Consider the following 72,089-nt stretch of genomic DNA (forward strand, 5'->3'; position numbering starts at 1 on the left):
TTTTGTTTAATCTCTAAGGATACCAGAATATCTTACTTTACGAAGCTGTGTGTTTTCTAGCTGTCATTGTTGGAGTTGTGGCTTGCTGTTTGTCTCAGTGGAGATTGTGCTGATTCCATAAAGGGTGATGTAGGCCTCCTTGCCTGTTTTTGCTGCCCCAGAACAACGCAAGGCTAAAAATAAAATTGGTGTTTGGAGGGGATGAAAAAGCCAGGCATGTCTCTGAAAAAGTCACTGGATGCATCAAAACAAACCTTACATCATCTGGATGGTGGGAAAATGATGGTAACATCTGTAAAGAACACAATACATCAAGTAGAATAAATGCCCCCTTTGGAAGAGGTCACAGTTAGTGCTGCTGTAGTTGTGACAATATTAAGGAATTTATAAATACAGTAGTCCAGTACTTCTGAAGGATGTGATCCATCTGAATCTGAGATATACAATACATTTACCCATATTTATTTGTACTGCAGTATCACAGTCTCTTGTAAAAGTATTTATGGCTAAAAGTAAAGTCTGGGTTTATAAGTTCTGGCAATGATATTTAGGAAAATGATGCATCTCATCACTTATTGAAACTTTTCAGTAAAAAATTATTTCTGTCCAAAACATAGTGATTTGGTCAAGTCCAACTGCTAATATAAACTAGCTTCAAATATCAATTGAATTGCTCTTAAAATGTGCATCATTAAATCCAGTTCCACAAAGAGCAAACTGTAGACCACTATAGAATATTCATGATTTTTCTTGAAATATAGTCTTACACTAGGTCAGGCTGGCTTGGGGATTCTGAGAGTTGTAATACAGAAAAAGTAACTTCCTCAAACACTCTCCCTATATTTCCATAGCTTAAACTCAGTATCCTAAACTGAGTGTATTTCCATAATGTCGAGGTGGCAAGGCAACATTTGCTATTTTCTTTATGTTCTTTTCATTTTTGCAAGACTCAGTGTTCTGCAAGTTATTCCTTTCCTTTCATATCTGAAAAGTAAATCCTGTTTCATCCCCTGATGTAGCTCACAGGACATTCTGTGAAACAATGAGCTGCTTTACACACTCAAGATGGTAAGAAATTATATTTAGGAGGGTTTAATAGTCAAGCCAGTGTGGTTTCAAGCAGCTACCTGGGCATTGTTTTCAACCAACTCTGAAACTTTGTTTCTTCTGGGAATATAGAAGAGGGTAGAACACCATCTAGATATATTATACACAATGTCTGTCAATGTTGTGCCCTTCTGTTGTGAAGCATGCTAAAGAACACTACTTGGAATTTTTATGGGAAGTCAGAATGTTTCTCACTAAGGAAATAAATGTTATCTGCTGGATTTTACATTTAGGCCAATAGAAGTGTTCACGATTTGCAGTGTAAATAAATAGATGTCTCTGAGGAAAGAAGATTTGGAGGAAGACTGAATATGAGGTAGCTTGACAGTTGGCAAGACCCAAGGGAGATTGTTATTGGGAGGACCTCATTAATTCATACTGTTGCCATAAATTGGAAGCAACTGGGAAGCAAATAACATATAAGGAACATAACTGAAGCTGGGGGACATTTAATAAGTTATTTGTTAATAGATGAATTATTTCCTTCTCCACTCAGTCTAATCTAGCCCTATTCAAGTGTGATCTAATTACCTCAAACAGAGGGGCACACTCTTCCTTGCACCCTCTGATTCTGGTGTCATTCGTTCCTATACATAAAGAGTGAGGAAACTGAAAAGGAGACCCTCTGCTACCAGGCTTAGGATCCTGATTTGCAAGAGGCTACAGCACACCCTTCTATCATGCATTATCTGTAGATTGACACTGAATAGGACTTTCATTTCAGACCTTCAGATATTACTTGGTTTTTAGATTTTAGCTGCAACAAGCTGGGATATTGAATCAAAGGCAAAATTGCTACTGTTGCAATCATTATTGCTGTTTTTTATTCTGCAACATGATGCTTAATTAGAAAGAAAAGTATGTTGTAAGACATAGTGATTAGCCATACCGCAAGGAAGATTGAAGATAACATAAAATATTGCACATTTTATCCGAGTGCCAAACATGCATTCCTCAAGAAGCAAAATTACTTTGTTTAAAGGAGAGAGAGAGAGAGAGAGAGAGAGAGAGAGAGATACATGGGAGAAGTAAAATCAGCTAACGAATTTGAGTCCATAAATGTATTCATTTCAATGTATCAGCCTCTTCAGAATCCTATAAATATGTACTTCATAAGTTGAATAACAAAATTATCACTAGGAGAAACATGTTATTGGTTAGTTTCCCAGCAGCAAGTATGACTATTCAGCTTGTTTCCATTTTTTTTAAAAAAGGACAGAATCAATGACCTTTGAAGGGGAGCACTTTTATGTATGCCCTATTCACCTCTGAGAATTAGACAGGCCTTTTATCAGCACCTGGTATGGTGCAGTAAAGGGTGTACCCATGCTAAGGTCAGTTAGTACAGTGGTACCTCGATTTACGAATTTAATCCGTATTGGAACGGTGTTCATAAGTTGAAATGTTTGTAAGTCACAGCACCATTTTCCATAGGAATGCATTGAAAACCATTTAATCCGTACCCGCTGTTTTTCGTTCGTATGTCGAGGCACTGTTCGTAGGTAGAGACATTAGTTCCCGTAGCCGGTTAATCCGTACAATACCACTAGGGAGTGAATTTTTAAATTTTCTTCTTCTTTTGACCTAAGGTGAAAAATAGTTACTGCATTGTTGGGCTCCAATCCCCTGTAGTGGGGAAAGTCCACTTCTTTCAATTCCTTTATAACCCTCTCTACTTTCTTCTGATCCTCCTTTCAGCCTCCTCTTCCTCCTCCTTTCCTAGTGACACTCATGTCCTGCCTTTCCATCAATGTGTTCAAGGCAACATGTGTTGCTCTTCTACTCCCTCACTTTATCCTCACAATAACAAGCACATGTATGGTCATCCAGTTAGTTAGATCTAGCTCTCTGAGTCCAGGGTTTCAGCTGTGAACATCATGAAAATGCGGTGCCCTCTCAGCTGGTGAAAGAGGACGATGAGAGTTGTTATCCCATATATCTGGAGGGTCTCTAATTGTGAAAGGTTAGACACTAATGTTTCATTTTTTCCCATTTGGAAAAGCTCTGGGTGATCCTTTTACAAAGCATGCACTTGCTTTCAGTTTGCACTTATTAAATATCTGTGGATTTTAGTGTCAGCATGTTGCAGAATTTATTTCGGCTGCTTTGCTATTTTGAACAGTTTTCATACTGCCATATTTTAATGTTCCACGAGTTGCTTTGAGTCATTTAGGTAATCAGGGAAATTAATATAAATACTAATAACCAGCTGAGTCTAGCTTTGTCTTCCTGGTAGACCTTTGTGGACTACCCAGTTTACCAAAAGGGATAGGGGGTAAATGGCCGTGCTAACTGAAAGGTTTAGGAAGTTGTAGTTCAAAATCACCTTTCCGAGTTCTAAAGTAAAAACTGATGTGTAAGGAAGGTTCAGCCCTATTCAAGTATTTTAAAAAGGGTTAATTTCAAAATGCCAGGCGGGACAGAGTTCTGGTCTTGCTTTTTTCCCCCTTACTGTCTCTGACAGGAGAATGTCTATCTGAGGAAGAAAGCTTCTGTCACAGGTGGAATCCCTCCACATGACTGAGGATCCTGAAAAAACAAACAGAATTTCCATCAGTGGGGAGGCTGGCAGACTGCCTCTTCTTCAGACTGCCCATGTGGAGGAAGAGATGAGCCTACAATTCCCCACTCACACAAGATTAATGCCTGCACAAGCAGTGCGATCCTTTGTAACACATGGTGGGATGTTTTGTTGAAATTTCCTTGGTTTCAGGAGGATTCTGTCCATGGTCTCATTGCTATTAGGAAACATCTTCCAGAAAGTTGTGAATGGAAGCTTGCATCTCTTTTGTTGTGCTGCAGACCTTAGTCATTAATCACATACTTGAAAGTAATGAGACATGCAGCCTGATGATTTTATTGTGACTCGCTATCTAGTCAGTGCCTACAGAAATTGCTCTGAATGAGTGCACACATTGTCCTAAGGGGATAAGGAAGGGTAACCTTCAAATTCTATCTTTGATTTGCAGAAGAAAACAATAAACCTTTGGAGAAAGATGTAGGACTGATTATGCTTTTCCTTATTACTTTTGTTGAACTCTCTTAGGAGTATGTTAATTAATCTTTAGATTCCATGTCCCTGGGCAGATTACCTGACTACTGTTTGGGGGTAGAAGGCTCAGATATAAATGTGATAAGTAAATACAAAAATGAATTTTCCCAAACACTTTCATAGCTATATTTTTCATCTCTCAGGAGCCAGGATCTAAAAAGAGGAATTTCAGTATATGAGCTGTATATATGTAATACCAAAGGCTAGCCTGCTGAAGTCTACTTTTTATACATCAGTAATGGTGCAATCCTAACTGGTCAAGAAGCTCAAGAAGCCAGCTAAGCTGATAGTAGGCCAGGTCAAAACACATGTGCCGGATGCGAAGTTCTTTCATCCTAGGGAAGTTAAATATTATTTAAAACAGTTCTCTCCCTGATGTAAATCTCTAGTAGTATTGTGATGGTGTCACTCAGCTGGAGGAAGAAGAAGCTGCTGCTGGAGTCTGAATGAGAGTGATTCGGGCTTTGCCTCAACTTGATTTGCAGTCTCTTTTATGACTTTAACTTATTTCAGTAATAATAAACACATTTTCAAATGGAGATTTTTCTCTTTCTTTATATTTGAACAGTTGTGACGACATATACTTTACAAAAGGTTACAATATAGAATCTGTACAAATAAAACTTTTAAATTAAAGAGGAAAAATACACTTGCAATGCATACACATATGAATTCATTGGAAAAAAAATTCTTTTCAGGTCGTTCTCCTTGGCTACCGAGTGCAACGGCCGAATTGCACGGTGTTAGCTGTGCAATTTGGCAATTATTCCTTACTACAGGATCTTTAATACTGCTCTTTGCATAACATGTTAAATAAGTGGTCTTGACTGACACTTTTGTCAGAAATACTTGCATTTTTGAGGATCCACGTAAAAGCCAGTGAGGGCGGATTGCTAACATAAAAGCATTTGGGAAAAACAAAAACAGCTAAAGGAGAGAGGTGTAACGTTATCCAGGTAGGAAGTGAGTTGAATAATACAGAATTATATTGTAATGATCCAGACAGTGGATCAAAATCATACAACTCAGCTCTCTGACACCTAGGTCAAGTTGAAGGACACCAGTCAACCTCAAATTGAAATCTGGCCTTTAGAAGCCTGCTACCTGAAACTTTAATGTCTTCAACCTTATACTTGCTCTTGCTTCTGTTCTACTCCAAGCCAATGTTGCCATTTGAAACAAAAAGGACTTCCCCCCACATCTCCCTGCTTGAAAACCTGCTCTGGAGAGTCTGATGGCCCTCTGGAGTAGGTTTTCAGGGCATATAGGGGAACATGAGGTGTGACCAGTCAGGGGAATAGAAGGGAAAATCTCATTAGACCCTGAACAATGGCTACCTCCGTCCAGAGCACAGGGATAGATTCCAGAGATCCTGGGGCTGCACATAATTCCCACCTCCACAACCTTGAGATCTCCACCTGGTCCCATATCCCTCCAAATACTGTATTTCTCTTTTTCCCCCTAAAGAAGCCTTCTTGCACTCCCTAATGAGAACGAAATGTAAATCTAGGGGCCCAGAGGACTTCACAAAAAATAGCAAAATTGCACCCATGTCCACAGAGTGTTGCTGTGTGTGGACCAAAGACCACCATGGCCACTTATTTTGTGCACATTTGGACTGAGGTGGAGATACTAACTGGACGTAGGAAGGCCTTTGGGCTGATCCAGCAGGACTCTTCTTATGCGAACAGTTCATTTCTTTTCACTACTTGATTAGATAATGATAGCCAAATTAGCTATATCCATTGAAAAATACTATTTAAAACGGACTCATGTCAGATACAATGAATGAGTTCTTTTATGTTTAAAATGACTGTTTTTCTCTCCCTCTTTCTGCTTTGCAAAATTACAGGTGCCTTTATTTCCCAGTCAGACACAAACATAATAGAGAATAATCACATCCAACAGATAAAGGGAAGCTCCAGATATTCAGAACTTCTCTGCATGTCCATGACTATGGATATTTGAGAAATTTGTCCAGTCGTATCCTACTCTAGGGGGTGCTGCTCATTCCTGCTGCCAAGCCATAGAGCCAGTGTTTGTCCATAGACAGTTTCCGTGGTCACGTGGCCAGCGCAACTAGACATGGAATGTTGTTACCATACCACCGTGGTGGAATCCATTTATCTACTTGCATTTTTACATGCTTTCGAACTTCTAGGTTAGTAGGAGCTGGGACGAACAACGGGAGCTCACTCCATTGCGAGGATTCGAACTGCTGATCTTTTGACCTTGCAGCCCAGAGGGTTTGCAGTTTAACTCGCAGGGCGTCCCCTACTGGATACAACCACAGAAAGACTATGACTATGGATGAGAGAGTATGACTATGGATACGGCCACAGAAAGGGAGTAAATACAGCAAAGTGTCTTGTGGCATCCTTTCCTGGACGCCAGCCCACTTCATTAATGTCTAACCAAGTGCCATTCCCCAAGAATGATTCATATGAGTGCAGCCGTCTTTTCTGCAACCACCATCATATTTGCACGGTGACTGGAAACGGAATAGCTGCATTTGTTGGGGGATGTCTTAAGACTGGATCACATAAAGCAGTTCCAAATGTCTGAAGCAACCACTGCATGCTTCTTCAGTTAAGATAGAATGGTTCCCAACCTGGGATCTCTAGATATTCTCGGACTAAAACTTCCAGAAGCCTTCACCACTTACTGTGCTGGCCAGGATTTCTGGGAGTTGTAGTCCAAGAACATCTGGGGACCCAAGATTGGGACCCACTTTGTTAAGGCATTATACAGGTGCCTGCAAGACTTGTAGGTTTACTTTATTAGAGTGCTTTTCAAGAAATAAGAGGCGGAATTCAGTGGTGGACTTCCACTGGAAGAAAAGTGGAATCTTGTAGAATCTTGTAAACCTCCCAGAGTGGCCTTGGCTGCCAGATGGGCGGTAAATAAATAAATAAATAAATAAATAAATAAATAAATAAATAAATAAATAAATAAATAAATAAATAAATACAGGGAATATATTCCCTTCCCTGCTCTAGCCCCCTGCCATGCTCCTAAAACCAGCTGTGGAGGGACGTGACAATGTGTTGAAGATTGTTGGGCAGAAGGAAGGGAAGATAATTCTGAAAGTTGCGCCAACAGGATGTTGGATTTATCCCACTGGAGTGAAGTTCAAGTCCTACGTCAGTGTCCCCAGCCTTTTCCAAACTGTGGACTGGTTGGGGGTGGGTGGGGTTCATGTGCGGATGGGCAGGGCACACTAACGGGTGGGTGGGTCACGCTCGTGTGCATGTGTGGATAGGTGGGGCACCTGTGCTGCAGGTGGGTGGGCCGTGCGTGTGTGGGCATGCAGGGGAGAGTGTGTGCGAGGGCTCCCTGGGAGATCTGTCTCCACAACCCGGTCCTGCCAAGGCCACACTCTGGTACCAGGCCGTGGCTTGGAGGCTGGGGACCCCTGCCCTACATGTTTTAGAAATGATTCTGTACCCCATCATCAGAACTGCTAGATAGCTCAACGGTTTAGGTATCTGGCTGTGGAGCCAGTGCTTAGCAGTTTGATTCCCCACTGTGCCTCTTTGACAGGGGCTGGATTCAATGATCCATAGGCTTCCTTCAAACTTTGTAGTCCAAACATTATTATTATTTATTCAATTTCTACCCTGTCTTTCTGCCTAAAGAAGGACTCCATTTAACACCATAAAAACCTCAATCTAAAGTGATTTTAGTGCTGAAACAGTTAACATTGTCCTGTTCCCAAATCTGAAGCGCTCAAGGTTGTCTTAAGATATCAACAGGGAGGCCTGTTGATATGGCTGACTCTCTTCCTCATTTCTTGGTCTACACTATCAAAAGGGAGCAAATACAGTAAAGTGTCTTGTGGCACCCTTTCTTGGACTCCAGCCCACTTCATTAATGTCTAACCAAGCACCATTACTCAAGAATAATTCTTTGTCTACATTACCAAAAGACAAAAGTCTAGCCCAAGTTCAAAACTCATCTGCTAGTACAACATGATTTTCCTCCCTCCTCTTCATCTACAATTACCCTTATATAGACAGAATGGGTATGTATACTGGTACCTGGCAGTTTTAAAATAATGCAGGCTGTCTCAGATTTGGAAACTGATAATGTTATAGAAAAATTATTGTGTTTAAGGGCTGTTATTCTTTTTCCTTTAAATAGGTAAAGGTAAAGGTTCCCCTTGACATTTTTAGTCCAGTCATGTCTGACTCTAGGGGGCGGTGCTTATCCTGTTTTTCAAGCCGTAGAGCCAGCGCTTGTCCAAAGACAGTTTCATGTGGCCAGCGTGACTAGGGAATGTCATTTTACCTTCCCACCGAAATGGTACCTATTTATCTACTCGCATTTACATGCTTTCAGACTGCTGGGTTGGTGAGGAGCTGGGACAAAGCGATGTGAACTCACTCTGTTATGTGGATTCGATCTTACGACTGCTGGTCTTCTGACCCTGCAGCACAGAGGCTTCTGCGGTTTAGCCTACAATGCCACCACATCCCTTTTTCTTTTAAATAGTGAAGATTAAATCTGGGTAGCCTGTGATAAAGATGATCAAGATTTGATTTTCAGAGAAACTAAATCATTTTTAAAAGCATCACCCTTGCTAAATGATATATTAAAAATAAATCAGGTGGTGGTAGAACTTTTGTGACATTCTTATTGATAATATATACAGTACAGGAAGTATAAGAACCATTAGTAATCACAATTCCCAAGTAAATGGTCCAACACATATAAAGAGATTTTGCCAGCTTAGATCCAGAGCAAGTAAATATTAAAGAGGATGTAAATTAGTTGCAACCACATTTTCACATGGATTTCAGAGTGTCCAGATGTGTTCTTCACTAAAGGATTTGCACAAACATTCCACCTTACAATGTGCCATTATGCCATTAGATGGATGTAAACTAGAGCTTGGAAAAGTTATTTTTGGACTACAATTCTTATAATCCCTGGCTAGCATTGCTCTGCCTTGCAATTTTTAGAATTCTGCTAAAAAAAGCCTTTTCCAAATTCTGATACAAGCAGGTCTTGCTCCTTCCAAACCACAAAGACAAGATGGGTCAAACAAAGACATAAATCTTGGGCTGAACAACTTGTGACCTTTCAGATGTTGCTAGATTGCAACTCCCATCAGCCTTAGCCACCATAAGCTGTGAGGGTATCATAGGAACAGTGGTCCAATAACATCTGAAGGGACATATATCATAAATAGGTATATATTGATATATACAGTCACTGCTCAGGATCTGCAGCCTTGTTGCTGTCCAGAAGCTTGGATGTTTGAGTCTGAGGCAGAACAGCATTGCTTTCTTTATTAGCAATGTTGTTTCTCCTGCATGCATTAAGGCTTTAGGAATACTCGTCCACTGATGTATACGGAGAGTTAATGTAGCTTGACACTGTCGACGTGGCTTTTGAACTTCTGCGGGAACAGCCATTAAGGTTGGCTTCCTGTGATGGAGCTCTCTTCTTGCGAGTGGACTTGGTGCTTTCTCCATCATTATGGTCAAATACTATGGACATGCTGGTTTCCATTCTTGAAACTGTATATAAACTACTTTGCCTGGTAGGATTAAACCTGGTTGTCTTTAGTTCCAGTTCATCATAAGTAGATACTTCAATGAAAGGGCACCATTGGAAAGCTCTCTTGAAACCAGCTCGAAATCTAGGGGGAAAATAGATAGACAGTCAGTGGGAATGGAAAGAATAAATAAAATTCTTACTGATTTAAGCTGTCTTGAGAGGATGCGAGATCTCAATGAAGAAGTTTAAAGCCCTGAAAGATGTCTTGCTTTTAGGTGAGAATGAGGTGAAAAGGTCTGTCCCCTCCCCTTCCAGCTCTCTGAAGTTTGTCCAAAATGTCTGAAATGTGCTTTTTCTTTGAAAAGCAAAACACATGAATCAAGCACAGAAGAGTTGACTAACTGTCAAGAAAGACACAAACAACCCATCCTGTACTTCATATTCTGAAACAAAGGAGTAATCGCTTTAGTTTTGGACAATTCATGTACTTTGCAGAACAGTGCAGATTATTAAGTCTTACACAAAATGGGCAGTTTACAAAGCTGTTTACAAGAGTGACCAGTCACATGGGCAGTACAGAAACGAACGAACGAACGAACGAACGAACGAACGAACGAACGAACGAACGAACGAACGAACTAACTAACTAACTAACTAACTAACTAACTAACTAACTAATAGGTAATTCTGTGCAAGACACTCAATTTTTCCCATGCAGGATGCCAGGAATTTTCTTATCTGCCTTGCTGATGAGAAGAAGAATGTTTCAGTTCCTTCCTTGAGACAAGCATGGATTTATATCCCAGCCCAGTGACAATGAATTTCTTTCAAATTCTGTAAGAATTTTTTATTGCACAACAGAGTATCATAGAGTATGCATCTGGAGTATTGTGTCCATTTCTGGGCGGCATATTTTAACAAAAGGGCTGAGTTCGGAAAGTGTTTTGAACTCCAATTCCCAAAATTTCTCAACTGTCCATGCTAGCTGGAGGACACCGAAGTTGTGTCCCCTCAAAATTAATGTGGTGGTGCAGAGTAGGACAACTAAGATGGCAAGCGGTCTGGAAACCATGTGTCGTAAAGAATATCTGAAAGAGTTGAGTATGTTCTGCTTAGAGAAGAAAAAAAATAAGGATGGGAGTGGTCTTCAAATGTCAGAAGAGGTATCATGCACAAGATGCACCAGATTTGTTCTGTTGGCACAGGGGGCAGGTCTAGCCCCAGGGAGTTGAAATTATAGGGAACCACTGGGATAAATTATTGTAAGAACCATGAACAGTCTTCCTAATGGTAGGAGGGGAAGAAACAGAACCAAGATATGGTGGGATCTCCTTGTTTGGACTTTTCAAAGCAGACATTGGATGGCTCTTTGTCATGGATGATGTAGTTGCATCCTGCACTGTTGATCTTGCATTGAACTATAATCATTAGACTACCAAATGACCCCTTCCTCTGGTTCTGTGATGCTAATAAGCTAGCCTCCTTTTCTGTGACTTAATTCTGAAAGACTTCATGAGGTTTGGCTTTTTGCAATTGCTATAGCAATTTGCAAAACAGTGATTCCTATGGGGGAATTTCACTGGACAATGTTTGGTCCCTGCTTCGCAAACCGATTTTCACTAGACAACAATTTTGACAGCTCCCTCCGTGCTTGCAAAACGGATTTTTTCAGGACCTAAGCTTCGCAAGACAGCTATTTAAACACCTGATAGGCAGTTTGCAAAGCGGCTTTCCTATGGCCGATCTTTGCTAGACAAGAACAATTCTTCCCCATTGGAACGCATTAAACAGGTTTCAATGCACTCCAATGGGGAAATGCTTTTCCCTAGACAATTTCGCTAAACAGCAATTTCAGTGGAACGGATTATCATCATCTAGTGAGGCACCTCTGTAGTAATATTTATTGTACACACTGCCAAATCATGATGGAATTAGAGAGTTGATAATAATCCATGTACGAATTGTCTATAGCAACTGATTGTGTCATGGACAAGACTGTGCTGATTTTTTTTCTCTCACTAGCACACTGTTTTACAGTATAAGGCAATTTTAGATTCTTCTGTGGTTCCCCCCTCTATAGTTAAGTAATGTGTATTATTACTTCACTTATGGCAAGTCAGCTTTGCACCATTTGGAGGCCCTTTGGTTCATTTTGCTGAGTGAGGCTTTGGACATCTGCCCTCAAATCCTGTCTTGATAGCGCCATTAGGGCTGATGGATGATTTCCTGCTGCCCCCGTTCTAAAGCAAAATGACCTTACATGCACTTTCTGAACTAATAATAGGCAGCACAAAATCAGAGTCATGGGTTGTAGATTTGGCGGTTCTCCAAATATTTTTTTCAGTGAACTCAAAAATACATACTTTGGGCAGAATCCATATAGAAATGTATATATCCGGGACAGAAATGCATGCAATACAATGCTGAAAGGGGAAACGCTTAAAATGTACAGGTGAACCTGTGCGTGTATCTATGTTTCAAGAGAACATTTTAGAAAATAGGAAAGAGCAAAAAGTATCACTAAACATAATTAGGCCTCGGTCCTGTTAATGAGAAGACAGGATAAAAACATTAAACAAACAAACAAACAAATGCAAAACTGACTGGGAATGGAAACCGAACAGTCACTGTCCTTGGTTAGCAATCAGTGGCAGCATAGCTGGCCAGAAGCTTCTGAATGGAGATTCTTCCATTCCTACCTAATATTATTTTGAGTACTGATAGTATTGATACAAGTAACAGTGCTATGTATTGAAATGAAAATCATTGAAGTAACAATTAATTACAGCATAACTTTGCTGTGAATGTGTCATATACCAGGATTTTCTTGGTAGAGAAACAAAAAAAAATCAATGTTTTCATAATATTGATTGATTATACCTAGAATTTAAAAATAATAATAATTGCAAGCCATTAAGTAAATTCTGACTCATGGTAACCCTTTTCAGGATTTTCTAGGCAAATAATACTCAGAAGTGGTTTACCGTTCCCACCTTGCATCCTGGAACTGTGCAGTTTGCCTATGACTGTACATGCTGGCTCTTCTTCAAGGAGGCACAGTAGGGAATCAAACTCCCAATCTCAGGCTTCATAGCCAGATATTTAAATCACTGTGCTTTCTAGCCAGCTCTGTGTTTACATAAGACCCTGGTGAGACTAGGTGTATGTGACCTGAGATTGGAGCAGACAGGTGTTTGATCAAGATGCAGCATTATGGGGGAATCTTTGTTCATTACAGCTTCTGCAATCATTTAAAAATATCTGCATACATAGCATAGCAATTAGAACGTGCGGTTTCTCTTCCCAAAGAGATTTCAAAACAATATTCTGCAATAGGTACTCAATATTGAATTAGGCACTGATTTTGTTTATTCGCTGAAGCTTTCCAACCTTGCTCAATGAGGCTTTTTCCCCCCTGCAAGTGCACCTTTAGTACAGCTTCCGTTTGGAAATGTTCAAAGAAATGTCACACAATTTTCACGCTGGAAAAAAGTAAAGATAATGCCATGCCACAGGTGTGGCACATTCATTAATTTGGACTTAATTATGACCTGACTTTGCAGTCTTATAGAGCGATGAAAACACACGAGCTTGCCCATAACTAGATACTGAGCAACGTGGTCGATCAGTAGACAGAATAAAATTTTACAGAGCGGTGAAATTCAGGTTCTGTATACTAGATTGGAGGTGGGAGGCAGGGGTGGGAATCCTTTGGTCCACAACACCCATCAGGCCCAGCTAGCATGACTAATGGATGAGATGGGGAATCACACCTAAACTTGTCAGTACTGGGGCATTATTGGAAGTTTCAGAAGATTGCTAGAGTTCCTTGGTCTCTAGCAAGATGATTCTCATGAGAAGAAGCACTGAAGGAGGAGGGATTTTGACTTTGATGTGATTTAAACCTGGGTACCCATCTCTGCTTTTTTCTACCTGGCGATGGTCCTCAGTGGCCAGGTGTAAAGGGGCTTGTATGAGTGCTATACAGTATTTGCTTCTTTCCCAATCCTCATCCATTCTTTGGATGGGGTGGCTCAGGACATTTCAAAGAATAAGCCTTGCTCAGTGCGCAGTTATGAAGTCCAGGTTCTATCTCACATCTTTAATGTATTATGTAGCAATGCCAACCCTGCTATTTCTTGCTTGGTCCAAGAGAAAGAAAAAAATATTTCCTTCTTTTCTGCCCAAGGATCACGCCCGAGGAGAATCTAGTAGGAAATCGGCTCTGACTCTAGGAATACCCTGGGAATATTTCTGAAGGCGTGCAGAAATTAGAAATGCTACGTTGTGGAAGAACTGGTCAAATCCTGTGCAGGAATTTCTAAATTCTCCACAGGTTTAGAAATTTCTGTGCAGGAGTTACCAATTCTTGCACAGGATTCAGCGCCTTTTACACTAGATTTGAATTGTAGAAAACAAACAAGGAAGATGAACACAAGACTCCTCAGGGATGTAAAGAAATCACTGGTTAGGGAAAGTCTTACTGGGAACTCTGCCTGACAAAAACTGGAAAAATAACAGGGAATTACAGTATACGTTCAATGACAATTTGTCATGTCCCTGGAATGAAGCGTATTTGCAGAGGAAGAAACAACTTCCTGTCTCAACACAATTGTTCCTTTTGCTACTGAAATGTACCAAGACTTATGTAAAAAATATAATTTTAAAATGTGGGTGTAAGAAGTGATATGAGAACACAAGTTCTTATGGCTTAACAGAACTGGGTAGAAGTGTATTTTTGTCTGAGTTTTGGGTATGATCAGCACTCTCTCATAGACAGCATTTTCTTTCTTTTCCTGATTTGACAATATAAAGGAGTGAAAAGCAAACATCCAGGAGTCACATTATCTGGTTGGTTACTCTTTATTATAGACTCAAGTACTTATGAAATCTATAAGGTATTCTTACCTTTTATTGAGACAGCAGTAGATAATGGGGTTGTACATGGTAGAACTCATTGCAAGCCAAAAGGTGGCTAGGTAGATTTGCTGAATGTATTTCCACCGGTTCAAGTTCTCATAGATCCCAGTAACTATGAAGTAAATGTGGTACGGCAACCAGCAGACCGCAAATGTGAGCACAACAACAATCATCATTTTTACCACCTGGAAAAAAAATGAAGTACTGTTTTGAAAAGAATACAGTGGTGCCCTGCTAGATGATTACCTCGCAAAACGATGAATCTGCATGATGATGAGTTTTTGCAATCGCTATAGCGCTTCGCAAAACAGTGCTTCCTATGGGCGATTTTTGCTATATGATGTTTTGGACTGTGCTTCACAAAACTTTTTTTTCAGGACCGATTTTCACAAGATGACGATTTTGACAGCTGAGTCCATGACTCACAAAACGGGTGTTTTTGGGACTGTTTTTCGCAAGACAGTGATTTTAACAGCTGATCGGCACTTCGCAAAACGATTTCTCTATGGGCGATTTTCGCAAAACGACGACAATTTGTCCCCATTGGAATGCATTAAACGGATTTCAATGCATTCCAATGGGGAACTGCATTTCACAAGGTGATGTTTTTGCAAAACAGCAATTTTCACGGAATGAATTAACATAATTTTGCGAGGCACCACTGAACAAACATGAGTGCCTGGTGTTAATATTCCCAATAAGATGGGATACAAGAGAAATTTAACAGATTTTGGGACATATGGATGAGAATCAAGGGGAGTCCTGGCTCTCCCCTCTAACTCAGATGGGAAATGAAACATCACACTTTTTTTCTGCATCACAGTGGTAGCAACACCCCCCCCCAAGTCTAGGAGGGAACTGCACCAGTTGTAGGTCTCTAGGGGGTTATAAAATTACCAGCAGTGACAGATGGCAGCCTTGCCACATTCCCAGAGTACAACTTCCTCCTTAAGGTTCTCAAAGTCATGCATGATTCCAAATGGCCCTTGCTGCCATCTTGATCTTCCAACTCCCAGGTGGGCCTACTCATGACTTCAGGTCCAGATCCCTCCACTGTCATGCAGTTATTGACACTGATGAAAAAATGGGTAGGTCTTGGTAGGCATGGAAAGTCAGGAAAATCACTGGCACAGCAAACGTAAAGAGATAAAGCTGGATTCTGAACTCTTGTTCTTGTGGAGGTGATTTAGAAGGGGCTCCTGACTGTTTTGTCAGACACTTTGGTTCTGTATACAACTAGAGGAGGAGGAATCTTCAGGGCCAGAAGTCAGGAAGCAACTGGAGGAAAAGGCAGCGATGGGGCACAATCAACTCGCTGAAACCCCACCGCCCACTTGTAGGCATGGTGGGAAGCGGCCCTGGTTGCAGCTCTAGAGGTCAAAGGTCTAGAGCAGTAGTCCCAGATGTTATTGGACTAAAACTCCCAGAAGCCTTCACTCCTAGCTGTACTGGTCAGGATTTCTGAGAGTTGCAGTCCAAGAGCATCTGAGGACCCAAGTTGGGAACCACAGGTCTAGAGAAAGCAGTGGAAACTGCAGGCTCATGGAAGTGCCCTTGTAGAAAGCTGTTGAGATATACAGAGCAACTCTCCAGAGCAGCCAGAACCCTTAGTGGCAAATCTCTCAAAAACTGGTGAAGATTGGATTTCCTCAAGCCAGCTGCTAAAGGGCACTTTCCTGGGCGGGGGGAGGGGGAAACCTACATTGTGGGTGTATAACCTGGATTTTTGAAACTCAGTCTCCACCAAGTTTGGAGGGGTTGTATAGGATAGTCCGTAGAAGCTCCTCCTCTCTAGATACCTGTGGAGAATTTTCCTGAGGAGTGCTATAATTGTGGGTGTATAACTCAGACATCCAAATTGAAACTTCACCAGACATAGAAGAGAGTCAGGGGAAGCTTCCCTGTGAATCTGGTGTCTCTAGGTCTTGGGGGGCATTTTAAAATGTTCTAAATTAAAAAATGAATTGACATCAACCTTAACAAATCACAAATCAACACAGATCACAATTTTTCTGATTCATGCCCACCTCTAGTGCTAAATCCTGTCCCTCCAAACAAGCTCAGTCTCTTGCATAGCTCTGGTAAAGTTCAGACTAAAACCCACAGTGGACTCACCACCTCTGTGAAATCAGAGCCATCGTCCTCCACCGGAAAGAGAGATATCATAAAGAATACAAGGAAGTACTGGCATACTGATTTTGTCTCTCTGTATTGCTGGCTTTGGCCCTGCCCACTGGTAGCATTCAATATATGTATGCATCTCACTTCCATCTCAATGTAGTCCATAAAAATATTAAAACCAGGTACAGATAAAAATGCAGAAAGCTTGAAAATACAATTAAAATAGATCATGATATTAAAACACTGTTCCACCACTCCAGATCACCTCTGGCAGAATTACCTTTCTTGCTCACTCCAGAAGAGATTTTCTAGCACTTCTTTGAAGTTAAAATTACCCTCACTTACCTTCCACTGGCCATTCTTCCCTATCAGTTCCACCAACAACTGCTGCTCTTTAGACAGCTTGGTAGAATAAAATGATGGTATGGGGAAAACACTGGCCACATAGAATGACAGCATGTATAAGTACAGCAAACCACAGCAAAGCCTGACATTGTAGCAAAATTGATGGAAGGTACCTTAAAAGCAAAAAATAGAAGACACGACCCATACTGATTTATCATTGGCTGATTGCAGCAGCTTCTGATAAGGTTGATAAATCCCAGTTACTCAATATCAAGGAACTGAGAATGGTATCGTGAAGTGTAAGTTGGAGATAGCTAGTTTAATTCAATATGATTAGAATGTGTATAAACCTTTTGACATGCTGTGTGTGTGTTGTTGTACCAAATTCATGTGTGTGTTCAGAAATTCAGGAGCTTCCTTCCAATATTAACCACTGGAACTGGGATTCTGGTTTTATCCATGCATTGGTGCAGGCTAGGGATGTGAAAATGCCCAGTCTTGATTATACTGCAGTAATAGCTTAATTTAGAGGTGCCGAATTAGAAGGGGTCCTATGGATCATTGAGTCCAGCCCGTCAAAGAGGCACAGTGGGGAATCGAACTCCCAATTTCTGACTCCGCAGCCAGATCTCTATTCTGTGAAAACTCTCACCAGGAGAAGAAACCACACTTAAAAAAATCAGGTTGGGCAATGGGGGCTACATGGAGCCTTGGCGGCTGATATGATTTACAGCCTTCACTTTGCAAACTCTTAGCGGAAATCCTCAAATATTCAAATCAATTCATCAACAGGTCTGTGGTTCTCTTTCCATAATTGTGCAATTGCCTTAAATTCCAGCAGGGTTGACTTGTCTGTCTACAGTATAGCATCTTTCCTGGACTGAAAAACCATACATGGCAATCCTAGAAATTATTTTTGGTCATGACTTATACAGGAATGTTCATGGCAAATTGCATTTCCATGCTCCATTACCCATTTTCTCTACGGAATGGGTTGTTCCTTGCGCTACGCTGGATATGGCCTCATCAATCAAAATAATCAGGCTTTTGATGAGAAGTTAAACTTCTTCAGTGTCATTCTTGAATGCTTCTCCAGGTATTTTTCCTAAAATACAAAGGGTTTTGATTTGCCTTTTCAGCTGAGAAATGTGAAGGGTATAAATTAGGGTATTTCTACAGCATCGCTTTGGAGGGATGATTGTCCTGATATTATCAGGAACAATTTAAGCATTCTATTAAATTAAAATTATTCTTGTCCAGCCTAGGCAGCCTGAAATGGCAAAGGAGGGTCACTCTATAGGATGATGCCAAATATAACCCTTACACAAAAATCAATGGTATTTTGGCCATTATTTCTAAATGTCCATCTCTACACATTGATTGATTTTATTAGGTTATAGCTTCCCCTTCCCCTTCATGGACTGCTGCCTTGTCGTGGTAAAGGGGTTTGAGTAATTCAGAGAAGCAATGGACTATGCCATGCAGGGACACCCAATACGGACAGGTCATAGTGGACAGTTATGACTAAACGTGGTCCACCTGGAGCAAACCACTCCAATATCTTTGCCAAGAAAACTCCATGGACAGAAACAAAAGGCTAAAAGACATGATGCTGGAAGATGAGCCCCTCAGGTCGGAAGGTGTCCAACATTCTACTGAGGAAGAGCGGAGGACAAGTACAAGTAGCTCCAGAGCTAATGAAGTAGTTGAGCCAAAGCCGAAAGGACGCTCAGCGGAGGCCGTGCCTGGAAGTGAAAGGAAAGTCTGATGTTGCAAAGAAAAATACTGCATAGGAACCTGGAATGTAAGATCTATGAAGCTTGGTAAGCTGGATGTGGTCAAACAGGAGATGGCAAGAATAGATATTGACATCCTGGGCGTCAGTGAACTAAAATGGACAGGAATTGGCTAATTCAATTCAGACGATGACCATATCTACTACTGTGGGCAAGAATCCTGTAGAAGAAATAGAGTAGCCCTCATAATCAACAGAAGAGTGGGAAAACTGTATTGGGATACAATCTCAAAAATGAGAGAATGATTTCAATACGAATCCAAGGTAGACCTTTCAACATCATAGTAATCCACTGATGCTGAAGAGGCTGAAATTGACCAATTCTATGAAGACTTACAACATCTTCTAGAACTGACACCAAAGAAAGATGTTCTTTTCATTATAGGGGATTGGAATGCTAAAGTAGGGAGTCAAGAGATAAAAGGAACAAGAGGTAAGTTTGGCCTTGGAGTTCAAAACGATGCAGGGCAAAGGCTAATAGAGTTCTGTCAAGAGAACAAGCTGTTCATCACAAACACTCTTTTTCAACAACACAAAAGGTGACTCTATACCTGGAAATCACCAGATGGGCAATATCGAAATCAGATTGATTATGTTCTCTGCAGCCAGAGATGGAGAAGCTCTATACAGTAAGCAAAAACAAGACCTGGAGCTGTTTGTGGCTCTGATCATCAGCTTCTTGTAGCAAAATTCAAGCTTAAACTGAATAAAGTAGGAAAAAATACTGGGCTAGTCAGGTATAATCTAAACTTAATCCCTTATGAATACACAGTGGAAGTGAAGAATAGATTGCAGGAACTAGATTTGGTGGACAGAGTGCCTGAGGAACTTTGGATGGAGACTGTCCGATGAGGCCTTACATATAACAGAGAAGAGAATGGAGACAAAATGCAAGGGAAATACGAAAGTTACAGAACAATGAATGCAGACTTCCAAAGAATAGCAAAGCGAGACAGGAGGGCCTTTTTAAATGAAAAATGCGAAGATATGGAAGAAAATAATAGAAAGGGAAAAACAAGAGATCTGTTCAAGAAAATTGAAGATAGTAAAGTAACATTTTGTGCAAAGATGGACATGATAAAGGACAAAAATGGTAGGGACCTTACAGAAGCAGAATACATCTAGAAGAGGTGGCAAGAATACACAGAGGAATTATACCAGAAAGACCTGGATGTCAAGGACAACCCGGATAGTGTGGTTGAGGACCTTGAGCCAGACATCCTGGAGAATGAAGTCAAGTGGGCCTCAGAAAGCATGGCTAACAACAGGCCAGTGGAGGTGATGGCATTCCAGTTGAATTATTTAAAATCTTAAAAGATGATGCTGTTAAGGTGCTACACTCAATATGCCAGCAAGTATGGAAAACTCAGCAGTGGCCAGGGGATTGGAAAAAATCAGTCTACATCCCAATCCCAAAGAAGGGCAGTGCCAAAGAATGCTCCAACTACCGAACAATTGCACTCATTTCACATGCTACCAAGGATATCCTCAAAATCCTACAAGGTAGGCTTCAGAAGTATGTGGACTGAGAATTCCCAGAAGTACAAGCTCGATTTTGAAGGGGCAGAGGAACTAGAGACCAAACTGCTAACATGCACTGGATTATGGAGAAAGCCAGAGAGTTCCAGAAAAATATCTACTTCTGCTTCATTGACTATGCAAAAGCCTTTGACTGTGTGGACCACAGCAAACTATGGCAAGTTCTTAAAGAAATGGGAGTGCCTGATCACCTTATCTATCACCTGAGAAATGTATATGTGGGACAGGAAACAACAGTTAGAACTGGATATGGAACAAGTGATTGGTTCAAAATTGGGAAAGGAGTAGGACAAGGCTGTATATTGTCTCCCTGCTTATTTAACTTATATGCAGAATAAATACATCACGTGAAAGCCAGGACTGGATGAATCCCAAACGAGAATTAAGATTGCTGGAAGAAATATCAACAACCTCTGATATGCAGCTGACACCACTCTGATGGCAGAAAGTGAGGAGCAATTAAAGAACCTCTTAATGAGGGTGAAAGAGGACAGCGCAAAAAATGGTCTGAAGCTCAACATCAAAAAAACTAAGATCATGGCCACTGGACCCATCACCTCCTGGCAAATAGAAGGGGAAAATATGGAGGCAGTGACAGATTTTACTTTCTTGGGCTCCATGATCACTGCAGCCATGAAATTAAAAGACACCTTCTTCTTGGGAGGAAAACAATGAGAAACCTAAACAGCATCTTAAAAAGCAGAGACATATTCCACATAGTCAAAGCTATGGTTTTTCCAGTAGCGATGTATGGAAGTGAGAGCTGGACCATAAAGAAGCCTGACCATTGAAGAATTGATGCTTTTGAATTGTGGTGCTGGAGGAGATTCTTCAGAGTCTCCTGAACTGGAAGGAGATCAAACCTATCTGTTCTGAAGGAAATCAAGCCTGAGTGCTCACTGGAAGGACAGATCCTGAAGCTGAGGCTCCAATACTTTGGCGATCTCATGAGAAGAGAAGACTCCCTGGAAAAGACACTGATGTTGGGAAAGAGTGAAGGCAAGAGGAGAAGGGGATGACAGGGGACGAGATGGTTGGACAGTGTCATCGAAGCTACCAACATGAATTTGACCCAACTCTGGGAGGCAGTGAAAGATAGGAGGGCCTGGCGTGCTCTGGTCCATGGGGTCACGAAGAGTTTCTCTTTCTTTCTGCAACTGCATAACTTCCAGTTGTAGTTTCACCCCAATCTTTTATCTGTTGCTAGGAACGGTTGCAGAGGAGCTACCAAATGTATGCAAATATATTTATCATTATTAGTAAGATATATCCTTATTGACTTTTCTTCCTAATAATAGTCTGCCATGTGATTTAATAAAACAATAATAATCTATCAGTTTCAACAATAATGTTACAGGTCAGAAAAGACTACACAAATCTAACATATTATCCCTAGTTATTTGGAATATGGCATAAATACAAGTACAAGATTAACTCAGATGCTTCTGCTTTGTTATTTTCAAGAAGTAATTAAGTTTGGATGAATCATTGGAAAATGTCAAAGTATGGGAGCTGTTCTGAATTTCTAAGCCTGAAATCCTGTCAATACCAAATTATACATTAAGGGCACTTTACGACACACAGGTGTATCGATTTAAATTAAATGCTGGGTATTTTCATAAGCTCATGTTTAGTTAGTCAGGGCAAACGCCAAAGGAGAAGGAAATACAATTTATTGCCTTTGGTAGAGGAACAAGTGATGCATGATTGCAGAAAGTTAGGGTTAACAAGTTTAGTGCAGACTGGAGATGGCAGTGAGAATACAGATGAGATTCGTGAACAACAGTGCTCTCTCTTTCCAGATACATGGAATAAAATATACAGAAAAGGCATCACTACACATTAATGAATTGATTGAGTCAGAAAGTGGAATGAACAGAACTAGGTTCTGTTTATGGATATTCTTCCCTGCTCTCAGAACAAGAGGCTATTGGCAGAAGAGAGATTTTTAAAAATTACATCAGAGGGTACGGAGACCCAATGATGCTGTCCACCCCAACCATAACAAAATGGCTTTCCAATGTTCCCTAAGTGGCAAATGGAGGCTTCCAGAGCAAATGAATGAATTACTAAGGGTGTGGGGAGCTAGGGTGCAAAAATGTTTTTGGGTTGCCAATGCCTGCTGCAGGTGGTCTCACTGATGTTGATCAGTTCTACTCTTATTTAGGTTTGAAAGTTGTGCTACAGCTGCGATATTTATAGACCATTGAAAGGGACACACAGTTTCCTACTGGCAATAATAAACATCTAAGGAATAGATCTGATAACACAACATGTCTGTAACCCAGAGGGATATGATGTCTCATTTAAATTATATCAGCAGACAAAAAAGCTTGTCTTGAATTCCACCTGTGCCCCGCTGAAAACAGCACTGTGAGCAGTTTGCTTGTTCAAATCCTAGCTGCCATTTACTGGGCAAAATTCCTCAGGGATTAAAAAGAGTCTGGAATGAATTGATCATGCAGCCTTCTACTAATTGAAATGATTAATCACAGTTCCGGCTGATTTGTGCTTCTAGGCCTTACCACAGCATATGACATCTTCTTTCTAGAACTGCCACTGTATATTTCTCCTCCTTCCTAATCAAATGTAGAACCACATAATCCTCTGTGGGTCCGGCTAATTACACATACTGAATGCAAAGCAACTGTGCTGTTCATTCAAATAAAAGCCAAGCTATTGCTTCTTACAGCAAGACTGGACAATGAATTAACCTGGAAGATCACGGCGCAGAAAGTCACCAACTGAATGCCTAGTTACGAACGTCTTAGCTGTTTGAGTGCCAGCTAAATTCAATATGAGAAAAGCAACCAGGGACAGGTACAAATGGAACCTATGGAAAATGTAATGGGGAAACTTTAGTTGACACAACAATGCAAAGAAGGCAGAGGGCAAAGTGTTAGGCAGTGTAGCGCCTAGATCTGTACCAAAGAAAGCCTACTGTTTCATTACAACTTGTCTTAGAGGGATACGTCTGAACTGTTTCTTTGGTCACAAAAGCTGCCCATGGGCAAGTTGACCTTTTACCTTCTGGGCTGGGAAGAAGAGGCTAGTTAGCCAAGAGGTGAATCTGTGCAGAATCCTGTTCTGGGACTCTGCTCATGCAATGGTCTGGAATGCAAGTTCCTCAGTAGTTGAAGACTCCGTGGAAAGAGTATGTCCATAATCATGTGGAAGGGGCACTCTGCACTTGCGCAACACCGGTCAAGCAAAGTAATGAACAGCTGGATAGCTCAGTGGGTTAGGTATCTGGCTGTGGAGTTGAACACTGAGAGTTCAATTCCCCTTGTGCCTCACTGACATGGTCTGGACTCGATCCATAGCATCCCTTCCAGTTCTGTAGTTCTAAGATGATGATAATAATGATGACATTGGCATACTACCACACACCTCTGGTATTCAACATGATTTTGCCCTCTAGCTTCCCATTTGTGAAAACAGGAAATCGGTGCAGTAGACCACCTGACCAAAGAGACAGATCCTGAGGTTGACCTATTAAACAAGAGGAGAGGGGATTTTGGACAATTTTGGACCCACTTAAAGGGTCCGTCCCTTGGATCCAACTGGCTGCATATCCCTTGAAAACTGTCTGAAATTGAGAAAAAAATGTTATGTGAGAGTGAGCAAAACACATGGGGTGTGTCCCTTAAAGCAGATTGGCTTTTCCATTTTCCACAGCAAAATTGTGATTAAGGGGTCGCTGACTCCTCTGAAGCAATCGAGTGTGCAGTGCACCCCCTCAGCCACCTTTTCCCATTTCTGAGATGATACATTCACTAACTTTCCAACTCTATCCCTTTCTCTTGTCTCCCCCCCCCCCCCAATTTTTCATTTTTGTGTCCCACTGGATTGAAAAAAAGGAAAAGGAAACCTAAACCCTATTAACTTAGTGAACAGTTTCTTTGCCTTTTTTCTTTGTTGTCTGGAATGTGGGTTGAACACAAAATGAAGAATCAGGTAAGGGGAAGGAAAATTCTATGTCAAATGGTCTCCAAAACCCAATCAGCTAACTTGCTCTTAGCAAAATCATAACCTTTCTTAAACTATTTTAATGTATCATTCCTTTGCTGTCTGTTTCCTAGGGGTGGACCGGTTTTGGAGGACTGCTTATTTAGTAACTGACAGTGGTGGCAGTTTCCTATTCCATAGCTTTCAAGCTGTATTGAAACTGGCAGAGCATTCCTTTCACTATGAAATGGGCTTATTCTCCTTTTCCTAATGTGAAATCAAGAGACCTCTTTGTTCCAAGCTTTGCTTCCAAATACATTTCCTTTGGCACTTAGACTCTGTCACAGCAAGCGATTTCTCACTTTATCATCACAATCAGAACCTGGCAAATCCTGAGGAGTAGAAGCTCTTTTGCTAAAAGAAAAGGGAGTGGTGGCCATAACCCCGAAAATTAGCTCGGAATTACCATTTGCTTCACTGTAGTATTCACTTTATATGCTGAAAACAGCAGGAAGCATTTTAACGGATGATACTGAAATGGATGTTCACTTTCTTGCAAGTTATAAGTCATGCTAAGGACCTAAATATGAGACTCTTGAATGATATATTCAGCATATATTAAAACAATGCTGCTTGTTCTTTCTTCCTCTCCAAGTGATTATATATTGGGCATACAGAACAGCTCATCTCAACAGAGGTGCTGGACTTGTGTGAATTCAAGTTTGTTGTTGCTATATGCCATGAAGGCCCCCCCCCCCCATGGTAACCTTATCTGAGAACAATCTCCAAAATGTCCTGTCCTCAATAGCCCTGCTCAGCTCTTGTAAACTCAAGCCTGTGGTTTCCTTTTGGGAGTCAACCCATCTTGCATTTGGCCTTCCTCTTTTCCTGCTGCTCTCAACCTTTCCCAGCATTATTGTCTTTTCCAGTGAGTCTTGCCTTCTTATGAGGTGCTAAAAGCAGAGCAGCCTCAGTTTCATTATGGTGGCCTCCAGACATAGTTCTGGCTTGATTTGATTTAGGACTCATTTCATTTTCTTTATCTGCAAAGCTCTTTTCCAGCACTACATTTTAAACAAATCACTTTTCCCCCATTAGATTTCACACCTATACACAGAGACCAGAAATATAAGAGCATGAATGATCTTGGTTTCCTGTAACACATCCTTACACTTGATGTCACTAACGTGGAAAAATACATATGATTTTACCCATCAACAGATGCTAACTTGCCTGTGGAATGGCTCTGACAGTATTTTAGTGTTACAATGGATTTCAGGTTTATATATACTTGAATTTGACCTTCTTAAGTTTCAGGAGATGGGGTTTGCCTTCTCACATCTGAAGTCTACCAGAACTGTACTGTATCAATGCAGTACTCCTAGCTTTGAATGTGAGGTTAAAAAGTGGGTTCTTTTCACTTAGCAGTCAAAATTGGCTGTCTTTGAGGGCCAGAATGCTACAGTCTTGCCCTAAGTTAAGCTGTGTCTATTCCACATAAGAAAGATTGCAGTCCAAAAAAAGAGACTTTTTATTCGATGTTCTGTGCACTCCACTGTTCTCACAAACTAACGAGATACAATTTGTGTCTTATGAAATCACATCTGACAGTGACCCTAACAGGGTTGCCAAAGTAAGATGCTTAAGGAGTGGCTTTTACCATTGCCACTGCACTCCCCTCAGTGAGTTTCCATAGCTGAGCAGAGATTTGAACCCAGGTCTTCTGAGTCCTAGTCTAACTTGTTAGTATAACTTAATAGAGCAGTAGTTAATTTTATTGAAATATTTGCAATTAATCAAATTAGATCACAGTCCATGTTGTAGCCACAGAGTCTCAAAAATGAGGAGTACAGGTTGGTAGAATAGACCAAATCTTGCATTATCTTTGTTTTTTTTTCAGAAGGCAGCCAACATCGTAGGCTTTGGGGTGCTTGCACAGGGAGGAAGCCTTCTTTCTACCCACTGCCTTTATCCCTCCTCTCCCTGCTCCTCCTGCTGACAAGAAAAGGTGAATCCAGTCCTGGAGGATCATGCCCACTGTTTGTGGTGACATTGGTTATTTACATTTACAGATTGTGGGGCTGCAGCAAAAGCTTGAGCTGTTGCAATTTAATAGCTTGTCCAATATTATATAAAATGGACTTTTAAACAGAATAAACCACACTGCTTATTTTTTCCTGCTCTGTAGAGGAGCAGCAAATGGTACTTCTTATGTTCAAGCCAGGGGCATAATATCCGAAGCCAACTGAGTGCTTTGGGCACGTAAGGCAAGCCCCTCCTCCCCTCTTTGGGAGTCAAAATACAACAGGACCAGTGAAATAATTTGCTGCTTGTTTGTGGCACTCCAGCTTGGCTGCTAGAAGTTGTTGCCTCACTAGGCTTAATGAACGCACAGTTCCGTTGTTTCTCCACCTTCTTTCTCTCTTCCCCCCCCCCTTGCTGTAGTGTGATCTTCCTAGTTGGGGTGACACATATCCTGGATTTTCTTCCCTTGAGAGTTGCCTCCCCTCTGTCACTGGAGGTATTTCTCCAGTTTACATTGGTAGTTCTTTCTTATTGGGTCTTACCTACTCTCACACAAACAAGAGGAAGGTAGAGGATAACTCCTTTTCTCTGGTGCTAACAGGGAGGGGGCGGGAGGGGGTGGATTAAAGAATTCTGGTGGGGTTCAGTTTCTCTCCATGCACTTTGCAGAAAGCAGGGAATTCAGAAATATCCAGTACAGATCCTTTTTGTTTTCTATGTATGTAAGCTTATATTCTGTTTGTTCTCAGAAGCTCACAGTCACAAGGAGCATTCAGATTTAAAACAGCAAAAGAAAGAGACAGGCAGTATACATTTAAAAGAACATCCCTCCAGAACAGACACATGCTGCACTCTGGCGAGCCATCAAATGTGCTTGCAAATGGAAATATGTTGATGCTTTCAGTATCGGGATGTATGTGATGGGAATGAGTGGGAGACCTATTAGGTAAGTATGTCATCCCATGCATTATGCTAAAAAGTACACCATGTTCAGTAATGGAGAAACAAAACTTCATTAAAGTTATGGAAAAGAGTGAGACTGATAAATGGGACCATCGTTTTAACCAAGACTTCCAGGATTTCTTTTATTACTGCTTAGAGTATTTTTCAAGCAAGAGGCAGAATGACAAAAAAGACTATACTCGTAAAAACAGTTTTATGGTACATTACGAACCAGGGAAATACCAGTGGGTTGCCTGGGCCGGAACTGGATGTTTCAAGGAACTGACACGTGTTGTCGAAAACAGGAGCTCTAAAGGTGCTATCACACAGTAGGGAAAATGCTGCTTGGCCTGATGTGCATTTGCAGTTTATCAAATTAGGCTTTCCTGAGTGAATCGCTATAGCTGTCCAGAGGACAATTTGCAGAGGTCAGCAGGCAGAGAGCTTAGTTTGCATGGAGCTCTAACAGTAAAAGCTGCCTTAAGGTGGTAACAAGGTGCTAATTGGCAATCTCTCTCTCTCTCCCTCTCTCTCTCTCACACACACACACACACACACAAATGGATTCTTCTAAGCACCTTTGTGATATTGTGTTTCTGTCCTGATTTAAAGGACAGAAACCAAGCTCTATGAGGAAAGACTGAAATAATTGAGCATGTTTAGCCTTGAGAAAAGAAGACAGAGGTGTGACATGATAAGTTTTCAAATACTTGAATGGCTATCATACAGAGAAGGGGCAGGATCTGTTCTCGATCATCTCCAAGTGCAGGACACGAAACAATGGGCACAAGTTACAGGAAGCCGGATTTTGGTTGAATATCAGGAAAAACGTCCTAACTGTTTGTTAGAACAGTAAGACAGTGGAACCAGTTACCTCGAGAGGTGGTGAGTGCTCCATCACTGGAGGCATTCAAGAGAAACTCAGACAACAACCTGACAGATATCCTTTGATTTGTGTTCCTGCATTGAGCAGGGGGTTGGACTTGATGGACTTATAGGCCCCTTCCGACTTCACTATTCTATGATTCTATGATCTGGCTGGAGAATCAGATGCTGGGAGTTTGATTCCCCACTGTGCCTCCTTGACAGAGGCTGGACTCATGATTCATAGGGTCACTTCCAGTTCTTCAGTTCTAAGATGGTGACAATGATGATAAATGGAGCATGTCACATCAAAACATTAGCCTGAAAACAATTTGTAATCCCAGCAACACTAAACACATTGGATAAAATCCCATTGCTTACCATAGAAATATTTCTAGCTTTCAGTTTGTTGTTAACAAACTATCCACTGCAATTCTTGTGTGTGTGTGTGTGTGTGTGTGTGTGCGCGCGCGCGCGCACACACACACACACACACACACACACACACACATACATTTGATTAAGAAGTGTGTGGAGATTTATTTGCCAGCTCAGAACAGACTGAAAGTTACAGATGTTCTTATGCTAGACAACAGGATTTCAACCATTGAATCAATGGGATTACATAGATGTTGCCTCACCATCCAGCAAATGGTTCAATAAATCTACTTTTGGATGGACTAGCAATTGGATTAAGGCTGGTGAGTTCACCCAAGAAGCAGCAGACGTCAAAGAAGAAAAGGAACAAAAAATAAAAGTGTGGCGACATCACATGAAATAATAATGATGACCCAGTGATACGGTGATAGGGTGATCTAGTATTAATCTCATATATGGAAGTTTTTTTTAAAAAAATGGAGGATGTTTGGGGGAGGTGAAAGAATATGAGGGACATCTTTAGAAGAATGTATTACAACTAATTACATGGGGGAGGGAAGCTGTTTGAATCATGCTGGCTTGAAAAAAATAGAAGTCTCCTAGTGGCAGAGAATAAAAAGCTGTATTGAGAGCAAAAAAGGCTGGATTGATTCAAACCAGCCTTTGCGTCATGTGGTCATTAAAAATATTTTGAATTCACCCATTTTATAAGCTTAGCAAATCCCTTGCTTTTTTACCATGTAGTCACAGTCTGAGATACATGAAACTTGAACCCTAAAGGGGGAATAGCCATACTAAATTTCAGACAACTAGGTTTGTGTGCTAGGCATCTTCACAGTTTGCTTTAAGAAAACCTAGCAAGCGAAAGTGATTTTTGCCCTAATCAATCTGGATACAAAGAAGCTGTGAATTCATTTTGCTGCCATCTGGGGCCAAATCTGTCCATTCTGGTTTGATCTGGACCTCGTACAAACAGGTGAGAATTCAGCTCATTTAGTTTAGAATTTGTGATTTGTACAAAACGGATGCACACCCAACGTTCTCAAGTGGGTGGGAATAACTTTAGCCTTTATATACACATAATACACCATTATAACTAAGAGCTATGTTTTGTTTGCTTTCACCAATCTATTTTGAATTGTGTGTTAGCCTGTGTTTACATTAATGTTTTTTTAAACCCGAATTCTGTTTTTGTTAACTGCCTTGAGTGCCATTTTTGACAGAGCAAATATAATAAACATAAAATATAATAAATATAATAAAAACAACAGTAGCAGCAGCAACAACAACAACCCCAAGCTTGGCAAGGTCAAAATGCTAAACAACATGCAACACAGAAAATGAACAAAAAGAAAGTGAAAAATAATTTAAAATACTCCATCTTATCATCCTTTTTACATGGAAAAAGGGATTCTGTACTTGATACCATCAAGTTCTGCCAAGAAGCCACTGATTTTGAAATTAAAATTTGGAAGCCATAATCACAAATGATTACGTAGTTAGTCATAATTAAGCAAGATGTGACTGTAGAGTACCTTTCTTTTTGCTTTCAGCTGTTCATGATATTTATCAGATGTGTCGCCTGGAATCTCTCCACCCCAAAGAGTAATTCCAACAATTGTGTAAGTGATGCCCATAACAAGCAGAGGGAAGCAGTAGACCAAAGCAATCACAATCACGTGGTACCTGGAAGAGAAAAACATTGAATTGGCACGTTCTTCTGGAAACAACAACTCAGAACAAAAAAGTCTGACTGTATTGTTAAAAACATTCAGTGGGTTTCAGGTGAAGGAGGACTGGGGTAACATAACTAAAAGCTAAAAGGGGATTTTAGTCACACATTCTTAGTCCCAAACATCCCTGCCTTCAGTGAGGAGGGAATAAGAACTGATATGCATGAAAAAGGGAGAAGATGCCCCTGTTTGTCTCCTGAAAGTAGCAGAAGATGAGTGAGTGATGCAGATGCAAAGGAATAGCTTGCACAGATTGCTAAGGCTTGGGCAATGTTTTGCATACTGAAAAAAAGGAGAGAATCCAGTCACACCTTAAAAACTAACTAGTTTTATTTGACACATATTTTTGTGAACTGCAGTCTGCTTCCTCAGACACCTTGTGTTGCTGTATGCAACGATGGATAGGAGACTGTGGACTAGGGTGAATGTCCTTCTCACTCGTTCCCTTTCCTCTCTCACACATACCTTTTCCTTACCACCAGGGAGAGTGAAAGAGATTTTACAAAAAGAGAGGAGTGCAGTTATGAGCTGCCAAATTCTCTTCCAACTCATGCTGAGAGAATACACAATTACAGTTCTATCCGGCCTTTACTTCAGAGAGCTTGAGAAGTATACATGTGTACATACATACATTATACATACATCCCTCCACTTTCTCCTTACCACAACCCTGTGAAGGGAAAGAGAGAATCAACCTCCTTCTCAGTGTAAGATTAGGGGGAAGTTTAAACTATACAGTAGGAACACCCTGTCCAAGAGATCAATATCCACTAATTTACTTATCTACTGCCTGAAAATACTAAATAAAAAACCCCCAGAAATAAGTATTTATGTGTTTCCATGTGTATTTACTAGAACTGGCCACTAGAGGATGCCAGTATTGTACTGTATTTGATACTTCTGTGTTCTTCAGCACCCATGGTGGGGCTTGGAACCAATCTCCTGCAGATACCGCAGTCCTACTGTACTTTCCTATGTGCTGAGATTCCACTCTGCATCCTTTCCCTTTTGTCCCACTCACTGGTGTTTTTCTATACAATGGCTAGCTGAAGGAAGTGGTTGGGCAGTGCTCTACCTGGAGATCCTTGGTACTACGGTATCTGGTAATCTTTCATTCTTATTACTAACTGGAGTCCTGCTTAGCTTCCAAAATTTGATGAGATCAGATTTGTTCATGGTGGTCCAAGTTTCTTTAGGATGGATCTACGCCTAAAATCACACGAGATCAGGGGACTGTAAGTGCAGCCTCCTCAAACACAGACAGAAATAAACTCCCATCACCCTTGACCAGTGATGGGAGTTGTAGTCCCAACACATCTGGTGGGTGTCACACTGGGACAAAGCTGAACTTGTGGAATCTGTCATTCTTACTGACGCTTTTCCACAGCACCAGAAAACCTTTAAGGTCTGGAGCATTGGGGAAGTGCACTCACTGCTTCTACTCGTATCAGATGGCATGAGTGATGGTGGGAATGATGAAGGGGTGGGTGCCTTTTCTCTCCTTTTTTGCTCTCTTTTCCTCACCCTCTAATTCTTAGCAGATTGTTTTTGGTCATTTATTAATCCAACCTATAAACTGCTTAGCCTTTGGTTGGCTCTCACAGCACAGATATCATATTGCTCTTATAAGCACAGCCTTGAAAGAAGAGTGGATATAACAAACATGTGGAAGCTGTCCAGAGAAACTAAGCAAGGGTAGGAGCACCGAATCCTGAAGATTTCAATTTTGCAGCAGCGGTGAATCCATTCCAGGTTACAGTCCAGGCTTTACCAGAGGCCTTCCAAATAAGATTCAGCGCCTTGTGCAGCCTGGAGAAGTCTGGAGCAGATTCTCTGCTACTGCAAAAGTGGCCCACGTCCACTGGGTAGGATGATACCTTGGGATCCAGAGCATCAATCTACTATTGCTTGGTTATAGATTGTCTTAGCATGTCGATACATTGATTCTTCACTCTTACTAAGGAAAACCTCCCAGGTTTTGCTTTGAGGGCAGACTCAAAAGGCAAGCAAAAGTGCACAGTCATTGAATTGCTTGACTTACGTAAAACGCTGCTTCATTCCCCCCGGCCAGAAAACATAGCACAGGGTTCTCCCGGGCATCACTTTAGTCTTAGAAAAGAGACATTGAGGAAAGGCGAGCAAGAATGCCAGGATCCATATGCTGGCAATCACCACTTTGGTAGCTGTGGCAGACAGTCTGGGCTTCAGAGGGTCGATAATGGCCATATATCTGTGACAATAAAATGAAACAAAAAGCACCATTGAGAATATTAGAAAATTAGAAATGGTAGGGAAATAGTAACTCGGGGGGCATCTGTTTTCTCTTCCCATATAATAAAGAAAATGAAATTAATTCCTCGGAGACCTCTCTGTCACACCTCGTTGAGGATAGCGGCTCTCAAGGAAATGGCTACTGTGTCACAAGACATAAATCAAATAATTGAAAGCTTTGGTCAGCCCACAGTAATCACCCACACAGGAATTGCCCACCAAGTTCGCAGCATGATTCATTGCTCTGACTTTTCCTTTTTCCCTATCCATTCCTCCTCTGGAGGATTGCGTCTGCCTTATCTTGACACTGGCTGGGACTGGGTTTGCCTGATGCAGAGAATAAATAATGTATGCATTGGATTCATGGTATTCCTTTCTTCTGTCCCCACACACAAAGGAGAAAAGTTCCTGAGACAGGATGTTTACTATGCAGTTTTACACGCTGAATGTTTGCAGCACTATCAGAACTTGGAAAAATTACTTTTCTGGACTAAAACCTCCAGAATCCCCAAGCTACATGGCTAACAGCTATACTGGATGGGGTCTCTCCAAGCTGTAAAGCCAAAATGGAATTTCCCACAGTGTTAAAGAGAAACAATGAAGGCAAGAAAGAAGGGCTGAGAAAAAAAACAGGAAAGAAAAGACAACATAAGAAGGTACAAGAACATTGTGAAAAAAGCATCTATGAGGGGGCATAGTCTGTGAGAGCACAACTGCTTATGGTTTTCCACTTTTTATTATTGGCCAAAATCCTGTTGTGACAGTTATGCCTGTGGATGAGTGATGATGTCACCAGTAGGGGAAGATATCCAGGCATTAAAGACTTCCTATTTCTGTTCCAGGATTCCCACACTTTGTTTGCAATGAAACTGATTGCATGCAAGCTGAATGAGCCATGCGATAGCAGCGGGAAGTCTTTAATGACTGAAAATCTTCCCATTGGTGGCATCATCACTTTCCACAGGTTTAATGTATGTAACAGGATTTGGGTCCGTGTACCACTCATTCCACTTCATTCATTTATGGTTTTCACTCACTTTTTCTTTCCAATACATTTTAGTTTAGATGGCTCTTCCGATGCTGCTAAACTTCAGCTCCCATTGTAATTCAATACTGGCTATTCTGGCTAAGGTGCAGTTGCTCCAATAACATCTGGAAGGTTTCATGCTTTAAAAAAACAACAATCCTAAGCTGCAACTACTGTTAATGGTAAGCTCCATCTCTGTGAAACTGATACAGAATTTCAATTCCCCCTTGAAAAATCTGGTGAAATATACATGCTTCCCCCCCCCCCCCCCCATTTTCTGCCTGCATATAGGATGGATGATTGAGGAATAACTGTACACAGTTATTGTGGTAACTGTGTGTTAAATCTTTGTTGCTTATTTCTTTGCCAGTTATGGCAAGACTTTTCCAAACATCATGCCTGTTTGCTGTGTAGCATGTTGTAAGGCTATGCAAGACACTCTGCTGTCTGAGGTAAGGTAAAGGTAAAGGTAAAGGTTCCCCTTGACAATTTTGTCCAGTCGTGTTCGACTCTAGGGGGCGGTGCTCATCCCCGTTTCCAAGCCATAGAGCCAGCGTTTTGTCCGAAGACAATCTTCCGTGGTCACATGGCCAGTGCGACTTAGACATGGAACGCTGTTACCTTCCCACCGAGGTGGTCCCTATTTATCTACTTGCATTTGCATGCTTTCGAACCGCTAGGTTGGCAGGAGCTGGGACAAGTGACAGGCGCTCACTCCGTTGCATGGATTCGCTCTTACGACTGTTGGTCTTCTGACCCTGCAGCACAGGCTTCTGCGGTTTAGCCCACAGCGCCACCACATCCCTGAGGTAAAGTATGAGATGGCAATTCTTCCCCATTACAGGTCCAGAATGGCTGCTGAAAATTACTTTAAAGGGGCAAGTATCTTCCACAAAACCTGAAACAGAATACAGTACTTTGTTTAGGGAGCCCAAAACAGGTAGCATAACATCAATGTTTTGTCTTGCAAAGGAGGAGAACGTGTGGGAAGCTCAGGAGGGACAGCTCAAAGAGCTGCTTCTGCCACACATCTCCCTGTCTGCCTCCTGAATTAGTTGCCTCACGTCCCTCAGCAGTAGAGCTGACCCTGACTTGAAACATATACCAACATCTCAAAAACAGAAATTAAAGGAAGGGGATGGCATTTTGGAATCCAAATGCTCAAATCTGAGCATCAAAATTTGAACAGTTAATTTTTTCTCTGGTGCATTTTGGAAATTCAGCCTTTCGCTTCTCTCAAGGACGTCTGAGGTGGCGGTGGAAGGGAGGGGAGCTTGTACCCCTGAATCCTATATTTCTTAATTATATTAATGTACACAAAGAAATGTAGTGTGTTGTTGTGACACACACTGGGTTCTCAAATCATGCTAACATATCATTGTCTAGTTTTGTCTTTCTCCTCTGAAAAATTCCTGCAGCACACCTGACTTTTCCCCCATCAGCTTTATTATCTCAAAAATATGACATTTCTGAAAAGGCTGATTTCAGAACAGTTTTGATGAGACTTGGCTCTCTTTTGTTCTGCTACTTAACTTTCCATCTTCACAATTCCAAGGCTACAGGTGATATGTCCCGATTTGGCAGTTCAAGATGAAAGATGCTCATCTTTCTGTTTTGCTTTGCTTTTATCACCTCTGAGTAGTCTCTACCACAGACAGATTATTATTATTATTTCTTTTATCCAGCTCATTTTGCTCCATTTTATGTTTTTGTTTTATTATGTTCATAAATCTTGAAGATTCTCTCCTGCTTCAAGCTGATGTCTGTTTCTGGTGGCAGCAAAATTTGGTGGATGTGTGGCGCTACTTATAATCTGTGAGTCAGCAAAATTCCTCTATTAGTGATTGTTTTATTATTATGAATTAATAAATATATATGGGCTGGCTAATGATAGTTCATAGAATGCTCAATTGCTTATGTGCAAGTGAGCACAAGTGCCCATCTGTGTGACCAGACTTGCTAGATCATCCAAAGCTGCGTGTGTAATCTGCAGAATGAGCAGTGACAATCGCAACAAATCTCTAATAGAATTGAATATCAGTGCACTCTTGAATGGACATGATTCTTTGGACACACATACACAAATGTGTACATGCACACAGGTGTGCATGCACACACACATACAGTACGTAGAGGCACAAGCGCAACTGAGATGGGGTGACTGATCATGGAAAGTTTGTCTAGGTCAGCGATGGTGAACCTATGGCACGCGTGCCACAGCTGGCACATGGAGCCCTTTCTGCCAGCACACGAGCCATAGATTATCAGATCACTCCTCCCCCCCGCACAGCCAAACCTGAGAAGGCGGCTACAGCCATGGTGCTGGCGCTTCGGCAGGCAGATCCGGAGCAGCTGGTGCTGGTAGTGGATCCGGAGTGGGGTCTTCAGGCACCTCCATGCTGGAATTCCCCCTTTTGCTGCCACTTCTCGTTCCACTGCCACCACTTCCGGTTCCAAAGCTGCCGCCGCTGCTGCAGTGGTGGCACACCACCCACTGTTTTTGGTCCCCCCACCCCCAGTTTGGGTATGTGAGCCCAAAAAGGTTCGCCACCACTGGTCTAGGTGGTTCCAAGCATTAGAGGGCGGGGATATGAAGGCCAGTTCCCCAAGGGGGTGACACCAGGTTAGGGGGCACTGCACATGCTTTGCACATAAAATGTCATTGGTTCCGTTTGTGACATTTCCGGTTGAAAAAGGACAAGTCAGCACGTGATGATGGAAAAGCTCTTTGCCAAAGAACCTGAAGGTCTGTAGCAAATCAGAGAAGACAACAAGGGTAAATGGACCAGTGAGCTGGCATAAGACAGCTTCTTATGATCCCATGCAGCTGTAGTTCCAAACTCTCTTGCCGTATGAGTCCAGGAGACAGACATGACTGCTGTCCCTTCAGTGCAAACGGCTGCCACTAACCAATGAGAAAGGGAAGGACAGAACACTCAGCAGAGAGGCGAGGCTAACTTTGAATTTAAAAGCTGGAAGGAACTATTGGTTAGTGCTGGATAGATAAAGACAGCCACCCCAGCTCAGCAAGGTCTCTCCCAGTTACTCACACTACAGACAACATGCAAGGTTGTAAGTAAAACTCCAATAATGTTAGGTTGCATTTATAGAAATATAGTTCTCAAATCCCATGAAGTACGAATTCTCTGCTGTTTGCCACTGGTTGGGCCTGTGTACTGTGTTTAGTTCTGGACACCACACTTTAAGAAGGGTGCCTACAAACTGGAATAAGTTCAGAGGAGGGCAACAAGGGTGATCAGGGGACTGGAAACTAAGCCCTATGAGAAAGGACTGAAACAACTGGGTATATTTTGCCTTGAAGGGAGATTGTTGTTGTTGTTTAGTCGTTTAGTCGTGTCAAACTCTTCGTGACCCCATGGACCAGAGCACGCCAGGCCCTCCTGTTTTCCACTCCCTCCTGGAGTTTGGTCGAATTCATGTTGGTAGCTTCGATGACACTGTCCATCTATCTCATCCTCTGAGGGGAGATAGCACTTTTCAAATACTTGAAAGATTATCATACATGGGGGGGGGCAGGGTCTATTCTTGTTCATCCCATGCTGCAGGGCACAAAATAAGTTACAGGAAGCCAGGTTTCAGTTGAATATCAGGAAAAACCTTCTAACTGTTAGAGCACTATGGCAGTACTGGCAATGGAACCAATTACCGCAGGAGGTGGTGCACTCTCCAAGGCTGAAGGCATTGAGAAAATTAGTCAACCATCTGTCAGATGTACATTGATTTGGATTCAAAGTGTATCTGAACTCTTCTAACTCCCTTATTGTATGATTCAGTGATTTTAGGATTCTCTGAACAGCACTGTAATTTTAGAGCTAAGGTCTTCATGAATCACTTTGGGTCTTTCATGACATATTGTGCAGTTTAGAATCCATTTCCTTTTTTCTTTTACTGTCTAGCAAATATTCATGTCCCCAGTCCAGCACTTGTGGGTGGAAGGGATGTTTAAGTTTTCTGGCCCAATGGTGGCCAGTCACTTTCAGTTTCTGAAAAAAAAAACTGACTCCATCTCTCCCTCCCCCCCCCCTTTGGCCAAAAAACATCCTGGACTGGAGGAATTCTATTTTAATGGCAGATCACCCATCAAAAGGTTTCTACTGAGTAAGATTGTCATATTCTTGGAGGATGACCTGGAACACCCTGTTCCATGGGGGAGAGGGAACTGTGGGCTGGATGCTTCATTTTGCCTACCCCTGAAATAGAGGATTCCCTCAAATAGAGGATGCTCCCATGATACAACTTCCAATATTGAACTGTTCTCTGAGTAGGATATATGTCCATGTTGTTGGTACCTGGTGTGCCATCCTACTTCTCTAAATGGAAGAATGATCTTCCCATTTCTAGTTTAACAATATGTCACAGAAAGAGAGACCCATTTCTCATCTAACAATATGCCAGGTGGAAAATTAGAATGGCAGGCTGAGTTACTCAGGGATAACAGCTTCAAAGTTAAAAAAATGTCAAGTTTCAGATTTTCCATGTACTAAAATGATGTTCCACAGTAGGCAAGGTCAACCCCATGAGAATGGAGAAGTTTGTATTTGAGAATCCTGGATTTCATGCCATGTGCTTAGTTGTTTGGGTCATAACATGGCAGTAGCAACTGTAAATGGATTTTCCATGCCTTTCACCCAGGAGGGACACATTTTCTGCTCATTTTCTGGATGAAATTATGTCATACCTACTTTTCCCTCTCTCTTTTCAAGCATGATGCTGATCAGGTGGAAACAAAAAGAGAAAGAGAAATAATTCCAAACAAAAACGGGCACATCACCTAACCCAGTCCCTAATAAAATAACCCTATTTATTCCAAAATTGAATTGTCATGGGTCTGAGCACACACATAGGCATAAATTAAGATGTGAATGGTTCTATGAAGCACAGTATTGTAAGCTATCATACATGACTGCTGTGGTTAGAATCCTACTGCCCATGTGTGCCGGAGTAAGTGCAAGAGCATAAATCATAGCAAATAATTGTTGCCAGTTAAGGAGTTGCCACTTGTATTTATCATCATATCCCAAGTCATACAACTGGCATGTAATGATGAATGCAAGGACCAACTCCTTAACTAGCAGCAACTTGTGACTGTGGCTTGTGCTGTTGCTCTTATGCCAAGATATGCAAGCAACAGCAGCCTGGTCATAGGTGAGATTTAAAACACAAGAGACAAAATGTGTCCAAAGTCATTTCTTTGACTGATTTGTCTTTAGTAAAAGGATTAAATTCTAAAACTGGTATCTGCACGTTCAGCTCACTTAAGCAGACTCATTGATTCAATGGAATTGTCATAAGTAGTGATGTATCAAGTCCCCATTCATTTAATACACCTACTCAAGTTGGAATTAGCAATTAGGTGTACAAATTAAAGGTAGCCCTGACTATCTGAGTCAATCTTCCTGTCTTACAGGGACATATTCACTGAATTATTAGTAAATATTCCTTATTGGTGTCCATTGGAGTAAGAGGGATCTAGCAAATGCTGCGAGCTTTAATATCACAATCAGAAATGAATGGATGGATGAATAAATGAATGAATAGTAATCACTTCTGCTGTAAGGCAAGAGCTCTTACAAAGCAATGATGCCATGTCTTACTAGGTAGGATCACGGAACATTCACTTAAGATACTTACCACCATCATCCTGTGTGCTAATTTTGCTGTATCATGGGGTGGGCAAACTTTGAGCCTCAAAATGTTTTTGGACTGCAAGTCCCATAACACCTCATCATTAGTTATCTTGCCCAGTGCTACTAAGAGTTGTAGGCAAACAAAAAAGACACACACACACAAAAAAGCAAACGCACCTCTAGAAGACCGCAGCAGCAGGCCTCTAAAGTGGATGTCTAAATAAGGTTAATATGGCTCCTGGGATATAAAATTAAGAATCTCATGTCTCCAGTTTTATTCAATTATTTAATTTATTTAAAATATTTTTATTCTGCCTTTCTCCTTAAAAAGAACCCAAGGCAGCTAAGTTGACAAAGCAGATTCCATGCAAAAAGAAGATCCAGTTTTATGGGAACTCCAGACCAAGCCAATACATCATCTACAGTTATGAGGCAAATATGATTATTCATTGCAAAGATGACACTGCTCAATAGAGGGATGATACTCATCTAGCATCTGCATATCGGTGGGTCATTTACTCTGTATTCCGGAGGAGAAGGCCAAGAGTTGCAAATATAGCTGTACATGTTTTCTAATCTGTACATTTGATTTGGCCCAATCATGAAACACCACATTCAAAATCAGGTGTACTCAAAAGTACTGTCTTGTTAATTTGCCAAATCCTGTTTGAATTAACCAGAAGAGGACTGCTTGGAGATACAATAAACCAGTTGTATATTGATCATGGCAGCACAATTTTGATGGAGCTGCTTTGAAATAAGTTGCTAAAGAATTATGTTGATGGTGCACCTGGAAACATGATTAATCTATTTCATCTTATTGAGGTCAGCTTGTCAAGAACTTTAAAAGATGAATGGATACCTTCCAATTATTTAGAATAAAACACTCTGCTTTCTTTTTGTTGCTGGAAAGATTTAGAAATAACATTTGCCTGCCATTATTATATGCATTGTCATTATAATTTAGCACCTCCAGCTCTGAAGCTCTGTGATTTATTCTTTTAGAAACAGTGAAGCACTAAAACTTCTTTTTTTATTCTAATGGATCAAAGTGGCTGGGGAAAAAAACCCATAAGCAGCCCCATTCATTGTAAAGATTTATTTTTCTAAATGGTCACTAAGATATAAATTATCTTCTCAAAGCACATTTCTCTTTCAAGATGACACTCAATAGGCAAAAATTACTAGCTGGCATAACTGTTGATTTCTCACAGTAGAATACTATATTTATGAACAGTTAATACAATATGGAGGGAGGGCATGGACATACAATGATCAGCCACAACATTAAAACCACTGACAGGTGAAATGAATAACACTGATTATATCATTACAATGGCATCTGTCAAGGGCTGGGATATATTAGGCAGCAAGTGAACAGTCAGTTCTTGAATTTCATGTCTTGGAAGCAGGAAAGATGCACAAGCAAATGGTTTTGAGTGACGCTGACAAGGGCCAAAGAGTGATGGCTAGTCAACTGGGTCAGAGCATCTCCAAAATGGTGAATCTTGTGGGGCGTTCCCAGTACACAGTGGTTAGTATCTACCAGAAGTTGTGCAAGGAAGGACAACTGGCATTGTCTCCATATTCTATGGCTCTATGAGTTATGACATTATTGAAGGAGGGCATGGGCATGAAATAGACACTCAGTGACATCCTGAATATTCTGAACCTATAAAATCTATTATAAGCTCTGGCTCCCAGTTTGAGTATCTGCAATTACTTCGGCATTTGGTAGTTTCGTTAGCACTGTTGTCTATGCTGGGGATGGTAATTCTTGAGTCTGTCACATCAAAGGGATTAGAAATCTCTTTCTCCCAAACTACATATGCTTTAACTGTAGAAGTACTCTTGATTTTTCCTACGTAAAGCAGGTTGCGGGCCAGTGTCTCAGGGCCAAACTATACAGTAGGGATAACCCAGATTAGCATTGCAGTCCTATTAGCATTCCAGAAACATAATCCAGGCAGACTCTTGTTTCTGATAAATCACACTTGCAAATGAAGAACATGCTTGTGTGCTGAGGACCAGTTGCAAAGCAAGCTAATTTGCAGAGTTTGGGAGGTGAGAGAAGCTCCTCTTGTGACAATCACACACAATCAGGACCTAAGGAAGCCATTCTTCAGATGTTAGATTAGCTGCAACACATTTTAGCCTTCAGAACGTATGCTTGTTTAGTTCTAATTCTGTTTTGGAGTTGCTCCAGCGAATCTGACAAGATCTGGGCATAAGGTAGACAGATGCAAGGAAATATGTTCCTATTAAATATAATCAAGCATGAGCTACACGTCAGCCATTATTTTCTTCTTGTGGAAAAAGGGTTATGGTACAGGATCTCTCCTTGGTAAAGTGTGCTCTCTTCCTTCTTCATATTTGGATTCTATCTCCTCATGGCAGAAAAGAACTTAGACCTCATGGCAGAACGTCCAGAATTCCAATGCTGATTGGGGGATTCCACACTGGTATTCCAAAAAATAGTGTTCCCACACCCTTGGCTGCTGGTTAGTGCTTTCACGGATAGTCTCACTCTTGTGGTATCTGGTTCAAGACTAAGGATCCATCTGGAGCCCTATTCCTCACTTAAGAACCCAGGCAGAATACTCTCTGCACAGAGTACAGTCATGCCCCGCTTAACGATTGCCCCACATTATGACAAATCTGCTTTACGATGATCTTTTTGCGATCGCAAAATGAAGTTTTAAATGGGGTTTTTTCACTTTGCAATGATTGGTTACCTGCTTCAGGAACCTATTCTTCGCATTACGATGATCAAAACAGCTGATTGTTTCCCCGCTGTGCTTAGCGATGGATTCCTTGCTATACAGGCACCAAAAATGGCCACCGTATGGAGGATCTTCACTGGACGGTGGTTTTTAGCTCACTGTATTCTAATATTATTTTAATATATGGAAATGAAAAGGCAACAGTGAGTCTCAAACTGGGACACAGCACAGAGAAGAAATATAAGAATTCAGCCCAGTTGAATTTCTTCAGTTCATGAATACCTGAGATATGTTGAACAAGCAGTCTTTTTCATGAGACCTGATGTATTTGGGAGATGTATTTTAATACAACATATTGTTATCCTAATAACAGTTCTACAGTTAAAGCGTGATATGAAGTTTGGGACAGAGGGATATTTAATTCCTTTTATGTGACAGACTCAAGAATTACCAGCGCCAGTGTTATGTATTGCTGAAACACCGAATACATAATTTTGTACCTTTAACCCCTCCCCCTCCACAAAATGCTGATAAAAGTTGCCTCTAGCAATCAATGACCTAAAGCTGAACAGGCTGTTTCTTGTTTCTATTAGTTAGCAGAACAGCAAATCTTGCTCAGCCTCATTACTGTAAAGATCAGCAACAGAATTTGTTGAAATATGCTATAGGTACACTTGAGCAAATCAAATTAATTGTCTATAAAATAGTGCCTTGCTAAAGAAAAGGGGGGAAAGGGAGAAATATTGAGAGGAATTGTTTCAAGAAAAGAGAGCAAGAGAGCAAGAGAATTTGTTCTAGCACCTATTTATTTGGAAACATCCATTTTAAGAGAACTTTGGAAGATAATGTCTTGCCAAAACCCAGAGGAAACAATCACACCAGATTTCCCACAGTTGTAGCAATATAAATATCAAGGACATCTGAGAAATTTTATTGTCTCAGCCTTAGCCAACCCATATGCATAAAACTCCACCCTCCCTTCCTCCTCTATTTCTGTATAAAGCAGGTAGGGCTGTATACTGGATCTGGGTCAATTTCAAATTCTGAACCAAATTGTCTTGATTGGATCAAATTGCATGAAGTCTAGATCTAAGTGGAAAGGCCAGATTCAGTTCCAAGTTAAACTGACTTTACCAATCAATTTGTGTTTGGAGCAATTTGTAAATTTCTTTACAAAATTTTAAAATGCCTAGTGTTTACATATGGCAGGTTTGCTCCTTTCTTTAAGGCCCATTATGTCTCTCAACGTCAAAGAAATAAGTGAATAAACTAAAAAGTTATTAAAGTGCTCAAAACTGATATGGTCCATTTCACTGAGAGATGACTATTTCAACTTCCTCTGTGTGTAGCTGAAGGACATGGAGGGAGAATTCTGCTGATGCTTTCCTGCTATCAGTATTGGATGGAGTTCTCTGTCTCAAGCAGCAGAAAAAAGTGACCAGGAAGGATTCAGTTTGTTCAATAAGCTCCTGTGAGAAGTGCAAGCATCCAGAGGAAAAGAAGGAGCAATGCCCAAAGATTCCTTCACTTCAGGAAGAACCACCCTGTTTCCTCGAAAATAAGACCTAATCTGAAAATAAGTCCTAGTATGATTTTTCAGGATGCTCGTAATATAAGCCCTACCCCAAAAATAAGCCCCAGTTAAGTGAAACCCTGCTCTCCACCATTGTGCAGCATTGTGCAGCAAACATGACATGACCGTATTTGCATAAATGTAGATGGTGGTACATGAAAAAATAAATAAAACATCATCTGAAAACAAGCCCTAATGTGTTTTTTGGAGCAAAAATTAATATAAGACCCTGTCTTGTTTTCAGGGAAAACACGGTATATCACTCAACTCCAACTGAAAGCAATGTACAGTGGTGCCTCGCATAGCGAGGTTAATTGGTTCCAAAAAAACCCACATTGCTATGGGAAAACATCGTTAAGTGAAACGCGTTTTCCCATAGAGATGCACTGAAAACCGGATAATCCGTTCCAATAGGAACGGATTATCCAGTTTTCTCCCCCAGTATCGGGTGCAGCCCTTTGGGAGAAGCCTCGGGGGAGGGGGGGAAGACGGCATCGGCTCCTGCCTTCTCCCCCACCACCCGGCTTCTCCCAAAGGGCTGCTCCGACTGTGCTTGCAGCAGCGGAGGAGGTGCCCGGTGGAGGAGAAAGGCCAGATCGGCTCCTGCCTTCTCCTCCACCGGGCACCTCCTCCGCTGCTGCAAGCACAGTCGGGGCAGCCCTTTGGGAGGAGCCGGGCTGCTCCGAAGAAAGGCAGAAGCCGATCTGATCTCCCTTCCCAACCATCGGGAGCAGCGGGAGAAGCCGCCCGGTGTGGAGGGGGGGGAGATCGGATCGGCTTCTGCCTTTCTTCTCCACAGCCCGGCTTCTCCCAAAGGGTTGTCCCGATGTTGCTTGCAGCAGCGGAAGAGGTGCCCGGTGGAGGAGAAATGACAGATCGGCTCCTGCCTTCTCCTCCACCGGGCACCTCCTCCGCTGCTGCGGGGAAGGGGAATCCCGGCAGTGGCCTCAGAAGGACCCTTCGGAAGGGTCCTTCTGAGGCCACCGCAGGCATTTTCCCCCAGCTGAGCTGCGGGAGCGCTCCTTTGGAGGCTCCCACCGCTCAGCTGGGGGAAAATGGTGCCTATGGGGAAAACATCGCAAAGCGATTTTTCCCCATAGGCAACATCGTTATGCGATCGCAAAAGCGATGGCAAAAATGCCATCGTTATGCGAATTCGTTGTTAAACGGGACACTCGTTATACGAGGCACCACTGTATTACGTATCTTCTGTCTCAACATTCACATTTTGTCATGTGTAATGTATAATCCTTAAGGCCATCCCAGAGTGATTAAAAAGTAAAAGAAGTATATGTTTGGATTGTAAGTACATTATGAAATGGCACTAAAATGAACACTCTTGAGAATTATCACCAGAAATTGTCTCCACTCTTCTTCAGTCAAGTTTGATTTCTGGCTGCAGGTCCCAAAAGCCCTATTGCTGTTTTTATTCAAAGAAATGTCCCTGGATTGCTAAACTCAGAGAAATGTCAAGGTCAGAACTCGGAAAACATATATGCTGGTTGGGAAGTCCAACAGCTGGAGTCCAAAATTACCTTTTCCAAACTGTAGTGAAGCTATAGTTTTTAACCTGTTGAATCCTACTGGAAACATATCCATGGTTGTAGTCAAATGCTTGAGATGACATCATCCCCACCCCCAAAAACGGCTTTCAGCAGGAATCAAAAGAGGCCAATATCCTTGGTTTATGTACAAATCGCACCAAAACTACATCCAACTACAGTGGTGCCTCGTTTGACAATGTTAATTCATTCCAGCGAAATTGCTGTAGAGCGAAAACATTGTCAAAAAACAAAAAACAAAAAAACCCATTGAAGTGCATTGAAAACCGTTCAATGCGTTCCAATGGGCTGAATACCTGCTCGTCCAGCGAAGATCCTCCATACAGTGGCCATTTTCGGTGTCTGTAAAGTGAGGAATCTGTCCTAGAAAACAGCGGGGGGCCATTTTCTTCAGCAGGTGGTCATTTTGAAACCAGATGATCAGCTGTTTGCTGATAGTTGTAAAGTGAAAATCGGTTCCCGAAGCTTGAACCTGAACCTGACTTTGCAGAAGTCAAAGTCTTTGGTACTAAATCCAGTGTCCCAAGCCCCAGGTCTGAGTCCTTATTAAAAACAAGGGTCCCCCCCCCAAGAAAAAAGGGAGGGGTGGGTGGATGCAAGTTGTGAGTCACATCTGGGTCATTGAAACAAACAAACAAACCTGGGTCAAATCAGTCGTCAGTGCAACTTAAGTCTGACTTAGCAGCATGTTCTGTGACTCAAGACCCCATCCCTGGTTACTGCCTGACAATTCTAGATACTGAGAAGTATTCTAGACGTAGGGGAGGGCTCAGCTCTGGGCATCATCTTGAATGACCCTCCAGACCTGGAGCTTTGAAATGACCCTTTTAAAGATGAGGGCTCTTAGCTCTTGCCAGGTGCCTGAGAGATTCTGGGCTCTGTAGCCCAGAAGTAACTTTCTCAGCAATGCTTGAACCTGAACCTGACTTTGCAGAAGGAGACAAAATGATTCTTCTATTTCAGTGGATTTTGTTCCTGCTCCATTTGGGTCACCATGATCAACAGAGCTCATTCTTGATTGCCATGTTCTCTTGGAACATCACAGCTGTGTCTCCTGGGACCAAGAAATGTATCTGCAGAGTAATGTCGATGCCTCCCGGTAATATTTCTTTATACCGGTGGTTAAAACATGATCATAATGTCATGAGTCCTTTACACCATTTCCCTCCTTTATTTTGCTTTAAAAAATTAAGGAGCAATTACTGCTGATGAATTTTAATGTGGCATTCAGTATACCAGGCATGGCAGGGCAGGATTCAGGGAAGTGATCTGCTTGCAAACTAAAATAAAAGTGGCAATAAAATGCTTTGCTTAGTGCTTTTCACTGAAATCAGAGTGCGCTATTGACATTTACGCATTTAAGCCTCTCAGGCTTTTTGTGTAGTGCAAAATAAAAAGGCTTGCTTCATTTGCTGCTCTACTGAAGGAACTCCACGCTTAACAACACACATCTGCTGAACTACACAATGTTTCAGAGAATTAATTGGAAGACTAGGGTTGTTCCATTTGCTAGTCAGGATGAGCCAGCCTTTCTGAAGCAGCACTTGTGGCTTGAAAAAGTTACTTTTTTTGGACTAAAACTCCCAGAAGTCCCCCAGCTAATGTGCTCTTTGTAGTCACTGAGAAAATAAGGAGTATTTGCTAAAGTCCTCATTCACATTTATCGTTTTAGAGATGGGCACGAACTGCTGATTTGGCATTTTGTGCCATTTCTTTTACTGGCTTGAGCACCGGGCCCCCTCTGATGAACACCCCCTTGAAGAGAACACCTTTGTTTCCCTGCCCTGCCTCCTCTGTGTGCTGCCTCTGAGAGACTGCACACCAGATAAGATGGGGTGCTGAACTGCAGAACACCTATGGGGCCTGTAAACGAATCTCTACTTAATCCTTGGGATGGCAAAGTTCAGCTCTGAGGCCACATGTGGTTCCCAGCATTCTCCTGTCTTATGTTTCTTGCAGAAGGAAGGAAGGAAGGAAGGAAGGAAGGAAGGAAGGAAGGAAGGAAGGAAGGAAGGAAGGAAGGAAGGAAGGAAGGAAGGAAGGAAGGAAGGAGGAAGGGAAGGAAGGAAGGAAGGAAGGAAGGAAGGAAGGAAGGAAGGAAGGAAGGAAGGAAGGAAGGAAGGAAGGAAGGAAGGAAGGAAGGAAGGAAGGAAGGAAGGAAGGAAGGAAGGAAGGAAGGAAGGAAAACTGCTGCTTCTGGAAGCCCTTTTACAAAGCATAACCTCTTTGTACTGTTTAATACCAAAATTATCCCCTTTCCCAAACTGGCATTGGCTTCTAGTTTCATTTTTGGTATTTTGGATGAGCTGTGTGCCAGAAAAATAGTAGCTATACTATTGTGCCAATAGTACAAAGAGGTCTTTTTTATATTAAAAAAAACCTTTTAAATCCTTAAAAATCAACACCAAAAAAGGGCAGCCATTGTCATTTTGTATACTTTGCATTATTTGTGCACATCTCTTTACCTCGTAGAATTAATGGTCCTTCTGGTATCATTCTTACCTCAGCTTTTCATGAGGTAAGAAGGATACGTTGTGGTGCTTTGTCCTCACATGCTAAAATGAGGCACATGAAGATTTATATTATTAATATTCAGCCAGGCGGCATGGTCACAAGGATTCTTGGATGTATAGCCCACTAAAGGAAACTTTCTTGGGCAGCACTTTTTGGTCACATTTAATCAGGAGTGGGAAACACAGTGGGATCCAGATGTTTGAATGCCAATCTCTGTAAACTTCAACTACTTGTCACGATGCTTAGGATTCATGAAGATCCAAGGGGTGATAATTCAAACATCTGGAGGGCATCAGGTCAGTTACTACTGGATTGTAAACTGTCCATCATCTACATTAGGGGTCCCCAACCTTGGGCATCCAGATGTTCTTGGACTACAACTTCCAGAAGCCTTCACCACCATCTCTGCTGGCCAGGATTTCTGGGAGTTGAAGTCCAAGAACATCTGGAGGCCCAAAGTTGGGGACTACTGATCTACATCACTGGTTCCCAACCTTGGGTAACCCAGATGTTCTCAGCCATGCTGGCTAGGGTTTCTGGAAACTGTAGTCCAAGAACAACTGGTTTACCCAAGGTTGGGAACCACTAATCTTCACAATTAAGATATTATTACTAGCCACTCTGCAGAATTTTCTCCTATCTTCTTTGGTGGGAGAAATCACATGTAAGTTTGACGTAACTGTCATTGAAATTCTGCCACATCTTCATATAAATTAACACTGGATATTAAGAGTTAATTCTTGTCCAAGCCTCCTTCATTCATTTAGGGATGGAAATTCTGGCAGAGGATGTAGAGGTATTAATAATTTGTTAAACTGTTGTTAAACCTTTCTAGTTTAACCTTTCAACACTGCCAACCATTTTTAAGCAACTATCAGCAAACCACTGAAACTCCAGTATCTATATCTAAGGATGTGGGCAGAGAAAACCTTCAGATTTAATTCATTCTGAGTTGTTTTGCAGGGCTACCCCATTTGTCTTTGTGACTTTGCATTAACCATGAAAGGGTGGGCTCTCTTGGATTCTTTCATTTCATTTTTACCCATTCATGTTCTATGCAACACTCATTCAAAAGCTCTAAAGAGCCTATAAAAACTACAAAAAAAAAAAAGAAAAAGCAAAGGCAAGGCCACAGAAAATCTCTACTTCCTGCAGTAAAAACCAAACAACAGCAACCACAAAACAAAGCATTCCTCCCTTCCAAAACATATACAATTTAGACAGATTAAATACAGTAAATTAACCAAGTATTTTTTAAAAAAATCAATCCAAAAGAGCAAGCATATACACACCCACAAAGAAGGAAAATCACACACACACACACACACACACACACACACACACAGAGAGACCCTCAAAAACCTAGAAAATCAATCAAAGAAATAAAGATGAAAAACAAAACAAAACAAAAAAACAAGTAAAGCCCATCTCCTCAAAACAAAACTAGAAAATAAGATTTATCTCTCCCCACCTCTTGCCTTCTCTTCTCTTAAGTCCAGCACACCAGAAGGTAGGTGAAAAGCAAAAAGCAAAGCAAAAGAAAATCCAAAAAGGATAGTAGAGCTGAAAAAAATCACCAAAGAAGCGGGGGAAGACCCTAAAAAAATAATCCCAAGAAGGTAAGGAAAAAATGAAAAAGAGCCTAGATAAAGCAAGACATAGGCAGACAGAAACAGCCAGGAAGTACAAAATAGACGATGCCAGGATCTCTCACACCAGAAGGAACAAAGCACGTGAAGAGAAGAAGAAAGAACTGTAAAACACTCCCTCTGGGTTCTGACAACCAATCAAAGTTCTTTTACAGCTTGAAAATTCCCACTCCTCCACAGACATTTTGACTGCCTGCTGACAGCAGCCCTTGAGATTCTCTTGAATAATTTCCCAGGTAATTTGACAGTGAAGAGGTGGGAAAAAAAGCACAAATGAAAGGGGGAAGCATGAAAACCCCCCAGAAACTTTCATGTCCTTCTCTTTCATCAAAACAAAGCTTTTGGATTTAAGAAGCTCTCCTTCAGGAATCAGTGAAAGCAAACAAAAATGAAAGTAAGAATATCTTTTGCATTTCTTTAAAAATATGAAAGTCCCAACCCTAGCTGTGTCTCATTCTTCTTTTAAAGATTCTGCTCTGTTGAAAGAGTTATTATAACACTTTATTGGAACAGTTATGCAATTTGTCCTTGTAACTGTAGCTATTCTGCAACATCCATCATTCTTCAGGACTGAACTTTTGATATGAATCTGAGAATCTTAGAATTGCCGAGCAGGATTATCAAGTCTAGCTCCTGTCAGGAAGGCACACCTTAAACTTCCAACCACTGGTACCACAACAAGATGCCTAAACCACTGCACTGTCCAGCAGTCACTTTCATTTCATTTTCACTCATTGAATTTCTTTGTTTTACATCACATCATTAAATTATTGGTTTTCACTTGAAATTTATTTGCCATAAAATAAGTGATTTTTTCCACACACAAAAAAAGAGTTACTTATGTCTTAGCTTTGAAAATCGGTACAAAATGAACACCATCTGTTGGCCTCTAGTTGTCGTTAGTGGACTTCATAGATGCAAAAAGGCCAATGTTAAGAAAATGGGTTTGAAAGGAGGGGGCGCAGTGGACTAAAATCTGCATCAGACTACGATGTGTACAGAAATTCTCTGTGCATGACCTATGGATTTTCCCAAACACATGTATCCCTAAGCAGCAGATTCAGACCATCTTATGAAAAAAGCCAGTTTTGCACCATGAAAAGAGTGATGTATTTTGTTAGTACTAATCATGTTTAAAGAAACTGATTAAGAACGATACATTTTTTGGGGGGTAGTGCAGTTCATGACGAATTAAAGGAGATAGTTGGTTCCACCCATTACAAGTACAGAGTCAGACGGCACCTCCATATTAACACCAAGGTGGCCCAAGCTCTGCTTGTAATGAATGGCAAGATGCTATGACTTTAAAGGAAAAAAATTAGCCCTGGACACACTTTGGATCTCTCAGCAGGACTGCACTGTGTGTGATTTGACGGAGTTATATAATCCAACAAACGTAGAGTTGGAAAGGTTCCAAGAATCATTTAGTGCAACCCCCTGCTGTTATAAGAAACCCACAACTACAATATCCCCTCATGCAGCTTCTCCTTAAAAAGCTCCCACAAAGGAGAGCCCACCACCCTCAGTCTGTCCTGCGGCTCTCACTGACAGAAACTTCTTCCTAAATCTTAACTGAAACCTTCTTTCTTGTAAATAGAATCCATTGGTTAGCATCCTAACCCTCTAAAGCAGGAGAAAATCAGCAACATCTTCTACATAATAGTTGTTTAGACTAAGCAGTTGCTTGCTTTACTGACCTTACAGTTGTGGGCATATAGGAGGAGATGGAGAAGTTAAACAGAGTGATTCCAAAGATATGAAAGATACACCATTCATTTGGGTGCAACACAATGATCTGTAGAACCATAGATTCATTCTCACTCCACCCAGATTTCTCCAACGCACATGTTATAACTGAGAGTCAAGGGCTTGGCAGCCTGCTCTGGTCCCATAAACTGGCCAGCTGCCCCCAGCTGGATAATGCTCCCTCAACAGTTTCTGAGTTCATTCCTTTTCCAGTACCGCAGAGGGAGCAGACCTTGACTCAACTCTGCTCCCCAGTTTCATGGTGACTCAGTTATAACATGTCCTTCTGGTGACAGATAAAGAGCATCTTTTTAAGGCAACCTTTTACAGACTATCTAGTAGTTCTTTTAAAAAAACCACACACAATGTGGGTTATTTTCTTTCTGTATCCATGATTCAAAATGCCAGGATGCTGCTGGCATTTTGATACTGCTGCACAATATCATGCCCATATTTTCCGCAGGAAAAAGGATGCCAAGCTTTACATAGCAAAGGGCAACCTGAATGTTGACAACACCAATGGCAGTAGTCAAAGTCTCCAAACTTTTGAGGGTGAGGACCACATCATATATTTTACACATTTTCAAAGGCTGAAGGAGGGGAGGGGGACCCAAGTGATCCCCCACCCCCGTGGGGTAGGGGATCGCTTCTGTCAGGCTTAGCTCCTCTTCCTATGCCCGGGATGGATAAAAAGGCAAGGTGGGCCAGATGTGGCCTGCAGGCCGTAGTTTGGAGACCCGTGATCTACAGGATACCCTTTGTGCTCACTACCATTCACCAAGTGAGGCCAAGCAAGGGAAAATTCCAGAAGCTGATTCATTTTTTCAGTAGTAAACCATTCCTCATCCAAACACACTGCAATTGTTGTGGCTGTTTTTCAATGAATGTGAATGGCTGTAAATGCTAGAGGATCTAAAGTCTAGTTTCAAAGTTATTTTTTTATTTGGGCTTCTGCCTTGCTTTTTTTTGCATTTCCAATGGTCTTGCATGGTTTGCTTGCTTTCTGCTTTGTTTTTTTGCATTTCCAATGGGTTTTGCATGGTTTGCTTGCTTTCTGCTTTGCTGTTTTTTGCATTTCCAAAGGTTCTTGCATGGTTTGTTTGCTTTTCTCCCCCCCCCCCCCCCTTTTGGGCGGAACAGATTAATTACATTTCTGATGGGTCTTGCAGTGTTCTGGGGGTTTTGGTTTTTTTTGGTGATTGTTTTTCTTTGGCCAGAACGGATTAATTGCATTTCAATGCATTCCTATGGGAAATGGTGCCTCAACTTACAAACATTTTGAGATATGACCGGAGTTCCGGAACCAATTAAGTTTGTACGTCAAGACACCACTGTACTATTTTGCATAAGCATTCAATATGTTTTAAAGGTGTTCTTCACAATTTTAACTATTTTTTTAAAATCTGTTACACGTTCAATTGTTTCCAATATTTCAGTTTATTGTGGTTTTAGTTGGTTTGTTTCTTAATCTGTCTTGGTTCCCTTAATTGACAAAAAGGTGGCACAGAAGTATAAATGAATGAATGAACGAACGAACTGAACCACAGTCCACTTGCTGAGCTCATGCCTTGCACTCAGAGATTCTTGCATACAATCCATTTTACCTCTAGTTACAAGAAGTAGTAGGGGCCACGCTAGTAGGGGCCATGCTAATTCAGAACCTGAAGTCCTACAATGCCACTTTTTCCCAAACTGTGGGCAAATACTGGCTTATGACCATCCCATCTGTACGTTGGCCCTTTTGACTGGAATGAACTATCTTGCCGCAGTGTCCCCTGATTGTTTGTTTCTTGCTTGATCACACTTATTTTCAACCACTTGGGTCTTTTCTTTCAGAGAGCAAGGCAACTCCCTGGAGATATATTATAACACATCATCCAAATGGACTTTGCTTATCCTAATGGAAGAGGGTTTTGTTTTGACTGAAGACAATCGTTCCACAAGAAATAAGAGTTTTCAAAGTGGGAACCCTTAAGTCTGATCTCTTTGTAGCAGCAGGCTAAGAAATGACTCACAGAGGAAGAAGGAATAGCACCCAAGTGAATCATAAGACCCTGCTTTTTATGGAACATTAGTAAAGTAAGAAATTGTAATAATAATACAGTGGAGTCTTGACTTACAGTCGGCTCCACTTACGTACTTTTTGACCTACGGACTTCTCCGGCCACAAAGTTTCACTTCGACTTGCGGCCGGAGAATCGACCTACGGACCAGAAGAGGGAGGCGGGAGATTTCGGAGCCACTATCAGCGGTGTGTGTGGGACCTCCAAGATGCCTCCCATGGCAGCGGAGAAGCCCTGCAAGGCATCTGGAGGTCCCTTGCTGCCGCTGCTGGGAGCCGAGCCGGGCGATCCTGGCTATGCTTGGACTCCCAGGAGTCCGAGCATGGCTGGGGTTGCCCGGCATGGCTTGGTTCTCAGCGGCGGCGGCGGCTGTGGGGACATCCAGATGCCTTCCAGAGAAGCCTTGGAAGGTATCCGGAGGTCCCCCGCCGCCGCCGCAAGCCTTCGGAGGTCTCAAAGGGCTTTCCTCCCGACATCAGAGGAAGCCGCTTGAGACCTCCGAAAGCAAAAAGGCAGGGAGAAAGGGCTGGAAATTCGAATTTCCCTTGGTAGGCCCGGTCTACCAAGCTTTTCCGGGCAGTAGACCAGGCCTACCGGAGGAAGCCCTCCCCTGGTAGGCCCGTCCATCCTGGGAAAACCTGCGTCGGCTGGGGGGGGGGGGAGAGAAGCACCGAGAGGCCTCCGGCAGCCATGCTGAAGCCCTCAAAGTCCTCCTGCAACAACGATTGTATGTGTGTGGGGTTTTGGGGGGGTTACGGATTAAATGGTTTTCAATGCATTCCTATAGGGAATGCATTTTCAACCTGCGTACTTTTCGACCTATGGACCCCATTCCCATACGGATTAATTCCGTAGGTCGAGACCCAACTGTAATGATGATGAAAATATAGCAAGGACCAACAGACAGTTTCAGCATATTCTAGAAAAATAATAGGAAATACAACAACCCAACTTTTAAAAAATGTTGTATACTCCTGTGTCCCACATAGAATTGCAAAAATGCAGCCAGTTTCCCCTCAGCTTTCCCTTCATAATTTGTTATGTGTGCTATCACATAGGATTAGCAAGTGGATCCTCACAAACAGATACTGAAAGAATGTGCAAAAGCCAGCTATTAGATATGAGAAAGGGCAGATGAATGCAGGACCCTCTTCTGTGTTGCTTGTCATTCGTCCCATTTCAGTTCTTACCTTCATTTGTAAGTAGAACAAGCACAGAGTGTTTCCGAGGGGCATTAGTGCCTAGTGGTACTAATCAATCAACACAGTGCAGGTGTTACACCTCTCCCTGCTTGTCTATTTCAATCTCTCCTTGTTACTTCTCCACATCCATTCAATGATCATTCTTGGTACCTTTTGCATTTCCATACCCCACATCTGCATGTGTATATATGTGTGTCATCAAGCAAGCCACAGCCATTTGCCAAACAAAACTTGTTAGTCTTTTAAGACATTAAGACCCATTGTTGGATATGAGATTCAATGAAAATCTTTCTCTCCTTTAAGGAAGTTTCTCTGGTATGGAAAACAGACAGGAAGATTCAGATCATGCTCTATGGATACCACCATAAAACTCCTTAAGATGATGACAATAAAACCCTTCTCTGAAAACATCATTTGCAGACAGTTATACGACTGGAACTCCTCCAAAGAATGAATAGGAATATATGAATGGCAGGGTAGAACTTATTCAACCTGAGCTAAACTCTCAGAATTTCTAATGCATCTAGATGAGAGAGTGAGACTCGTGGTAAACATTTCACTCTACCATGATGAGCACACTTACTGGCATACTTAACAAACATCTTAATCTGAGAATTGCAGAGCTGGAAGAGAGCCCATGGATCATCAAGCCCAGCCTTTGTCAAGGAGGCACAGGAAGGAATCAAACTCCCAACTTCTGACTCCACAGCTGGAGATCTAAACCTCTGAGCTATCCAGCAGTCACTCAATCCCATGGAAGCTGGGGTCGCAGATGAAATTAACCTGGAGTAGTGTAGTGAAGGAATCTACAGTAATGGAAGAAGTCCAGAGCTGGTGAGTTGCTTTCTCAAAATACAGCTGAGGAGAAAGCAAAATGCATTTAAACAACACTCCTCCCTCCCATTGTTTTTCAGGATGAGACTGGTCTTCCGTAAAGAGTCCAAGTAGGATTAAAACACACACACACACAACAAAACATATGAGAGGGAAATCTGAACTGCTATATCTCCTGTCACAGATCACAGCAGACTCCTGGACACTGAGAGGACACTGGCTAGTGCACACACCATGAGGCTGATGAATGAATGAGATCAGAGGAAAACTAGGGAGACATACTTTACTGTTCTGAGAACTGATGAGCTAGTGCAGGATACTACCTGGATGGGTTTAAGAAGAGGAAATAGGGAAGGCGGTTGTTAGATAAGCACATAAGGAAACCGCTAACAGTTGTAATCCTTAAATAAAGTCTCCATGGACAGGCGGACAATACCTTTCTGATTGCCAAGCGCTAGAGAGCAAAACAACCCACCCCCCCGCGATCATGGGCTGATTTATGAACGCCTAGAAACGCACGGCAGTTAGGTTAAAAAGCCCCCAGAATAAAGGGTAATTTGGGAACCATCGGTAATTTCTTTGCTAGGAAAGAAAGACCATAAAGTCTTGGCCACTTCTACACATTACGGTACGTTTGATACACAAGGGATTTGGAATATCCCCCCCCCCCCGTGGTGGGAGAGGCAAGCTTAGGAATAGTTACTTGCTATGTTGGCTGAAAGATGCTAGGAACTGTAGTCCAAAAAAGTAAAACAAAACAAAACAAAAACCCCCAAAACTTTAGAGAATGGGGAGAAGATGCGGGAAAGAAGCGCATCAACTGGCGACGCTGCAGCCCCCGACGTGAGCAGAGGCACCTCCAACAGCCCCCGGGCGCGCGTCCCGCGGAGCTCACCTGTCGACGGCGATGACCGTCATGGAGTAGATGCTGGCGAAGACGGCCGTGATGGGGAAGAAGTTCTGGAAGCGGCAGTAGGCGTCGCCGAAGTACCACTGGCCGTGGAGGGCGTAGATGAAGTTGACCAGGGTGTTGAAGGCGGCCACCGAGGCGTCGGAGAAAGCCAAGTTGACCAGGAAGTAGTTGGTCACCGTCCTCATGCGCTTGTGGGCCAGGATGATCCAGATCACCACCAGGTTGCCGAAGACGGCCACGGCCACCACCACGCCGTACGCCAGCGACCAGAGGGCGATGGACCACGCCGGCTGGGCGAACTGGTTGGAGAAGTTGGCGGCCGGCGCCCGCGGGGGCGGCGGGGAAAGGGACCCGTTCGGGGACCAGCTCTCGTTCCAGGGCGCCGCCGCCTCGGCCGCCCCGCTCCAGTTGGCCGCCGGGATCGAAGTCATTGTGCAGGGGAAAGGGGCTCGTTTCCCTCGCCGCCCACCCGCCCTTCTTTTCCTCCTCCTCCTCCTCCGCCCGGGATCTGGAGAAGGCGAGAGAGGGGCGCTGTCCCGGAGTGAGCCCTCGGGGCGCGGGCCGAGGAACCGCGCTGCCTGCCCGCGCCGTCTAGGCGCTCCCCCGGCCTCCCTCGCCGGTGCTCAGGAATGCCGGAGAAGGAAAGGGGCGGCCGGGCGCCGAAGACCCTTTTATAGGCGCCCGGCGACCCCACCCTCCAGACTGCTTCACCCCATAGGCTGGCGAGTTCGCTCCGTCTCTCTCTCTCTCTCTCTCTCCGTCCCCCCCACCCCTCGGCTTCCCTCTTCCGTGGGCCCCTCCCCTTGGCTAGCGTTGGCCAGCGGCGTGCGCTTCAAGCCGTCGGGGACTAAGGCGGGATTGGGAGCGCCGGGGAGAACGGAGAGCGACGTCAGAAACGGTCTTGAGACTCGTCTGCTGTATATGCGTGGTCATTCACCAGCTTCCTTGCCGGAGTCGTGCGAAATCGCAAACCCCGCGCACTCCACCCTCACCACTGAAGATGTTATCATCTTAGACCTTCGAACTGCAGAGCTGGAAGGGATCCTATAGAATAGATCATCAAGTCCAGCCCCTGACAAGGAGGCACAGTGGGGAATCGAACTCTCAACCTCAGGCTCCACAGCCTAATATCTAAACCACAGACTTATTTGCCATCAATCCACGGAGGCTTCACCAAACATAGTTCTTGGTTTAGTAAGGGTGTGTAGACAATTGCATTTATAGAGTCGGATTTGATGCCTGCTTATTTGCCTGTAAACTTTAACTTTGCTTGCCGTGACTTTTGCTCAGGAGGGTAAAGGTAAAGGTAAAGGTTCCCCTTGACAATTTTTGTCCAATCGCATTCGACTCTAGGGGGTGGTGCTCATCCCCATTTCCAAGCCATAGAGCCAGCGTTTTGTCCTAAGACAATCTCCCATGGTCACATGGCCAGTGCGACTTAGATACGGAACGCTGATATCTTCCCGCCGAGGAGGTCCCTATTTATCTACTTGCATTTGCATGCTTTCGAACCGCTAGGTTGGCAGGAGCTGGGACAAGCGATGGGCACTTACTCCTTCGCATGGATTCGATCTTATGACTGCTTGGTCTTCTGACCCTGCACCACAGGCTTCTGCAGTTTAGCCTGCAGCGCCACCACGTCCCTTGCTCAGGAGGATAGTAGCAAGCAACTTCAGACCTGCATGTGTACCTCATGACACTCTGCATTATCACACTTCTAGTGTGAAAATGCAGGAGGTTGTAGGCATCCATATCAACCACCCAGTTCTAGCAAGGTTCTCCACCACCAGGAGCATTTATTTTGATTTTGTAATGCTCACTGACATCGTTTGCAATTCAAGACCAGACTCCTCTGTTGGTACTATAAATGGGAAATCCATCCTTCTTTCCACATGCTGTGAAGATTACAGCTAATCCCAAACAGAAAGTGTGGGGTGGCAGATGGCACTGCAGTACCTGTCAATCTAGAAGTCTTAGATGATCAGTCTTGACTTCGCTTCAGCACTGTTTGTACCCAAAAAAGCATACATACCACTGTAGATCTAATCTTCATGGTTTTTATTTTTCAATTTCCCCCACCTTTCTTTCCTTTCCTTTTTCTTTTCAGCTGGAATCCGAGTAACAGAAATACTAATTTGAAATTGAAATCCTCCCCCACCAACATGCCCATTTTTCCGTATTCTTTGAAAATAGAACAAAACAACAACAAAAATGATGCCCCACTGGTGTTTCATGCTGCTATCTCACATTCTGCTAGGATCCTATTAGAGAATTAAAGGCAGAAGTGACATATGCTCGAGACAAATGGATATAAGGCTGCTGTTTTCCACAGGTCTCTCTCGGTGGACAGCAGAACAAAAGAAGGAGCATAGTTCCTTCACAGTGATGTTTGAATAGTTAGGATAGCAAAGGCAACCAGCAGCTGAGTGCTGGCATCTCTCTCTTACTAGAAGAAAAAGACTGTGAGCAGCATATTTAATGGAGCACTTCAATGCCCTATTTGCATTCATCATTGTCTCCATCACCATCAATCATCTTGATTTTGGATGGCAGTGAGTTCATTAACTTAGGCTGACTTGTCTTTGGCAAGAAATTAGGTATTTGGATGCACCATGAACAGGTGCAGGTTTTAAGGTTGCCAGCTGACCTGTGGAATGCTTTGCCTTTATGTACTAAAATCAGTTTATCGGAACGTGAACCTTTTCACATCATGGAAATGCACTAGAATATGCCCTTCCAGTACCTCCAGAGCAATGTGCAAGCGTTAGCAATCCTGGGGGCCAGTTCTGCTCCATCTAAAATCCACCATGGGCTGCAAACCCTGCCTGTTGCTTCCTGTAAAAGCTGAGACTTGGTGACCAAGCAGATGTTTGCTGGAAAAGCAGAAAAAGACACTAAACCAGTAACAAATGCTTGTTTTCATGCCCCCTTCCTTTTGCAACAGAGTATCACATCAAGGTGAATGCCTTCTGTTTTCCCTCCAGATATGCACATATTTCAAAGCTAGTATTTGACAAATCAGGCCTGCAGACAAAGTCATGCTTGTCTTTCCATGGCCAATTGCAAAACAAAAGCAAGCTTAATTTTTTGATTGAGGCAAGCTTATGTCAGACTAAACAAACACCTTTTACTTCTTAAGACAGCTTTACTTCTAATGATGACTCAAGTATTGTATCTAGTTTCGCCTTGTATGTTGGCACCAAACTGTGAAAACACATTTCAGGCAAGGGTTTCCTGTCTTCCACAATGGCTCTTCCTATTTTGCCACTGAATTTCAGCAGCACAACTTTCACAATATCTTGGGGTGTGTGTGTGCAGTGAACAAGACATTTGAGTGGCCACATACGGCTTACATGCCACTTGTTACCCATCCGTGATTTTGAAGAAATCTGATGGCCAGGACAGAGCAAGGCAATAGATATATCAAGTTCAAGGCAACCATATTGGAAGTTGTGTCCCATTCAATGAATTATCCAGTGAGGAGGAGCCTGTATCCTATGACCTTGGTAATTGGGAGCAGTCAGGGTGGATCGAGAGCCCTCAAAACACAAGGAGCATCACCCCCAGTGGGAAGAGGTTCAGCTCCAGAGTCAGACAAGAAAGCTGAATGCACTCTAGTCCACAATAGCAATGGTGGAGAAAGGTGTGAGCTGGCTGCACATATTGAGAAGGAATTCCTGGCTCCAGGGGAAGTAAATTTATTTGTGGAGGTTTCTGAGAAGCAAGTGAGAGTCTACCCCAGTTCACAGCTAGATAGCTGGATAGCTCAGACCACAGCCTTGCGTAGAGCTGTCAGTCACAGCAGACTCAGCAGCAATGTACAGGCAGTTGATTTCCAAATCCCCAGTGCTGGAAACATATTGTTTCATACAGTTTGCATTTGTACATTCCAGACCGTTTTGGTAATTCTCCATCCCTGTGCCTGTGCCGTGCTGGGCCATGCACTGTTTATCATTGTGCCTTGCGTTTCTCCCTCTTTGGATTCTGGTCACCTTTATTGGCTACTGATCTTGACTGCTAATCTCAGTTTGGGCCTGGGTGGGTACAAGTGGAGTCCAGGGATTAAGAGAACTGACCATAATGGTACTTTTCCTTCCAAAGGATACAGTAATGAGGGCCAGCTGGGCATTCACAGGCAGTGAGGCTCCAAGAAAGGGTGGGAGGTGAGCAATAGTGCTCAGCTTCCAGCAGGAAAGGTGTTTGGAAAGGATCCGGTGAGGAGTGCCAGCCAAGCTGTTGTAGGAACAATGATCCAGGAAAGGGTGGAAGCTGGCTTATAAAGACTACTCACATTGGAGGGTGTAAGGGGAGGATGTTGCCTTTGCAACAGGTGTCCTAGTGTGGGATCCACAGAAGCATGGGAACCAGGGAAGAAACACCTGGCTCTGGGGTGGGGGCATACATTAAGTTGAATGGCCTTAGAGGCTAGAGAAGTGGTTCCCAACCTTGGGTCCCCAGGTGTAGTTCTTGGACTACAACTCCCAGAAATCCTGGAGTTTTAGTCCAAGAACATCTGGGGAACCCAAGGTTGGGAACCGCTGGACTTCAGTATTATTAACACCTCCAGGGACTGGAGGGAGATAGAGAGCCAAAGCACAGTTTATTCTTCATTTTTCCATCCAAGTACATGCATTCCTTTGGAAGTGGCTGGATCTCAAACACGGGAAAATACATGTCTGCAATATAGCACACTTACCCTGGTGTTTAAGCGAGAACAACCACATGCCCCATGGCTATTCTGGCTGATAGGCAGATGCGAGATGCAGTCCAACATATTTATTTATTTATTTATTTATTTATTTATTTATTTATTTATTTATTTATTTATTTATTTATTTATTTATTTATTTATTTATTTATTTATTTATTTATACCCCGCCCATCTAGACCAAAGTCTACTCTATGGGGGGCTATAGTTACATACATTTACTGTGAAGCAATGGGGATGGTTTCCATTAATCTATAAGTCTTGCTCAGGGATGTTGATAATGAATAGTCCTCATACCCTTTTCTCAATCCTTGCCATTCTTAGTTTGCTGCCTAGGAAAGGATTGACTGGCGGAGCTAAAGAGAAAATTAATGCTACCTTTCCAAAAGGGATTTGTTCTTAGTCACCCTGAAAAAGGCATTTATGTAGCTGTTTCATTCTCATTCCTTGTCCTTTAGGATTAGAAAGACCATTGATCAACTGCATATACCTCTTCACTGGGCAAAAATGTGTGTGATTGGTTCAAACCTACAACTCCAGACTTTCTTGGATGAGATGTATTATTTCAACCCATTTCAATCAAGTTTGGTTGAGATAGATGCCTTGGTCAGCCTCAGAGATGACCTGTGCAGGGGGAGGACGATGGTATGTGTAACCTTGTTTATTACCCTGGTGTATAATTTCTTTGATATCATCAGAAGGGTGATACCGAGATATGGTTCTTCTGGATGGGCTTCATGATTTTGCTTCTGGACTGGCTCAATGATTTGGGACTCAGGACTATGATAACATGGTGTTTCTGCTCTTATGTGCAGGGTCATTTCCGAAAAGTAACACTGAAGAATTTGATCTTTGGAATCCCATGAGGTCTCACCTTATCATTCATTACTCATGCCGGCATAATATGAGGTTACGTTGGCACAATGAGTTGCAGTGTATAATTATGTAATCAGTCATGCGTCCCCATCATGACTGATTATACAATGCTCTGGCAGAAGTGCTTCAGGGATAGCACTTCAACCTCAGTGCTAGCCCAACTACCATGCATGCAACTTCAAGTTATGCACATGCATCTATGCAAGAGTACGTATTTTGGATATTCTGCTGTCTAGTTATATTAAATCACTGGGAGAAGCCATCCAAGGATTTGCGGTTTCCTTTTGGTCCCTAACACCTGAGTAGGGTGATATGACAGAAGCCTTGAACAAGTGTTTGGACTCCATAAAGGTCTGAAGGAAGTTAAAATAGCTGAACTTCAATCCAAGAGCTAGGGATTCAGTAGTTGAGCACCTCCTAGTCTCAAAAAAGATGCTGGATTCGCATCAGGTATGGAGTTTAGGGCTGTAAGTGCTCATGATCCAGCTTTGTGGCTAGTGGCGCACAATCTTTAGTGTCATTGATTGACTTTTAAGGTAAGGCTTGTAGTAGACCAACTGCACTTTCCCCTGGACTATGATGTCATAGCTAGAGTTATCCATGCATTTCAGCAACGTAACCAAGAACATTGGGCAGCCCTTCAAAATAATTTGGAAAGTACAGTTGGGATAGAACGTGCCTGCAAGAGTTTTCAGAAGAACAGCTCACTGAGCACATATCTTGCAAGTATTAAAATCCTCCTTGGCTACTAGTCTGTTTTCAACCGAGGTCAAGTGCCTGGTATTAGCCTATAAGGCTCTAAATGAACTGAGTTCAAGGGATTTGAAGAAATATTAAACAATGTCCATATCAACTTGCCAATGGTCTTCAGATTCTGCAGCTGTTATAGATGATATAGATAGTAACTATGAATATGGTTTTTTACACAGAACATTGCCTTCTGGGATTACAAATCCAAGATTCCACGTGCTTCCTCAAGAATTCTGAGAATTGTAGTCCAATTTATTTTAAATACTGTTAATCTCTGAATCCATCAGCAAATATGGTCCATTGTGGCTGGGGAGAATCCAGCAGTGACAGTCAAAAGATGTAACTTTCCCAAGCTTTTGTTCTTCAGAGGTGCTAATCCAATGGTAGCAATTCTGGAACTCCCTTTGCAGCACATTTCCTTTTATCCTTTGATCTTCAAATAAAGTTTTTTTTTAAAAAAATTCTCAGACCTCTTTAGAGACTTTATATGTGTTTTAATGACATTTTAATAAATCAACAGCTCCGTTTTCATGCTTTTAGATATTTCCATTTTTATTTGTTTTTTATCCCCCTTGTAATCTCTGCTGGGATCTTTTGTGATGGAAGTGGATAATACATTACTTCAGAAAAGTGCTACATAGTCCATTCACTGCTGGCCTTCACTCATCCTGTAATAGATGAATTTCACCTGGAATGGTGTGTCAAGAGATACAGGCATTATTTACAATTTTTTTCCTGGTTCTCATTGATTTAACTCAATAACCTTTTCATTTGGCACAATGTGAACTGGAATGTGACAAATCTCTATTCTGTTCTGAGGAACAGTCATTAATAAAGGCCTTGGGCAAGCTGCACAGTCCCAGGGCGCCCCCAGAAGAAGGGAATGGTAAACCACCTCTGAGTATTTTCTTCCTAGAAAACCCTGAAAAAGGTTGCCATGTGTCTGAACTGACTTGATGGCACATGTTGTTGTTTAGTCGTTAAGTCATGTCCGATTCTTCGTGACCTCATGGACCAGAGCATGTCAGGCCCTCCTGTCTTCCACTGCCTCCCAGAGTTGGGTCAGATTCATGTTGGTAGCTTCAGTGACACTGTCCAACCATCTCATCCTCTGTCGTCCCCTTCTCCTCTTGCCTTCACACTTTCCCAACATTGGGGGCTTTTCAAAGGAGTCTTCTCTTCTCATGAGATGGCCAAAGTATTGGAGCCTCAGCTTCAGGATCTGTCCTTCCAGTAAGCACTCAGGCTTGATTTCCTTCAGAATGGATAGGTTTGATCTCCTTGCAGTCCAGGAGACTCTAAAGAATCTCCTTCAGCACCACAATTCAAAAGCATCAATTCTTCGACGATCAGCCTTCTTTATGGTCCAGCTCTCACTTCCATACATCGCTACTGGAAAAACCATAGCTTTAACTATGTGGACTATGTCTCTGCTTTTTAAGATGCTGTCTAGGTTTCTCATCACTTTCCTCCCAAGAAGGTGTCTCTTAATTTCATGGCTGCTGTCCCCATCTGCAGTGATCATGGAGCCCAAGAAAGTAAAATCTGTCACTGCCTCCATATCTTCCCCTTCTATTTGCCAGGAAGTGATGGGACCACTGGCCATGATCTTAGGGGTTTTTTTTGATGGTGAACTTCAGACCATTTTTTGCGCCCTCCTCTTTCACCCTCATTAAGAGGTTCTTTAATTCCTCCTCACTTTCTGCCATCAGAGTGGTATCAGCTGCATATCGGAGGTTGTTGATATTTCTTCCAGCAATCTTAATTCTGGTTTGGGATTCATCCAGTCCTGCCTTTTGCGTGATGTATTTATTCTGCATATAAGTTAAATAAGCAGAGAGACAGTATACAGCCTTGTCGTACTCCTTTACCAACTCATAACTATGATGGCGCACAGTTATTATTATTAATTTCCATTGTGGATTAACTATGTCCTTGATCATCTTCCTGCTTTTTGTGACCCTCTCAAAAACGCCTCCATTTTTACACTTATTCCCTATATGTTTCCAAAATGTACCTGTATACAGCAACACATCATGAGTATCAGTCAAAAATCACAAAACGTAATGTCATAGAAAGACAACAGCAGAAGGAATGGTGTCTCTGACAACTGCTTCAGTGCAATTTTCTATCAAAAGCAGTTTTAAGCCTCCCCCTTCTGGTTTCCTTCAACTGGATTGTTACTTAGAAAGCTTGAAAAACTGTCACTCTTGGCAGGTGTTTTGACAGATGAAAAATATTCTAGCGCATTAGGGGTGCTTCCGTCACCATTTGCTCACCCATTTCATTCACAAATGTCCCCCTGGAACCTTGTTTGATACGGCATCTCATTTGTGCTAAGCTGTCCTCCCAAGCGTGACAGCGCTATCTGGCTTCCAAATTGGCATAATTTCAACTCTAATTATTTGTAGAACTGCTGTTATATAAAAAAACAAAAATTCAGAAGTCACAGAGTGGATGCTTCCTTTTGGCGGCTCTTATATCTCTTCTTCCTTTCAATCCTGTCTTTCTTCCTCTCCGACATATGGGTAGTTCAGATATATTTTGGAAAGTTTTGTGAAGGTGAAAATTTGGTATAACAGGCATGGACAAAGGCAATCACAACTATTATGAATTATTATTTGTTAAAAGTGTGGCTTATCAATGACTTTCAGCCCACTGGAGCTTTGAAAGGAATACATACGTGTCCAGAATCAAAATGGCAATCCTGGTGGATTTGCATACATGGCCGGAGAAGATGTTGATATTTCTTTTGTCCCTGTGGAGATATCAGTTTTTGAGGCACCCCATGGGGGAGGGGGAGGGTGCAGACACCAGAGCCAGATTGCAATAAAAGGGACATGGACCTATTTTCACATCTAGAGATTGCAAAAGTACCGTTTAGCCATTCCAGAAGGGAAGAAGGCTATTCACCTTGAAATGCTAAATATACAGAGGCAGGTAGTTTCTGCCTGTAGGGCATCTTACCAGTTTAAGGTACTTCAAAGACTCTTTGAAGCGACCTGTGCCAGATTCCCACGGAATACAAACCTGGGAAAAGTCAGTTCTAAAGACAAAGGGAAAGCTTAACTACACCCCTGGCTCTCAGAAGGAGGGAGGGAGAGTAAAAAGGAGAGAAGATGGCCCTTAGAGCAAGGGACATCAATCTTGGAGTGAGTAAGTTAGAGCCATCATATTTCACCATCATGACTGCTAGTATCTTAGTTAGGTAAAAATAACTGGATTTCTTAGCTTGTTTGCTTGTTTCTAAATTTAATGTCTCACGTGAAATATCTTAAAATTTAATCTTTATAATTGAAATGCTTTTACCTTATCCGACAGTATTTTACCTTTTTTTATATTGTTCTAGGATAGAAAAGGGGCCAGCTAGGTTTTTTCTTCTCCCTATCTGTGAGTAAGGCTCAGAGTCCCAGGCAAATATCTTCACAGTCCCATTCTAAACAGTGTGTTGTGCAGGGCTGACCGAAGATATTTTCTAGATTGAGTCATAAGACATAGGCACCTCTTCTCGTTCTATTACAGAAGCTACTTAGATTGGCAGATGAACCTTGTTTCAACACTGGCAATGCAATAGTGTCTGCCATTACCTGAAGACTACCAGTCAGATTTGGGGAGCTAAGCCAAGGAAGATTGGCATAATCAGCTCTGTCAAGGACAGAGAGAGACAGCCAGGGAGTTGAGGAAGAAAAGCCAGGAGGCTGCCACTGGTCTCCCCCAGAGTAAACAGTAGACTATACTTGCAGCAGTCTCCTTGTTCTGTCTAATAGTTGACCTGGTCAACTATAGTGGAAGGATTTATTTCAAATTTTACTACATTGTAGGTATTAATAATTTGTTTAAGGGATTCACTCCCACTCATACCCCATAATTCAGCATTGATGAAATCATCATCATGTAGAAAACAAAAACATCTGGTTTTCTCAGAAGAAGAATAAAATATATACTGGAATCTCGAGCCTCTTGCATAGTGTTATAAATTATTCTTTATATGGATTAAGAACTGCTGGGTTCTCAGTGGTTCAGGTATCTGGCGGCAGAGCCAGAGGCTGGGAATTCGAATCTCCCCTGTGCCTCTGCAGTTCTAAGATTGTAACATATGTGTACTACTGTTCACTCCATCTGGAGTAAGTGGGTGATGCAGCAGGTGGATGGTACATGCAAATAAAAAGAAAGTACTGTATACAATAAAGCAAATGCTGGAGGCATTCAAGAGAACATTGCCAACCATCTGTTAGATCTGTTTTCATTTGGATTCCTGCCTTGAGCGGGGTTAGACTTGATGTCCTTATCGGCCCCTGCCAACTCCATTATTCTATGGTTCTATGAGCTAAGGGCGGAGTTTGCTAAATTAAAACAAAACATGATTGCTATAGAGTGAACTACATTCCTAACTACAGTTAAGTAGTTGTATGGCCACTTTTTCAGGTTTTGTATTTTGTCATGCAATTGTTAACTAGGAGAAATAAACTAAAGGGATCAGAATCAGGCAAGGACAAAATAGTTTTCTGCTATTTACTAATCTTTCCAATTCATTTTTTCCTGTATTATTTCCCAGTTTGTGGTTACTTGAAGTCCGCATAGTTACTCACTATCATGCACATTGATCTTGATATAGATAGTTTTATATGATGCTTTGCTTTATGCATTTTGTGGAAGCACTACCAATGAGCATAAGGCATTTTTAGGCATAATTTGCATAGATATAGGCATTTTGTGCACATTTTGGGAGAGAAGAGCTCTGTCACATATTCTGCAGAAATGTGAATATCCAAGCACAACTGTAGCTCAGCTCCCAAGTTGGCCTGGAAAAGATAATTTGGTAGGTTCTCATCAAAGTGTGGATTGAACACATTTCTTCCCTATGTCTAAGCAGAGTTCTTTGGAGAGAAGGATGACCCTTGGAATGATTGGTAGTATGCTGGGGGGGGGGGGAATCCCTCGTGTAGGAAAAGAAAAGGGCGGTTTTCTTTTCAATGTTGTAAAAATTAAGCAAGGAGCAGCTGACACCAGGCTGGTAGTGATGGTTTCACTACAGGTGAAAGCAACATAGGGGAGAAGCAACCAGCTTCATTCTTCCAAAATGTTTTGAAATGACAACTTGCTCAATTGTGCACAGAACAGATAAACATTATACAGGTTTCCCCCCGGTTTGCCCTTTTGTTTGTTAATTCTCTCTCTGTGTGTATTGATCTCTAACTGAGCATTGTAAACCCAAGCCTTCTCATTACAACTCACTTTCCATTATTATACTTTAGGGAGAAGGAATGCCACCACTATTACACTGATAATATATGTTTAAAGGTGATGATATACAATTTGTATTAGAGAGGTGCTTACTGATTTATGTATTCTCCTAGATACTTCTTAATAAGTACTACTTTGGCTAAATGGCTAAACAGGGTTGCTTCATGTTTGTACAGTAGGATCCCCTATCTGAGGGATCAATATCCACTGATTCATTTATCCACTGTCGGAAAATGCTAAATAAAAAACCTCAGAAATGCATATTTATACAGTGGTGCCTCGACTTACGAAATTAATTTGTATTGGAACAGTGGCCGCAACTCAAAAATTTTGTAAGTATTTGGCTTCCCAGGCTTCCAAAGCTGTCCCCACTGCCCTCTGCCTCCGATCCCCGCTGCCTCCTGCAGCAATGGAGGTAGTGGGGATGGGAGGCAGAGGGCAGTGGGGACAGGAGGCAAAGGGCAGTGGGGACGGGAGGCAAAGAGCAGAGGGGGTGGCTTTGAATTTCCCCACCTTTCCTCCTGCCTTTTTCCTTTCGTAGGTTGAAGCTCCGGCCGCAAGGCGAACCAAAATTTTGCGGCCGGAGCATTTCATAACTCGAAATTTTCGTAAGTAGGGATGTTTGTAAGTCGAGGCCCCACTGTACCTATTTCCTGGATGTGTTTATCAGTATTGATCACCAGATGGAGCCAGAAAGCATGCAATGTATAGTGTTTGTTACTTCCACGTTTTTCAGCATCTGCAAGGGATGGGGCTTGGAACCAATCCTCTAGGGATACCATGGTCCCACTGTAATGCCTTATTTGCAATGTGAGCAATATATTCAGACATAGCAACCACCCAAACTTTGTTCCAATAAAAGGAATTCTAATGCATGTGAAGGTTCTTATATCTTCCATCAATGTGCCAGGAAAAGTGCCCCAAATGAATTTCTGCTTGTTCTGTATGAGTTTAAGTCACAGAAAGTAATCTTTAGGCTTGTGCAATCTATTTGGTTTTCTGCTAGGACTCCAAAATCCATCCATCTTAACCTGGTGCAAAATTCTAAGAAGCCAAAGTTCAGGATTTCATTCTAAGTAACAAGCTAATGGAATTCACAATCCTTCCAAACAAGGACCCATGCCTTATTTCTTCAAGGTTTTTTCATTTCAGCAGCATTCAATAAAGCAAGTGGGTGTGTCTGTGGCTTTGTTGCTGCCACTGTTAAATAACTGGAAATCAGATATCTTTGGTGAGATGTTGCAGATCTCCCAGTAGATCCAATTGTCTCTTCTGCTCAACTTTACTTTCAAGTATATGAACCCGGCCAGAAGAAATTGGTGTGCACAACTATTTGGTCTGCACTATTGTTTTCTGAAGGGGGTTCTACATTCTAATGGATGTGACAGTTTAATAGATGTGACAGGGAGGGGTTGAGAAAATCTTGCCTTTGCTAGAGCATTAATAGTTCAAAATTGCATACATTTATTTACTCTTTCACAGTAAATTCTAAATCTGATAATAACTGTTGATTTAATAAAATTATAGACAAGAAGTGAAGCTGCCAGGTTTATTATAGGAAAAACGGAAAATTGGCAGGCTTTGGCCTCATGGCGCAGTGGTTAAAATGCTGTACTGCAGCTAAAACTGTGCTCACGACCTGGGGTTCAAATCCCAGGTAGCCGACTCAAGGTTGACTCAGCCTTCCATCCTTCCGAGGTCGGTAAAATGAGTACCCAGCTTGCTGGGGGGGCAATGTGTAGCCTGTATAATTAAAATTGTAAACCGCCCGGAGAGTGCTTGTAGCGCTATGGGGCGGTATATAAGTCCAATAAATAAATAAATAAATAAATAAATAAGAACAGATTTGAACTGTATACTGACCCAGTCTTCTCTAACATGACATCCTCCGCCTGTGTTGGATTATAGTGCCCATTATTCCCAGCAAGTATGCTGGCTGGGGATGTTGTGAGCTGTAGTCCAATGAAGCTCGAGGTCATCAGTTTGAAAAAGGGAAGAGTACCTATGTTGGGTTATATTATGTCTCCATCCTCCCAATTATGCAGAGTGAGAAAGTTTGTACCTCATGATTTGCGTAAAGAGAAACTTGTAAAAAGCTGGATAGATCACCTCTTGCCGCTATGCATCATCACATTGTTGGGTCTGGAGAACAATTAATATAGTTTGAGGCATATGCTTTGTTCCTGCTGTTAAGTCATTTTTCATGTATTGAATATAAAACACATAAAACAATAGGATTTCTCAGTGGAGTTATCAAAAAACAGATCAGTATCCTATTTCCCAAAGTGAGTGGGAAGCCTGACTTTGATTACATTGCATAGCAAGATTGTTTAGGTCCTCATACACTAAATCTATTGTTTGTCTTCCTGAGGGAGAAATAAAAACAAAGCTTTCTATTATCCCCCTTTCATCTGAACACATTTGTTGGTGATAATACATTAGATTTTTGGGGGGAGTGAGATTAATTTTTTTCACCTCAGGTTGTTATTTCTCCCTACAAACTACTTTGTTGATTTTGCTGTTGTGAGTTACATTTATACCCCCACCTTTTGTCCACCAAATTAACAAGGCATATGTGGTTCTCCTTCCCACTTGTCCCTCAGAACAATCCTATGAGGTAAGTCAGATTGAGGAGGAGTGTCTGATCCAAAAGCACCCAGTGAGTCTTGTAACGTAGTGTGGGGGTTAGAACGCAGATCTCCCAAACTAGGTTCAATGCATATCTCTGCCTTGCTACGGTCATCAAGATTGTAAACAGAACAACAATTCAAATCCATTGGTGGCACTGAAACAGGATGTTCACATGCTATATTTGCTGGAAAGGTAAATACCTGTACCTCATATTTGTTAAACAAGATACTTTGTCAAAGGATAAAGCAGAGAGTTCTAGAGATGCCTGGGAATGAAGAAAAGACTGTGAAATTCCTCTGGGATGATAGACTTGTTCAGGTGTCACAAATTGTATCTGTGCATGGGAACTGGGATGTGTACTATAACCCCAGCCCCTCCACTCACCATCTTCTTATATTTAGGGGCAGAGCTGAATGGGTTTAGTGGAAATATGCATGTTGTTTTCCTCATTTTTCAAATGTTAACCTACTCTTGCAAGTCACATGAAAGGATAAAGAGCCGTGTAGAACATTGAATCCATCCACAGAGCACCTAATCACTAAAACTCTGACTTAGCTTTCTGAAATTTAAATATTTGATAGATATTTGCACATCTTCAGCTGCATCTTCACAGCGATAAGGTCTAGACACTTTTGAAAAATAATGCTGAAATTCTTAGGAAGGTGAATTCTGGCATTCTTATCTTACATTTTATACTTTTGACACTATCATCTGCAAAGTTGTTAAGGCACACATTATTCCCATAAGTGACTTGTTATTGAGAAAGAGGTCTGCTTGACTCCTAAATGTTGCACTGCCTTCACACCAAGTACGGTTTTCTTAACGTGAGATCCCCCCTTTATTTTGTTTTTCTTATTTGTGTGAAGACCTCACTTCAAAACAAACGTTCATTTCTCAGGCACCACCACAACTGCACTGATTTCATGGTGACTGCTCAAGATGAAGTTGAGTGAAGAACTGTCATTAGATTGGACCTGGCAAATGAAATTAAAAATGAAAGAACAACAGAATACTGAGAGGCAACAGTACCCAGTGATACTTAAAACGCAGTAGTGATCTATGCATTTCAAGAAGCTGGGGTTTCTCTTGCTTTTAAACTATGAAACATGAATGTTTCTTTCTTCTTGATAAAGACAAGAAGAGCCATTAAATTTGAGGTGGGGGGATGTTGCCAGACAGGAGGGCAATCTTGGTAGAGAGTGGCAAGACATAAACTTCCAAGTAATGTCCTATTTTACCACCTGCACAGCCACCCATTCCTCAGTTGCCAGTATCATAAAGCTGTGCAGTCAGTTTGCTCTGTTCCAGTCAAGGCAATTGTATGGGTCTAAGAAAGAAATTCTGAGTAGCTTATTTATGCAGATGAATGCTGGGATGGATACTCTCAGCTGCATCGCAACTCATTTGGGCTGCATTAACTAGCTGGAAGTGTGTTTTGATGTCTCTGTGGATGACTATCCTCTGGGATCCATGCAGATCTCTGGCTGTGTGGATGATAAGAGCTGTATCGTGGCTATAGGAACTCCAGCAGCCTAACTATTCTTACCTTTTCAGTCACAGTAGATACAACAGTATTCTCCAATCAACTTGTTTTATTCTCTGAGTGGACACGAAATAAGTAAATAATCTAAGACCAAATGCATGTATTGTAATCCTACAACCTTTGTACAATTTTTTTTATTACACATATCTAAACCTACATTAAAAACATCCCAGAGAACCTTTGTACAGTTTATGAAGATATCCTGTTCAACATTTGACTGGGATTTACAAAGAGCATGTCCAAAATGGAACAAAAGGCCTCGGAAAATATTGCTCATGGTTATATAGTATAAGATGGTGTGATATTAAAGCATGTGTCAAAGGTTTTAAAATTAAAAT

General features: G+C 42.0%; 1 protein-coding gene across 1 annotated transcript; it reads right to left on the reverse strand.

Annotated features, from left to right (window-relative positions):
• Positions 1 to 8,769: 8,769 nt before the first annotated feature.
• On the reverse strand, positions 8,770 to 56,617 carry TACR3 (tachykinin receptor 3). The gene is made up of 5 exons (XM_020796406.3): positions 55,982 to 56,617; positions 32,316 to 32,504; positions 30,077 to 30,227; positions 14,573 to 14,769; positions 8,770 to 9,806 (listed from the first exon to the last, which is right to left on the reverse strand). The coding sequence occupies exons 1-5, from the start codon at positions 56,428 to 56,430 to the stop codon at positions 9,491 to 9,493; spliced, it is 1,302 nt and encodes a 433-aa protein (XP_020652065.2). The 5' UTR covers positions 56,431 to 56,617; the 3' UTR covers positions 8,770 to 9,490.
• Between the last annotated feature and the right edge of the window lie 15,472 nt (positions 56,618 to 72,089).

The sequence above is a fragment of the Pogona vitticeps genome, chromosome 5 (assembly GCF_051106095.1).
Source record: "Pogona vitticeps strain Pit_001003342236 chromosome 5, PviZW2.1, whole genome shotgun sequence".
Taxonomy (NCBI): Eukaryota; Metazoa; Chordata; class Lepidosauria; order Squamata; family Agamidae; genus Pogona; species Pogona vitticeps.

Coding starts and splice junctions, on each gene's coding strand:
- TACR3 (XM_020796406.3), bottom strand. CDS start 56,430: ATGACTTCGATCCCGGCGGCCAACTGGAGCGGGGCGGCCGAGGCGGCG. Junction 32,505..55,981: donor ACGGTCATCGCCGTCGACAG/GTGAGCTCCGCG, acceptor TTATTGTCACAG/ATATATGGCCATTATCGACC. Junction 14,770..30,076: donor AGCTGAAAGCAAAAAGAAAG/GTACTCTACAGT, acceptor TTTTTTTTCCAG/GTGGTAAAAATGATGATTGT.